The sequence below is a fragment of the Cajanus cajan genome, chromosome 6, assembly GCF_000230855.2.
Source record: "Cajanus cajan strain Asha chromosome 6, NIPB_CcT2T_4, whole genome shotgun sequence".
Lineage (NCBI taxonomy): Eukaryota > Viridiplantae > Streptophyta > Magnoliopsida > Fabales > Fabaceae > Cajanus > Cajanus cajan.
In genome coordinates this window covers 33,713,520-33,785,129 of record NC_138522.1, presented here as the reverse complement: position 1 = coordinate 33,785,129, position 71,610 = coordinate 33,713,520, and the positions used below count along the sequence as shown (strand labels likewise).

General features: G+C 34.0%; 6 protein-coding genes across 9 annotated transcripts in view; 3 read left to right on the top strand and 3 right to left on the bottom strand.

The window, feature by feature from the left end:
• The first annotated feature begins 37,470 nt into the window (after positions 1-37,470).
• LOC109804185 (nascent polypeptide-associated complex subunit alpha-like protein 2) lies at positions 37,471-40,061 on the top strand. Its single transcript, XM_020365976.3, has 4 exons — positions 37,471-37,634; positions 37,732-37,837; positions 39,328-39,446; positions 39,531-40,061. Exons 1-4 carry the CDS (start codon positions 37,533-37,535, stop codon positions 39,876-39,878), a joined length of 675 nt encoding a protein of 224 aa, XP_020221565.1. The 5' UTR covers positions 37,471-37,532; the 3' UTR covers positions 39,879-40,061.
• Positions 40,062-44,680: 4,619 nt separating this feature from the next.
• Positions 44,681-46,390, top strand: LOC109803992 (nascent polypeptide-associated complex subunit alpha-like protein 2). Of its 2 annotated transcripts, none has more exons than XM_020365716.3 (4): positions 44,681-44,882; positions 44,964-45,069; positions 45,660-45,778; positions 45,865-46,390. In XM_020365716.3, exons 1-4 carry the CDS (start codon positions 44,778-44,780, stop codon positions 46,210-46,212), a joined length of 678 nt encoding a protein of 225 aa, XP_020221305.1. In that variant the 5' UTR covers positions 44,681-44,777; the 3' UTR covers positions 46,213-46,390. The 2 variants fall into 2 exon arrangements, with proteins under 2 accessions (XP_020221305.1, XP_020221304.1); XM_020365715.3 differs by having other exon boundaries at positions 44,683-44,882; positions 44,961-45,069.
• Positions 46,391-47,181: 791 nt separating this feature from the next.
• LOC109804411 (peroxidase 5) lies at positions 47,182-48,698 on the bottom strand. Its single transcript, XM_020366229.3, has 4 exons — positions 48,447-48,698; positions 48,140-48,331; positions 47,894-48,059; positions 47,182-47,812 (listed from the first exon to the last, which is right to left on the bottom strand). The coding sequence occupies exons 1-4, from the start codon at positions 48,657-48,659 to the stop codon at positions 47,400-47,402; spliced, it is 984 nt and encodes a 327-aa protein (XP_020221818.1). The 5' UTR covers positions 48,660-48,698; the 3' UTR covers positions 47,182-47,399.
• A 1,727-nt stretch (positions 48,699-50,425) lies between these two features.
• Positions 50,426-55,838, bottom strand: LOC109803283 (uncharacterized). Its single transcript, XM_020364793.3, has 5 exons — positions 55,061-55,838; positions 53,203-54,698; positions 51,853-52,041; positions 51,573-51,750; positions 50,426-51,447 (listed from the first exon to the last, which is right to left on the bottom strand). The coding sequence occupies exons 1-5, from the start codon at positions 55,599-55,601 to the stop codon at positions 50,639-50,641; spliced, it is 3,213 nt and encodes a 1,070-aa protein (XP_020220382.1). The 5' UTR covers positions 55,602-55,838; the 3' UTR covers positions 50,426-50,638.
• Positions 55,839-63,044: 7,206 nt separating this feature from the next.
• LOC109804384 (heavy metal-associated isoprenylated plant protein 9) lies at positions 63,045-68,695 on the bottom strand. The gene is made up of 5 exons (XM_020366198.3): positions 68,381-68,695; positions 68,095-68,269; positions 67,838-68,010; positions 67,622-67,712; positions 63,045-63,704 (listed from the first exon to the last, which is right to left on the bottom strand). The coding sequence occupies exons 1-5, from the start codon at positions 68,399-68,401 to the stop codon at positions 63,211-63,213; spliced, it is 954 nt and encodes a 317-aa protein (XP_020221787.1). The 5' UTR covers positions 68,402-68,695; the 3' UTR covers positions 63,045-63,210.
• Positions 68,696-71,524: 2,829 nt separating this feature from the next.
• LOC114916181 (uncharacterized) overlaps positions 71,525-71,610 on the top strand; it is an 11,282-nt gene continuing 11,196 nt past the window's right edge. For all 3 annotated transcript variants that reach the window (XM_083076933.1, XM_083076934.1, XM_083076932.1), the window contains exon 1: positions 71,525-71,610. This exon is cut by the window's right edge. The gene's annotated coding sequence lies outside the window, so the exon portion shown is untranslated.

Below are 71,610 nucleotides of genomic sequence, written 5' to 3'. Positions count from 1 at the left end.
GTGGAATGCCTTGCTGTAATAATCGATTATTTGCTAAAATAATCGATTATTTCAGAAACAACTCTCTGGAATAATCGATTATCCAGCTAAATAATCGATTAAATTGTTCTTGGTTGATTTCCAGAAATCTGAAGAACAAAATAATCGATTATTCTTTAAAATAATCGATTATCTGGGTTTGAACTTTTATAAATAGACTTGAACTATTTTGAAACATAAGACAATTGAGTGAGAACTGATAATCAACTTCTAAAAGCACTTTAGAGAGTCTGTGTGACATCTTGGAAAGGTTTCTTTGTGAGATTCCAAGAAGAAAAACATTTGTGAAAGAACTTGTGAAAATCATCATCATCATCATACTCTTGAAAGAGAAGGACAAAGAATTGTTCAAGAATTCCAGGTGAATTCGTTTCATTTTTGTTTCTTTGTGAATCTTTGTGGAAAATCTTGAGAAGGGTTTCTCAAGTGATTAAGGTTCTTGTAGTGGGATCTACAAGGGGTACTTTCTTGGGGTCAAGAAAGTGATTATCTTTTAGTAGTGAAGTATATGCATGTGTGTTTGCTTGTAAACCTTCTTGCTTAAAGATAGTGGAAAAATCTTAATCAGGTGGTGATTAAGGACTGGATGTAGGTCACATGTGGAGTGGCTGAACCAGTATAAAAGACTTGTGCAATCTTCTTCAACCTTATCTCTTGTTTTGTAATTTCTTGATTGAGTTTTAAGGAAGATAAAATTTGATTAACAAGTGAATGTAATTCTTGATGTTTTAAATCTGTAAATTGGACATTGTTGATGAACCTCATGATGTTGTAATCAAGTTAGCATATTGCATTCATATTATCATAACAAGTCTTGAGAAATGCTTCAAATGAGAATTCTGTCATAGAAAAGTTTGTAATTGAAAGTGAAGATCCAAAAACTCTGATAATTTTTTAAAGGGTCATTGAATCCAATTCACCCCCCCCCCCTTTTGGATTTGGCCATTCTTTTCTAACAGCAGCACAAGTGGAACCTCCTTTGTCTAATAGAGAAGCGGTAGCCCTGTTCATTGATACTTTACAAGCACCGTTCTATGATAAAATGATTGGGAATATTTCATCAAATTTCTCTGATATAGTCATCATTGGGGAAAGAATTGAGAATGGCATGAGGAGTGGGAAGATTGTGGTTGACTCTAGTGAAATAGCTAGTTCAAGAAAATTTTCAAATGGTGTAGGAAAGAAAAAGGAAGGAGATACAAATGCAGTGACATTCAACTCCCCTAGGTTACCTAACAACCAACCTCCTTATTTCTATACCCTTCACAAGGCCTACCCAAATATCACTGTCATCTCACCATATCCTCACCGACCTATCCATCAAGCTCTACAAGCTTCACTCGCAACACTTACTGCACGACCACCTCAATCTACCCAGCCATGGAACCAAAATTCTAGTCATGTGAGGTCACAAAATACCCAAGATCGGAAACCAATTGAGTTTGACCCTATCCCTATGTCCTATACTAAGTTGTTCCCTCTCATACTACAAAATTCACTAGTAGTACCTTGTCCGATGAAGCCCGTAGAACCACCATATCCTAGGGCATACGACGTTAATGCCAAATGTGATTATCATGCGGGAGCTATTGGTCACTCCCTTGAAAATTACAGAGCACTAAAAATTAAGGTACAAAGTTTGACTAAGGTTGGGTGGTTAAACTTTAAAGAGGATAATCCTAATATTGGGAATAACCCTCTACTAGGTCATGGAGGGTCGACAGTTAATTCTGTTGAGGGGAATAGATGGGGTCCCTATCAGTGATCTGCGAGAAATCTTTTGAAGTGCGGGGTTTGAGTTTCCAAACTCAATGGCTGTTGTTGAGCAAGACTCTCGTGAGGATAAATATGTTAGTCTGGTTTAAGCTTGTCCACCGAACATGGAGCTTAATAATTGGGAGATTGTCGAGCTTCCTGTGTTTTTTTTTTAATTCAGATTTTAAAGTAATTTTCTTGTAATGTCAGTCTTATTGCTCTGCCCAAGGCTTTAAGATTTATTTCTTTGAATAAGGGCTCATGTATTTCCTTTTAAATATTAAATAAGATGCATTCATTCTTCTTTCATCTCTTACCTTGTCCTTTCTCCTTAATCTCAAAAATGCATTCACTCTTCTTTCACCTCTTACCTCTTTCTTTCTCTTTAATCTTTTATCAATCTTATCCTAACTTTAAAGAATGCGAAAAATGCGCTTGAAAGTGATAATGCTAGTGTTGTATCAAATAATTTTGATTGTGTAGTTAATTAGACTTGTGAGAAAATGGAAAATGATTGTTTTAAATACTAGATGTATGCTGATAACTTCAATGCTTTGCCAACTTTTCTTAATGTTTTGTCACCACCTTGGCCATTTTCAATGTGGGGAATGGATGTTATTAGCCCTATTGAGCCGAAAGCGTCAAATGGACATCACTTCATTCTGGTTGCTATTGACTATTTCACCAAATGGGTTGAAGTCGCTTCATATGCCCATGTGACTCGAAATGTGGTTGTAAAGTTCATCAAAATGGAATTAATTTGTCGTTTCGGTGTGCCAAGCAGAATCATTACTGATAATGGAACCAACTTGAACAACAAGATGATGACAGAGTTATGTGTTGACTTCAAAATTCAGCACCACAACTCTTCCCCATACCGCCCAAAGATGAACGGGGCAGTTGAAGCAGCAAACAAGAACATCAAGAAGATCATTCAGAAAATGGTGTTGACATACAAAGATTGGCATGAGATGCTTCCATTTGCTTCACATGGATATCGTACCTCAGGTCGAACCTCAACTGGGGCAACCCCATTTTCCTTAGTTTATGAAATGGTAGCAGTCCTTCCAATTGATGTTGAAATTTCATCTTTAAGAGTATTGACGGTATCCAAATTAGAAGAAGCAGAATGGGTCTAAACCCATTTGGATCAACTAAATCTCATTAAGGAGAAAAGGTTGAATGCAATTTGTCATGGCCAATTATACCAAAAAAGATTGAAGAAGGCGTTTGAAAAGAAAGTACACCCTAGAGAGTTTAGAGAAGGAGACTTAGTGCTTAAGAAAATTCTACAAGTTCAAAAAAATCGTCTTGGTAAATGGGCACCAAATTATGAAGGACCTTTTATAGTTTATAAGGTTTTCTCTAGGGGAGCTTTGATCCTCACAAATATGGATGGTAAAGATCTCCTACATCCTGTAAATTCTGATGCAGTACACTACAAGAAAAAAGATTATTATCTACGGAATATTATCTACGGAATTTTTTCCGTAGATAATGCTTAGTTATCTACGGAAAATTATCTACGGAATTTTTTCCGTAGATAATTTTTAGTTATCTACGGAATATTACCTACGGAATTATTTCCGTAGGTAATATTTAGTTATCTACGGAAATTTCCGTAGATAACTTATCTACGGATTTTTCCGTAGATAATTTATCTACGAAAATTTCCGTAGAAAACTTCACCCATAAATAAAATTCGTAGGTAAAACATTTTATTTGAAATCAATTAACATATTTTATTATCGTTTCATTTTAATTTATTGTAAAATAATTAAAATATTTAATTTAGCATCATTAAAAAAATAATCATTATAAGATTTATTTTTTTAAAAAATTTAATTATTTATTATAATACTTTTAGTCACCGTATCGACCAAAAAATATATTTTTGATTAAATTATATTTTAAAATTTAGTTAATTCATTATAGTATTTTAAATAAATATTTTTAAAATTGTTATTAGATAAGTTATCTACGGAAAAATCCGTAGGTAAGTTATCTACGGAAATTTCCGTAGATAAGTTATCTACGGAAATTTTCGTAGATAACTTATCTACGGAAAAATCCGTAGATAACTTATCTACGGAAAAATCCGTAGATAACTTATCTACGGATTTTTCCGTAGCTAACTTATCTACGGATTTTTCCGTAGATAATTTAGTAAATAAATTTCGTAGATATAATATTTTATTTGAAATATCAATTAACATATTTTATTATCGTTTCATTTTAATTTATTGTAAAATAATTAAAATATTTACTTTAGCATCATTAAAAAAATAATCATTATAAGATTTAATTTTTTTTTAAATTTAATTATTTATTATAATACTTTTAGTCACCGTATTGACCAAAAAATATATTTTTGATTAAAATATATTTTAAAATTTAGTTAATTCATTATAGTATTTTAAAATAAATATTTTTAAATTGTTATTAGATAAGTTATCTACGGAAAAATCCGTAGGTAACTTATCTACGGAAATTTCCATAGATAAGTAGATTGTTAATTATACAAGTATGTATATTTATAAGTAAATATTAATTAAATATAATATAATTATTATTATTATTGGTAATATAATTATTATATATATTTTTATATTTTTATAGCGGTCAGAACATACCAAAATGAGAGGGATCCAAAAATAGTATAAGTATGAGATTGTACTTAAATGAATTAATTTGTACTACTTATACTGATAACATGCATTAGCTCTTCTGTAGCCTATCTCATAAGAACTCCACAGTTAAGCGTGCTTGACCTGGAGTAGTATAGGGATGGGTGACCTTCTGGGAAGTTTCCCAGAAAATGTGCAATAAGAACAAAACATGTTGAAAAGTGAAGTGTAATGAAATAGCATCCTTGAGAGGCCAAATATGAGAGTTATTACATTAATAAATTTATTAAAATTAAATAAAAATTTCCTGAAATGAGTTATCTACGGAAAATTCCGTAGATAACATTATCTACGGAAAAATCCGTAGATAACATTATCTACGGAAAATTCCGTAGATAATGTTCCGTAGATAACGTTATCTACGGAAAATTCCGTAGATAACGTTATCTATGACCATTTTATCTACGGATTTTTTTCCGTAGATAATCCGTAGATAATTGACATTTATCTACGGAATTTTATGTTTATCTACGGATTTTTCCGTAGATAATCTTGATTTTTCTTGTAGTGGTAAAACAATATTATGCCTATATATATATATATATATGAAAATAAAAAATAAAAATAAAAATAAAAATGCTCGCTAGATTGAAAACCCGAAAGGGTGATCTAGGCAAAAGTTAGAGTGACCCGCTTGGTTGAAAACTCGAAAGAGCAATCTAGGTAAAAATTAGGGTACAAAAAAAACACACACAAAAAAGAGCTGGTTAGATTGAAAACCTGAAAAGGCGATCTAAGCAAATTTAGAGTGACATGCTAGGTTGAAAACTCGAAAAAGCAATCTAGCAGATAAGCATCATGCCAAATTTCAAGGTATCAATTGGGGCCAGACACGGTAGAGCAAAACAAACTGGGGCAAATACATTGAATTATCCTCTCAATTTTATTGGCGAGCAATCAAGGTTATTGAAGTGTAGTACTAGCATTGTTCATCTGAAAAGTGTCACTCACATAGCAGTTACCTCCTATTGCTACCATTGTACATATTTGTCATTCTTGTCATTTCGCAACCTGAAAATTTCCGATCTCGCGACTAATGGTTTAGACATCCTTTTAAAAGTCTCATCAATTAAGGAATGCCCGGACACCAAACTAATCCTTAATTAATGATTTTGAAAATAGGTTCATGGAGTCACCACCAATGTTTTACTCAAAACATTGGAAAAAGAAAAGGTTTTTAAAAGTCCAATAATGGTCTTGATAACCATAATTGGGTTCGGGGGTCGGTTACGTGCAGGGAAGGTATTAAGCACCCCTACAACGCCCTAAATCGGTACCCTATGATGAAGATAACATAATAAGAATTAATAATTAAAATATTTAATCCCCTTTATTAATGATTATTTACATGAAAATTAAATTACACGGTGAACCCTAAGAAATCTACATAATTGCGTTTATGATAGCAATAATTAAAATAAAAGAAGAGAAAAATAGAACAAGGGATTGATGAATAATACCTCGTAGCAAGCTTTATTAGATCTTCAACTATGGAGATTTTAGGTGCTTTGTGGCAACCTTTCACACTACAATGCCTCACAAAATCACAAGAGATACAATAGAGAGAAAAAGAGAGAAAAAGAGAGAAATTTCGAGCTCTAGGGAGTCTGGACGAAATTTGGAGTCCCTCAGAAATGTGCCCAAGCTGTCTATTTATAGGCTTCAGACAGGGTCCAGAACGGCCCATTCTGAAATCGGAACGGCCCGTTCTGGTTATGGCCGTTACGTGTAAATTTTGTAACTGGAACGGCCCGTTCTGAAATTGGAACGGCCCGTTCCAGAGATAAAATTAACACGTCACTTGGTATGTTGGAACGGGCGTTCCAAACAAGGATCCTTAGGCTTGTTTTATAATTTGGAACGGCCCGTTCCAGTTAAAGCTTTAACCCTCTTTTGAAGAGTTTGGAACGGCCCGTTCCAATCTTGGAACGGCCCGTTCCAATTTATGAACGGCCTATTCAAAATTAGGGTTATTGGCTTTTTTAAGAACTTGGAACGGCCCGTTCCAAGTTGGGAACGGCCCGTTCCGGTTTTGGAACAGCTCGTTCCAATCTTCTAAAATTAGCTTGTTTGGGCTTTTGGGCCTTCTAAAGTCCTGTCTTGTTGTTTGCATGCTTCGGGAGCTCCTTCCCTTTATAACAAAGGTCCATTTCCTTGTTTGTATCCCTCCGGACAAAATTGGGTGTCTACAGCTGCCCCTCTTTACTTGTCCTTTGGAATAGTAATATGTTGCTTTTCCAAAGGCAAGAAAAGACGTAGACATTTTGTTCGGGTCTTCTCTTTGTCTCTTCGGTGCTTTTGAATTGTTTCCCTTGTGATAATGTGCTCATTTATTTGTAGCTTGTTTAAGAGCGAGTATTTTCATAGCCTCTCCAGGCTGTAGTATTTTTGTAGCCTCTCCAGGCTGTAGTATTTTCGTAGCCTCTCCAGGCCGTAGTATTTTCGTAGCCTCTACAGGCCGTAGTATTTTCGTAGCCTCTACAGGCTGTAGTATTTTCGTAGCCTCTACAGGCCGTAGTATTTTCGTAGCTTCTACAGGCCGTAGTATTTTCGTAGCCTCTTCAGGCCGTAGTATTTTCGTAGCCTCTTCAGGCCGTAGTATTTTCATAGCCTCTTTAGGCCATAGTATTTTCATAGCCTCTCCTGGCCGTAGTATTTTCATAGCCTCTCCAAGCTGTCTGTTGGTGCTAATGATGTGATTGCCCCTTGACGAAATTGTTGGTAAGTGGTGCCCTTGTGCTGGTGGGCAAAGGAGTAGATGGTTGACATAGATTCTGGTGCTGCCCCTGCCATGTGAGTATTGTGATGCCTCTCCAGGCGTCTGCTTGTAATAGTTTTTTTTCTTCTAAATTTTGCTTTCTTAGCTTCGGCTTTTTCATATTTGAAGCTTGCCTTTTTCTGCTATTTTTCTAAATGCTTCGGCTTTTTCAACATGTATGAAGCTTGCCTTTTTCTGTTTTATCTTTTGTCATCATCATTGGTGGAGGGATCCCATCCCATGATGATGTTATTTGCTTAATATTTATTGACGAGTATTATTTTGGAAGCCACTCCTGGCTTTGGTAAGGAAACCATTCCTAGTCTTGGTATTCTCTTGAATCATTCTTCATTCAATTGAGGAGTAGGGCGCGAAAGCCTCTTCATGCTTGTGGACTTGATTATTCTTCCTCGTCCGGTTCTATCCCGTCTTGCTGTTGACATGTCTTTTGTTTCTTGGTGGCTATATGAAACCACTTGTATGGAATGCCTTTGTTGGGGGCTATGCCTTTTGACATGATCTTGGCTTTAAGGCACTGTCTAGTTGTTGATCCTTTTTTATGAGTGCTTCGGCCTCTTGATTCCTCCGACAAGGGATGAATAGACACACACAAAGAATGCAAGAATGCAAAAGAAAATGCAAAGCAGGAATGGATTGGAATTTTTTTTGTTAGTCAAGTAGCCTCGTATAACTTAAGAGAGGGGTGAATTAAGTTATCTAATTTTTCTTCTCTTTTTAAGTTTTTCAAACTTCTTTCTTATAAATTCAATATCATAAACAATTTGAATGTAATGATGCAAAAACTTCACAATCAAAATTAAAAGTATAGGGAAAGAGAATTGCAAACTTAATTTTATACTGGTTCGGCCAACCTTGCCTACATCCAGTCCTCAAGTCACCCACTTGAGATTTTTCACTATGCTTGTAACCTTTACAAGACTCAAATTCTCCAACACTTAGGAATTCCCTTTCCTTGTGTTGAGAATCACAGACCACCAAGGAGAACAACACTTTCTCCATTTACAGATCAATAGTTGAAATGAATGAAGTAGAACAACTCTCTTTGAAGAGTGGATTTTACACTTTGTTGATCTAGTAGAACTCTTTAGATAATATCTGCAAATGATTTTGGCCAAGTGAATGTAAAGATAATTTTTCACAATAGAGTTCGTAACCTTTTTCTGAAAAATTATTGGTATTTATAGATGATTATTTCATAGGTCATGACTTTTCATGAAGAGTTATGACTTTCTAAAATATTTCAGAAAATTGCCTCTGGTAATCGATTACAAGACTTGGTAATCGATTACAACGGTTTAGTTTCAAAAGATTGGAACGTTGCAAAATTTAAATTCAAAATTTGAAGTTTATATCTTCTGGTAATCGATTACAGGGAATGGGTAATCGATTACCAGCGTACGTTTCAAATTTGAACATATGAGTATCCATTCTCTGGTAATCGATTACATGTACTGGTAATCGATTACCAGATTGTTAAAACTGAGGATTTGAAAAACTTCTATTTTCAAAAACTTATTTAAAAAATTATATTTGGGTTTTCTTTGAAATTCTTTATTTTAAATGGCCAAGAACTTGATGCAATATTTCTAAAGATTTCTTTTTACATATTAAGCTAGGTTGACAAGACTTATCTAAAAAATTTTGAGACTTTTGTTTCTTGATCACCTTACTTTAACTTGACCTCTTGTTTTCTTTAACTTCTTTGGCATCATCAAAATCCTTTACATACGTTCTTCCACATTTTTTATTTAAATTTTTTTGTGAACTTATTCCCTTTTGCGCATACTTGTGCCATATACATGTTATGCAAGATTTATTTATTTTTTGAATAATTTCTATTGGATAAAGAAAGTTTTCTGAGTGTGTGAAATGCTTGTTGGATGCATGCAATGCATGTTTTGATTTTAGTTTTTTTTTTTAGAAGGTGGCTTTCCTTTTCTCCTTCTCACGAATAGGCTGCTCTGATTGATGCATAACTTCAGTTGTATTGGCCACTTGCTATCAAACTGCCTTGGGGTTTTCTCTTTTTTTTTTGTTTTGTTTTTTTTTTTCAAAAATCCTAACTTTTGCCTAGGATGTATCCTAGCGGGTATTTTTGCTCTTTTTATTTGCCCTAATTTTTGCCTAGGACGCCCTTTACGGGTTTTCATCCCAACGGGTCATTTTCATTTTTTTGTTTCTCTTTTATTTTTGTACTTGTTTAAATTTTGAAAACCATCAACAATATATGTCATTAAGATTGAACAAGACAGAAAGGAAAGAAAAAGATGATTTAGAATGAATGGTTAATGGAGGTAGGATGATTTAGAATGAATGAGTAGTGGAGGTAGATGAGTGTTTAAGTTTTTTAAACAAACATTTCCTTGGATAATTATTATAATCATTCTCCTAATTATCTTAAACTACGCATCCGACTCTCAGGCAGAGTCTTCGCAAAATTTGGCCCCTCATAGAAATGTTCAAGCCGTCTTTTAGCTTTTAACTATGAGAATCATCACTTGCTATTTTTATCCTTTTTTAGATCCCTAATTTTTTCCTAGGACGTGTCCTAGCGGGAACTTTCGATTTTTTTTTGCCTAAGATGCCATTTGCGGGTTTTCATCCTAGCAGTATTTTGCAACTGATTTTATTTTTTGGCATAACACTTCTTTGTTTTGACAAAATCTCCTGCCATCCGCGTTTGGGAGGACTAGCATCTTTAATGATTAACACTGCCCCTCATTCTCGTACACCAAGGAGAAAGATGTTGCCCCAACCTACGGGTGTTGAGAGAGAGAGTTCTTTCATGAGCCAAGATTTGTGCTTCCTTCGTCAGCCAAATTGAGAGAAAGTTATTTTTTGCAAGACTCTTCTTATGCAATGAGAATCTTGTGTAAGACTCTTCTAATCACTTTCTTATTTTTGTGTGTTTCGAGGAGGTGATCTTCTTATCTACCTTAGACTCAGACAATGTGTCGTAGATGTTCGGAGTTTTGATTAATTTTATTATCATCAGTCATGTTTTTTTTTTCATGGTGATTGATTTCTGAATTTAATGTGTGACATAAGAGAGAAAAGAATAGACGCAAGGGTTTTATGGAAATGACGTATGTTATTGATGAATGTAAAAATAAAACAAGCCCTTATTTTGAACTCATGATCATGGGCGAAGGTCATGAGTTAAGCATGAACTTAAAGTAATTTTAATTTTTTTTCTGAAGAGAGAACCCTCAACAACTTTTCAATAGATCATTCCCAAATTACTACTTATCATGGTCGTTCGTTGATGTCTAGTCTGTTGGCCTCAAACTTGAGTCGCCCAGTGTCGATAAGCTCTTGTACGCGAAGCTTCAAGGCCTTGCAATTTTCAATAGAATGCCCTGCTGCCCCGGCGTGATAATCCCAAGTTTCCTCGGGCCTATACCATAAGGGGTAAGGTGGTTGTTGCTTTCTTTACGGTGGAGCTTTTACCAACATCGAGGCCTCCAACAATTGAGGAAACAAGTCTGCATAGCTCATAGGAATTTCGTGAAAAGTCCTTTGTGCTTTTGAGACTATTTTAAGCTTCCGAGGAAAGACGGGGAGGGTGGTAGCATCCTTTCCTTTTCTCTCGTAGATCCCTTTTGATTGAATATCCTCGGACTGTGGGGGTTTTGTGATTTCAGCAGCTTCTTTACCGTCAAAATTGTGTGTTTCGACAGCTCTCAATCTTTCTTCTAAAGTATTCAAACATCCTCTAGTATGGTCGATGTCGTGTTGCATTCTGGTCATGGCATCGATCATCTTATTCATTTGTTGTTTGAGCTGTATGAACTCCATAAAAAGTACCCGACTTCCTTCTTGTAGAGCTTCCATGACTCTTTCCGCTTGAGCTTCGTGAGTATGGAGTGTTTAGGAGACACCTTCGAGTGACAATGAATAGTTTTCCATTAAACTATTTGGTTGTAAATGCATGAAAGGGAATTTCTAACAAAGATTCGATGGCTCATCCTTGTCGCGAGGTAAGTTATCGGTGTTCCTCTTCATAATATTTTATGATGTCACAGGGGTTACACTAATTTCTTGTCTTAGATACAAATCCCCTTGTGATCCTAAATATATGATATGCATGTTCTTTTTTTTTCCTACTCTTTATCATGTTTCTATTATCTAAAGGGGAATGATGCATGGTAAAGATGAGATTTCTTTTATTGATTTTTTTTACAAAAAGGAAACTACCTATATGATGTTAAATGGAATGCTGACCTAAGAATGTACAAAAGGTTATAAAATCTTTATTATTATTTATTATTATTATTATCTTTATTGTTTGCTTATTATAAAATTCCAATCCATCTTATTAGAACAAAATAATACAAACAAATGCACACACATTCTCAATCAACGTACACCCACGAACGATCATGATCAAATCCTTGGTCTGTGGTCCCTGTCAAGAAAAGTGCGTTGTATAGGACGGTTCTAATCTCACTGGTCTTTAAGGCCCCCAAGGTGTCCCCATTATAGGGACCTAGTATCTTTGTCACCATCACCTGGCAATCTAAGGTCTGTCGCAGTATTTCAGGCTAGAGTAACCGGTTATCACCTTGAGTGTGATTTCTGACAAGGCTCGTAGGCTCCAAGGCCAAACTTGGGTCGGTCGTACGTCAACCACTCCCTATGTTTAATACCCTCATGCCCCCGGGTGTAGGGGGAACTGTTGTGTGCAAAGGTTTGTGTACAATTTCATTTCAAACAGGTGCGAAATTTAAACAAGCAAACAGATATCAAAGCCAAACAAAGAAAACAAACAAGGTAAAGGGGAAAAATATTTAAATTATTATTTTTTATTTTATTAACTTCATCATTTATTTGGGCCTGACCCACTTAAAACGTTCCCAGTGGAGTCGCCATCTGTCGCAACCCGAAAATTTCCGATCTCGCGACTAATGGTTTAGACATCCTTTTAAAAGTCTAATCAATTAAGGAATGCCCGGACACCAGACTAATCTTGATGGAAGAGCATGGGCTAAAGGCCCAACCACTAGAGCTATGGCCAGGAGGTTACTTGAAGATTTGACTGCTTCAGAGCTTAGTGGGCCCAATGGGCTTGGTGGGCCTAGGGTGCTTCTTACTTGGGCTTAATTGATTATACACCATGTTTAATTGTACTTTCTTAGTTTAGGAATCTATTTTCATATTGGTCTTGTATTTTGACCATAGATTAGGGTTTAGGATAGTTGGGCCTAGTTTTGGGCTTCATGGGCCTTTGGGCTTTTGGTACCCAATATTGGGCTCATTATTTTCCTTGTAATATTTCCTATTGATTGTATTCATTAGACCATTGTATTTTGGTCATTAGTTTAGGGTTTAAGGAGGTTTAATAGTTCATTTGAATTAGGACAAATTAGGTCAAATTTAGGATGAATTTAAGTTGCATTTAGGTCACACTTTTGGCACCACCTTGGTTGCACAAGTGTGACACCGAAATGCAACCCTAAATTCACTCTAAATTCAACCTAATCTATCATTTAGCATTACATGACCGGTCATGAGCATGTGACACAAGGTTTGAATTCAAATTTGAATTTGAATTGAAATCTTGGCGCCAACATGTGACCAATCATGTGGCGCCAAGTGTGCTCCTCAATTTCGGATGCTATATGTTTCCCTCCTCTCATCTTTGTACTCACTTTTGAACATTATAGAAATTTGTGAGCCATTGGCCGAGTTTCCTCTCTCAAAAGTCTCCAACCTCTCACCTTCAAAAACCCTAGGCTAGTTGTCTACTTTCCTACTTTTTGAAGTGAGAATCCATTGATGCTTGAGCTTGGATGCTTCCCTCCTAAACTTTGGAAGAGTGTATCCGTGAGTTCATAGTCTTCAAGTGCTCTTAGTTGTGGAATCAAGTCTCCTTTGAAGAAGATCCGGCCTAAGCAAATCCGTGGAGAAGAACTACCTTCACTTCTCCTAGTTTTGCTATCATTTTTGGTATCAAAGCAAGGTCTTCAAGGAGATAAGTTCTTCATCTTGTTTTGGTCCGATTGTTTTTGTGTTCTTTGTGTTCTAAGTGTCTTGTTTGAGTTTCTTTTCGGATCTACATGCTTTTTATCATATTTTGTTCCATAGATCCATTGTTGATTGTTCTTGAATTTCTTCCTCAATCAACTTGTTTAGGACCTATTAGCTTGTGCTTGTTTTTTATTTTAATTTTGAGTCTCTCCATTCCTAATATGTGTCCGTGATTGGACTGCATACATTGCATTTAGATTTTGGTTTTTAATCCATGTTTTGTCTTAGTATGTTTGTGTAGTCTTTATATGTCTTAAAATTCCTTGAATAACATGTTGACCTAAATTTCTTTGTGTCTTGTTCATCAATTTGTTGCTCTCGGTTTGCTTATTGTTCTTGCCTCCTATATGTGCTTTTTCTTTTACCTTATTGTGTTCATAACTTGCTATTAGCTCTAGTAAGTTTCTTTAGAGTTAGGTTTCCATTGTGTCTTAAGTTTTCAAATCACATTTCCATTGAAAAATCTTATAAAAATTTTTGTGACTCAAAATTTCAAGTGCTTAATCTTGCTTCTAGTGCACTATCTTTTGGATTCAAATTTTAAAAAGTAAATAGGCTGAAAACAGAGACAAAAACAGAGCCTAAATCAAAAGAAAAGTACAAAGATTCAAAGAAGAAAAGTGTACAAAAGAATCCAAGACAAAACCTAAAAACTAGTGCACTAGTTTCCTTGTTTTCATTTGAATTTTTGTCTAACTTGTAGTCACGGTTTCTATAGCTTGGAATCTTAGAAAAATTTGAAACAAAAGGCAAATATACTCTCTGGACTCTTAACTTGAATATAGAAAAAGAAAGAATTAAAAAAAAATTAGAGAAAGCATTTTAAAGTGAAAAAGCCGAGAGGTGTACATTGGTGAAAAATCACTTGATTCCTTGTTATTGTTTTGACTACTACTTGTGCTATACTTGTCCAATTGCTTTCAAATTTTTTTTGTTTTGTTCATCTATTCTAGTACCTATCTAGGAACTCTTCTCTCTGAGTGCTAGCTTTTATTTGGAGTCTTAATTTTCAGTTTTACTTGTTGAACTTCTTTGAGTCTTGTCATATACACATATTACTCTTAATTTTGGTATAAGCTTTCCAAATTGTGCTTTGTTGCTTGTCTAGTTTTCTTTCAATAATTTCCTGTGCTGGAAGTGGCCTTAAATCCTTGCTCAAGGATCAAGCATTGCTCAACAAAGAGTAGGAAAAATTTTGGACACTACAATCACCAAATTTGACCTAATTTAGTGACCAAAATCCTCCTAAATCTCCTTCACTTGAGTGACCAATTCCTTCACCTTGTGAGGCAGCCACCTTAACCTCTTTGTTGTGTTTCTTTTGCAGGTCCAGGAGCAGCATATTGAAGGATTAGTGGCGGATTAAACACTTGGTTAAGTGTTAGAAAAGTTGAACACAAAACCGCCACTAATTGGTCACCAAAGCCGCCACTTTATTGCTTTTTTTTTAGGCTAGTTTAATTTTTGTCAATTCTCTTGTATTTTTAAACCAATTTGTAAAGCTTGGAGGTAGTATTAAGAAGCTGGTCAGGTATATCTACATCCTTGATAGACTCTCACGTGTAGTACTAGTGGAAGTGGCTTGGAAATTTCATATGTTTCAAGCTTCCACTTAGGATATCCGACTAGTTGCTTAACTTGCTTCTTTTAAGTTTTCTTGTACTTAATTGCTTTACTTTGTTGCCTATAAACGTCTAGAATTGTGTAGTTTTATTTGCTCACGTTTAGTTAAGTGTCAAAAACAAACCAATTGTGAAAAAGCATACAAAAATTTTTGTGAAAAGTTTTGAGGAATTGAAATACCACAAAGGAGTTTAGTGATTTCCACTTGAAAAGGCTTGGTTATTAAGTGGCTCTTTGTAGCTCACCTCCCTTGATAGTGCAACTTGTACACTTAGACTTCCAAGTGCTATTTTCATTCCTAGAAAATACCAAAAACATTTTATAACTTTTTGCATAGCATACAAATTCTTTTTGCTTAACCATGAGTCATCATTCTCAAGGTAGTAGTGACTTTGATACTCCTAAAAGTTTTGAAAGAATTGTCAAGGAGGTTGAAGCACTAAAACTTTGGAAAAATGATGAGATGCTTCAAAAACAAAAAGAGAAACTTGAAAAAGAAGTACAAATCATGGCTTTGGAACAAGAAATCCAAAAGATTAAGCAAAGGGAAGAAAAACTTTTAAAAAGATTAAATAAAAATAAAAGTCCAAAAGGTTCTTCTAGGAGCTCAACCAAGAGCTCCAATGATTCTCAAAGCCAAGATAATGATGGTAGTATGCATATGGATGCTTACTATCAACCAACACCTAAGAGAGTCATTAAAGAACACAAAGTGAGGGAATCAAGGGTTGATCTCCCTTACTTTCATGGAAAAGATAATGTGGACACCTACTTAGATTGGGAGATGAAAGTGGAGCAAATTTTCACTTGTCATAAAGTAGGTGAGGAAAGAAAAGTTCCTTTAGCCACCCTAGCTTTTCAAGGACAAGCCATGTATTGGTGGACATCCTTGGAAAGAGAGAGAAGACTTCATAATGATCCTCCCATCACTTATTGGAATGAGTTAAGGAGTGCTATGAGAAGAAGGCACATACCTTCTTATTATAGTAGGGAGCTTATGGATAAGCTCCAAAGACTCCAACAAAAGGGTATGAGTGTTGAGGAGTATAGGCAAAAGATGGAGTTATATCTCATGAGGGCTGGGATAAGGGAAGAAGAAAGATTGACCATTGCTAGATTTCTAAGTGGTCTTAATTTTGACATAAGAGATAGAGTTGAGTTACTCCCTTATAGGGACCTTGATGATTTGGTCCAACTTTGTATAAGGGTGGAACAACAAAATTTGAGAAAATCCTCTTTTAAAGGTAAAACTCAATCTAGCTCTTATGTTAAGAAAGACTACAAGAGGGAGGGTCACTTTGATTCCTCTAAGAAATTTGGCAAAGAAAAAGAAAAAGAAAAAGAAAGTGATAAAAATAAAAATATTGTCACTTCTAGTAGCAAAACTAGTGATATCAAATGCTTTAAGTGTCTTGGGAGAGGACACATAGCCTCTCAATGCCCAACTAAAAAGGTGATGATTTTGAAGGGGCAAGACATTTATAGTAGTGTTGATGAATCTAGTTCCACTACTTCAAGTGATAGTGAATCAAGTGAGGAAGACCATTCCATTGAAAGTGCATATCCTTGTGATGGTCAACTTCTCATGATTAGAAGGCTTCTAGGAAGCCAACCTAATGAGTCTCATCTTTCACAAAGGGAGAACATTTTTCACACAAGGTGTAAAGTTTTAGACAATGCTTGTTCTCTCATTGTAGATAGTGGGTCTTGTTGCAACTGTTGTAGCACAAGGTTGGTGGAGAAGCTTGGTCTTACTATTATTCCTCATCCGAAACCATATCAACTTCATTGGATTAATGAAGATGGGGATATTAATGTTAATCAACAAGTGAAAGTCAAGTTCTCTATTGGTAACTATGAAGACCAAGTGGTTTGTGACATAGTTCCAATGGAAGCTTGTCATATTTTGTTGGGAAGGCCATGGCAATTTGACAAGAAAACCATGCACAATGGCCTTACCAATGAAATTACTTTCACTCATAAAGAAAAGAAATTTGTACTTCATCCTTTGTCTCCTTCACAAGTGATAGAGGATCAAGTACAAATGAAAAAGAAAAGAGAAGAAGAAAAAAAAAACTTGAATAAAAAAAAAGAAAAAAAGGAAAAGAAGCATAAGTTTTCAAAGAAGGATGAAGAAAAATCTTTTCCAAAAGAAGGAATTCAACAAGAACCTTTAAAAAAAACTTTGATTGTTGAAAAACCTTCTTACATTCTTCTTTGTAAAGGTATGCTTCAGTGTCATAATTTAAGTATTGAACTTAGTTCTTTATCTCCTCAAGTTTCTCATTTATTAAAAGAATTTGATGATATATTCCCTAGTGAAGGTCCACAAGGCCTTCCTCCTTTTAGGGGTATAGAACATCAAATTGATTTTGTGCCTGGGGTTAGTCTACCCAATAGACTAGCCTATAGGACAAATCCTCAAGAAACTAAGGAGATCGAGAATCAAGTCCATGAATTATTGAATAAGGGTTGGGTACAAAAGAGTTTGAGTCCCTGTGCTGTGCCTGTATTGTTAGTGCCCAAGAAAGATGGAAAATGGAGAATGTGTTGTGATTGTAGGGCCATTAACAATATCACAATCAAGTACAGGCACCCAATCCCTAGACTTGATGATATGCTTGATGAGTTACATGGTGCTTCCATATTTTCTAAAATTGATCTTAAAAGTGGGTATCACCAAATAAGAATTAAAAAGGGTGATGAGTGGAAAACTGCTTTTAAAACCAAATTTGGATTATATGAGTGGTTAGTTATGCCTTTTGGTTTAACTAATGCACCAAGTACATTCATGAGGCTTATGAATCATGTCTTGAGAGAATGTATAGGAAAATTTGTGGTTGTTTATTTTGATGATATATTAATCTATAGTAGGTCTCAAGATGATCATTTAGGACATCTTAGAGAAGTTATGATGATCCTTAGGGAAAACCAATTATTTGCAAATCTTGAAAAATGTACTTTTTGTGTGGATCATGTGGTTTTCCTAGGGTTCATTGTAAGCAAAAATGGGGTTCAAGTGGATCCCGAGAAAATTAAAGCCATTCAAGAGTGGCCAAAGCCTAAAAATGTTAGTGAAGTTAGGAGTTTTCATGGTTTAGCAAGTTTTTATAGAAGATTTGTACCTAACTTCTCTAGCATTGCTTCACCCTTGAATGAGCTTGTCAAAAAAGATATTTTATTTGAATGGACTTCCAAGCATGACCAAGCATTTCAATTACTTAAAGATCAACTTACTAATGCACCCATTTTAGCTCTACCTAATTTTGAAAAGACTTTTGAGCTAGAATGTGATGCATCAGGAGTTGGCATAGGAGCTGTGTTATTGCAAGGAGGACACCCCATTGCATATTTTAGTGAAAAACTAAAAGGTGCCTCCCTCAATTACCCTACCTATGATAAGGAGTTGTATGCCTTGGTTAGAGCTTTACAAACTTGGGAGCACTATCTTGTGTCCAAAGAGTTTGTCATCCATAGTGACCATGAGTCACTTAAATATTTAAGAGGTCAAGGTAAATTAAATAAGAGACATGCCAAATGGTTAGAGTTTCTTGAACAATTTCCATATATTATTAAATTCAAGAAAGGAAAATCCAATGTTGTAGCTGATGCTTTATCTAGGAGACATACCTTGCTTGTGTCCCTAGGAACTCAAATTCTTGGATTTGATAATATTAGGGAATTGTATGAAGAAGATCTTGAATTTGGTGTTAATTATAAAAAATGTCAACAAAAAGCTTTTGATGGTTTCTATATGGCTGAGGGGTATTTATACAAAGAAGGAAGATTGTGTATACCCCAAGGATCCATTAGGAAACTATTAATTAAAGAGAGTCATGAAGGTGGGCTTATGGGGCACTTTGGTGTTGATAAAACCCTTAGTTTGCTAAAAGAAAAATTTTATTGGCCCCATATGCGAAAAGATGTCCAAAGGCATTGTTTTAGATGTTTAGCTTGTTTACAAGCTAAGTCTAAAGTAATGCCTCATGGAACATACACACCTTTGCCTGTTGCTTCTTCTCCTTGGGTGGATATTAGCATGGATTTTGTGCTAGGTTTACCTAGAACCCAAAGGGGAATGGATTCTATTTTTGTGGTAGTGGACCGTTTTAGTAAAATGGCTCATTTTATTCCATGCCACAAAGTAGATGATGCAAGCAACATTGCAAAACTCGTCTTTAGAGATGTGGTTAAACTTCATGGGCTTCCTAAAACTATAGTTTCAGATAGAGATACAAAGTTTCTAAGCCATTTTTGGCGTGTCTTATGGTCAAGACTAGGAACTAAACTCCTCTTTTCAACTACTTGTCATCCTCAAACAGATGGCCAAACTGAGGTAGTAAATAGATCTCTGTCTACTATGCTTAGGGCAGTCCTAAAGGGTAATCACAAATCTTGGGATGAGTTTTTACCTCATATTGAATTTGCCTACAATAGGGTAGTTCATAAAACTACCAATATTTCTCCTTTTGAGGCTGTTTATGGGTTTAATCCTTTAACTCCTTTGGACTTGATACCTCTTCCTAATGTTGAACATTTCATTCATAAGGAATGGGCTTCAAGGGCTGATTTTGTTAAGAAACTTCATGAAAGGATTAAAATTCATATTCAAAATCAAAATGAGAAATATGCAAAACAAGGAAGTAAAGGCAAGAAGTCTATGATCTTCGAGGAAGGTGATTGGGTTTGGCTTCATTTAAGAAAAGAACGTTTTCCAAATCAAAGGAAGTCTAAACTCAGTCCTAGAGGAGATGGACCCTTTCAGGTCTTACAGCGTATCAATGATAACGCCTATAGACTTGATTTACCCTCTGACTATGGCGTCAGCACCACTTTTAATGTCAGTGATCTTAAACCTTTTGTAGGTGCTAATGATGATGAGGAAGAGTCTTCAGATTCGAGGACGAATCCTTCTCAAGAGGGAGGGAATGATGGAAGAGCATGGGCTAAAGGCCCAACCACTAGAGCTATGGCCAGGAGGTTACTTGAAGATTTGACTGCTTCAGAGCTTAGTGGGCCTAATGGGCTTGGTGGGCCTAGGGTGCTTCTTACTTGGGCTTAATTGATTATACACCATGTTTAATTGTACTTTCTTAGTTTAGGAATCTATTTTCATATTGGTCTTGTATTTTGACCATAGATTAGGGTTTAGGCTAGTTGGGCCTAGTTTTGGGCTTCATGGGCCTTTGGGCTTTTGGTACCCAATATTGGGCTCATTATTTTCCTTGTAATATTTCCTATTGATTGTATTCATTAGACCATTGTATTTTGGTCATTAGTTTAGGGTTTAAGGAGGTTTAATAGTTCATTTGAATTAGGACAAATTAGGTCAAATTTAGGATGAATTTAAGTTGCATTTAGGTCACACTTTTGGCACCACCTTGGTTGCACAAGTGTGACACCGAAATGCAACCCTAAATTCACTCTAAATTCAACCTAATCTATCATTTAGCATTACATGACCGGTCATGAGCATGTGACACAAGGTTTGAATTCAAATTTGAATTTGAATTCAAATCTTGGCGCCAACATGTGACCAATCATGTGGCGCCAAGTGTGCTCCTCAATTTCGGATGCTATATGTTTCCCTCCTCTCATCTTTGTACTCACTTTTGAACATTATAGAAATTTGTGAGCCATTGGCCGAGTTTCCTCTCTCAAAAGTCTCCAACCTTTCACCTTCAAAAACCCTAGGCTAGTTGCCTACTTTCCTACTTTTTGAAGTGAGAATCCATTGATGCTTGAGCTTGGATGCTTCCCTCCTAAACTTTGGAAGAGTGTATCCGTGAGTTCATAGTCTTCAAGTGCTCTTAGTTGTGGAATCAAGTCTCCTTTGAAGAAGATCCGACCTAAGCAAATCCGTGGAGAATAACTACCTTCACTTCTCCTAGTTTTGCTATCATTTTTGGTATCAAAGCAAGGTCTTCAAGGAGATAAGTTCTTCATCTTGTTTTGGTCCGATTGTTTTTGTGTTCTTTGTGTTCTAAGTGTCTTGTTTGAGTTTCTTTTCGGATCTACATGCTTTTTATCATATTTTGTTCCATAGATCCATTGGTTGATTGTTCTTGAATTTCTTCCTCAATCAACTTGTTTAGGACCTATTAGCTTGTGCTTGTTTTTTATTTTAATTTTGAGTCTCTCCATTCCTAATATGTGTCCGTGATTGGACTGCATACATTGCATTTAGATTTTGGTTTTTAATCCATGTTTTGTCTTAGTATGTTTGTGTAGTCTTTATATGTCTTAAAATTCCTTGAATAGCATGTTGACCTAAATTTCTTTGTGTCTTGTTCATCAATTTGTTGCTCTCGGTTTGCTTATTGTTCTTTGTAACTGGAACGACCCGTTCTGAAATTGAACGGCCCATTCCAGAGATAAAATTAACACGTCACTTGGTATGTTGGAACGGGCGTTCCAAACAAGGATCCTTAGGCTTGTTTTATAATTTGGAACGGCTCGTTCCAGTTAAAGCTTTAACCCTCTTTTGAAGAGTTTGGAACGGCCTGTTCCAATGTTGGAACGGCCCGTTCCAAATTGGGAACGGCCCGTTCCAAATTGGGAATGGCCCGTTTCGGTTTTGGAACAGCCCGTTCCAATCTTCTAAAATTAGCTTGTTTGGGCTTTTGGGCCTTCTAAAGTCCTGTCTTGTTGTTTGCATGCTTCGGGAGCTCATTCCCTGTATAACAAAGGTCCATTTCCTTGTTTGTATCCCTCCGGACGAAATTGGGTGTCTACAGTCATACAATGACTTCGTTTGTAAACACATTCTTACTCTCTTAAATAAGATTATCCTACCTCTTTGTTTCCAATTATTTTTGCATTTTATGATAATATGCTGAAAGGAAATGCATGTTACATCTAAAAAAGGAAAATTCAAGGCATTAGAAATTATTTTGAGTTTTAAAAGCCACAGTATGCTTGATAATTTCCTGATAAATGTTACAAAGCGCAACCAATAGGATAACGTTTCAACTCATAAGTACTTACAATAGCTTAAGGGTAACCCAAGAGAATAATCAACTGTCATTCAAGTCAAAGAGTATCCAAAGGCCTCACTAATCCATGATCCTTGGCTATGTGTCACGATGAGGAATTTATTACCAAAAAAAGCAAAAAGCAAAAGCAAAAAGGGAAAGGAAAAGAAACAAAAGTTTAAGTCTTGAAAGTTGTGTCTCATAACATTTTGCATCATATCACCATTTCATTACATTTCATTTGCATCTCTTGCTTCCTAGAACTTATGACGTAGAGTTTTTAGGCTAAGCACTTACTTCACATATGACTTTCTATTTAAGTCCAGTACTTACCTGGCATAAGTTGCATTTTTATTTTGTATAAGCCCAGTATCTACCTGGCACAAATTATATTTTTCTTTTGTATAAGCCCAGTATCTACCTGGCACAACTTACATTTTTCTTTTGTATAAGTCTAGTACTTACCTGACACAAGTTACAATTTCTTTTGTATAAGCCCAGTATTTACCTGGCGCGACCCATCGACTAATCCAGCACAAGCATTTGGTCGATCCAATATCAACATTCAATCAATCCAGCACCAGCATTTGATTGAATTGGCACCAACAATCGGTCGATACAGCACAAGCATTCGACCACTCCAGTATTAGCATTTAGTTCATCAACATTCAATCAATCCAGCACTAGCATTTAATTGAATTGGCACCAACAATCAGTCGATATAGCACAAGCATTCGACCACTCCAGCATTAACATTCAGTCTATCAACATTCAATCAATCCAGCACTAGCATTTGATTGAATCAGCATTGACATTCGGTTGATCAAGCACAAGCATTCAACCACTTCAGCATTGGCATTCGATTGATCAAGCACAAGCATTCAACCACTTTAGCATAAGCATTCGGTCGATCCAGCATAAGCATTTGACCACTCCATCAAACATTGACATTCGGTTGATCAAGCACAAGCATTCAACAACTTCAACATTGGCATTCGGTTGATCAAGCACAAGCATTCAACCCCTCCAGCACAAGCATTCAACATTAACATTTGGTCGATCCAGCACTAGCACTTGATGATCCCAACACAACATTCTAGCATTGGACTGTTCAAGCAAAAGCATTGAATCTTTCAAGAACTTACTCCATCAACAATAGGAGCTATGTCTTGGGTAGCTGGATAAAATTAATTCACATCTTTATTTATTTCTTATCACAAATGATCTAAATTACCTTATTTAGATTATTTAATAAGAAATAAATAAAGAGGGGCAACTGTGAATAATCAATTTTATCCGGACTCACAAAAATAATGAAATGCACATCTACTATGAAGAGGAGGAGTTCCCAAAGTATGGAGGCAACATCATATGACAACAAAAAAGTTTGAAGCAAAAAAAAAATAAAAAAATAAAAAATAAAAATTTGTTAAGTAGCCCAGAACGGACCATTCCAAATTCGAAACGGGCCGTTCCAAGATACAAAAAAGAACAACAACCCTAATTAAGAACGGGCCGTTCCAAAATGGGAACGGGCCGTTCCAAGTCAATGAAAAGGGCTAAAACCTATGCTTGGAACTGGTCGTTCCTAAAATAGAATGGGTCGTTCCTAAAACAGAACGGGCCGTTCTAAGTTATTTAAAAGGCCTAAAAGGCTTCATTTGGAACGGCCATTCTAAAGTAGCCAGTTATGTGTTAAACTCATCGTTGGAACGGCCCGTTCTAAAATTAGAACAGCCCGTTCCAGTAACAAAATTAACACATAACGTCCATTTTCAGAACGGGCTGTTCCGATTTTGGAACGGGTCGTGTATGACATCTATAAATAGACGTCTCGGGCACTATTTTCAGGACTGGGAAAATTTTGTCCAAAACTCTTTAGAGCCCAAAATTTCTCTTTCTCTCTCCTCTGTATTTCTTAAGATTTTGTGAGGAATATTGTAGTGTGTTAGGTCGCCAAAAAGTGCATAATAGATCATTATATTCAAAGATTCAACAAGTTCAAGCATCTCATTTGGTATCATTTATTTATTTATTTTTATTTTTTTTATTTAATAATTGAATGTACATAGTGAATATGATTTGTTGTCTTTAAAATAATTATTTAAAAAGTATTTATTATACAATAAATAATAATGTTAATTGAATTACATTTTTATCTTTAACATTATTTGGTTCTAGGAGTTTAATGACTAATCATTTGCTAGCTTAAACTCTCCTGTACAAAATTTCTTTTTAAAGAATAAAGATGTTGCAACCAATAACGTTAATTAAATAGCACTTCTATTTTTAACGTTATTGGAGGGATTTATTGATTAGCTATTTGCTAACTTGAATCCTTATGCAAAATCTACTTCCTTAGATAAAAATATAAACATAATTTTCCTTCATGTATACTAATTTTTATGGTTAATGATATTAATTGAGTAGCACTTCTATCCTTTAATATCATGTAAATCATAAAAGTTAATAGAATAATTATTCATTGTCCTAAGCTTTAAGCATAATTTATTATCAACAAATAAAAATCAATAACATTGATTGAATAGCAATTCTATCTTTCATATTATTTGAAGGGTTTATTGATTAGCCATTTGCTAACCCAAATCCCTATAATTTTCTAAAAAAAATACAAAAAAGGTTTTCTGAGGAGTAAATTAAATATTTATAAATTTATATAATTTTGCGCAATTAATTAAAGGTACTATTTTTACAGGCGTTGTAGGGTGCTAATACCTTCCCTACACGTAATCGACTCCCAAACCCAACTTTAATTTTAAAGATTATCTTTTAAGAGGTTTTCCAATGTTTTTCCCTTAAAATAAAATATTGGTGGCGGCGCCATTGAAAAATAAATGTTAGCGTCATCCCGTCGTGATCCCGATTACGACATTCCATATATAAATTATTTTAATTTGTGTGATGGTTCGCAATATTAATTGAGTAGCATTCCTACCTTTAATATCGTAAGTCATGAAAGTTTATAGAATAGTCATATGCTATCATAAGCTTTTAGGCATAAAATAAAATAAAAGTTATCTTTTTACGAAAAATCAACAATAATAATTATTGATAATATTATTTGAATAACATTTCTACCTTTAATATTTATTTAAACGATAGAAGTTTGTAGGATGGCTATTTGCTATCATGAACTTCACTCATAAATTCAAATAATTTTCATTAAAAAGTATTTCAAAATGTAATTAATAATGTTAATTGAATAATATTTTTTATTTTTGACATTATTTGATTCTAAGGGTTTAATGACTAGCTATTTGCTAGCTTAAATTCTTATACAAAGATATATTTTTTAAGATAAATCGCATAAAAATAAAAGTTATTTTTTTTAAGAAATAAAAATCATATAGTAGTTAATAACATTAAGTGAATAGCTATTCTATCTTTTTCATGTTATTGTAAGAGTTTAATTACTAGTAATTTGCTAGCTTAAATTCTCATGCACAATTTTTTAAATAAATTTAAAAGTTGTCATCTTTTGATTATATATATATATATATATATATATAGGAGGGTTCAAACGACACCGGTGTAATTTTTACTAAGTGTTACACCGCTTAATAACTTTATATTAAATGTGAATTTTGAAAATCTAACCGTTAGATTGAAAGTTCATATCTCTTAAATCATATATGTCAAATTTTATTAAAATTGAACAACAACTTGAAGGTAATCAAAACGTTCATATTTTAGTATATTTTGAAATGTATATATTACGTCAATTTTATTTTATGAGAATGAAGTATCAAATCATCTTAGATTAATATAAAATTTGACATATATGATCTAAGAGATATGAACTTTCAATCTAACGGTTGGATTTTCAAAATTCACATTTAATATAAAGTTATTGAGCGGTGTAACACTTTGTAAAAGCCATAAACAATCTCAAAAGGAGACATGTTAGTGGTTTTGTGAACCACCCTATTATAGGCAAACTCCACATGAGGGAGATAGTCATCCCATGACTTTTTATTGCCTTTGAGGATTGCCCTCAACATAGTCCCTAGAGACCTATTTACTACCTCAGTTTGCCCATCAGTTTGGGGATGACATGTGGTAGAAAATAGAAGTTTAGTTCCTAGCCGTGCCCAAAGAGTTTTCCAAAAATGGCTAAGGAACTTAACATCTCTATCTGAGACTATAGTTTTGGGTAACCCATGTAGTCTCACTATTTCCTGAAAGAATAATTTAGCAATGTGACTTGCATCATCCACTTTGTGGCATGGAATAAAGTGTGCCATTTTACTAAAACGGTCCACAACCACAAAGATGGAATCCTTTCCTCTTTGGGTTCTAGGCAATCCAAGAATAAAATCCATGGAAATGTCTACCCAAGGAGAAGAGGATATGGGCAAGGGGGTGTATAGTCCATGAGGTTTAGTTGTAGATTTTGGTTGTAAACAAGCAATGCAACTACTACAAAACCTTTGAACATCTATTTTCATATGAGGCCAAAAGAAATTCTCTTTCAAAAGTGAAAGAGTTTTCTCAATTCCAAAATGCCCCATGAGCCCACCCTCATGGCTCTCTTTAACCAAGAGTTTCCTAATAGATCCTTGGGGTATACAAAGTTTGTTTTCTTTAAAAAGATACCCCTCAGAAATATAGTACCCTTGATAAGGTTTTTGAATACATAAAGAATAAAAGTTAGCAAAATCAAGGTCTTTCTCATACAACTCCTTGATGTCATCAAACCCTAATATTTGAGAACCTAGGGTGTTCAATAAAACATGTCTTCTTGACAAAGCATCAGCTACTACATTTGTAGAGCCCTTTTTATATTTGATGACATAAGGAAATTGTTCAAGGTACTCAACCCATTTTGCATGCCTTTTATTTAATTTATGTTGACCCTTCAAGTATTTAAGTGATTCATGATCACTATGAATAACAAATTCCTTGGTCACAAGGTAATGTTTCCAAGTTTGAAGGGCACGAACTAAAGCATATAATTCCTTGTCATAAGTAGGGTAGTTCAAGGCAGCCCCATGAAGTTTTTCACTGAAATAAGCTATTGGGTGACCACCTTGTAACAACACAGCTCCTATGCCAAGACCTGAAGCATCACATTCTAGCTCAAAAGTTTTAGAAAAATTAGGCAAAGCTAGAACGGGTGCTTGAGTAAGTTTATGTTTTAGTTCTTGAAAAGCTAAATTATGTTTTTCCTTCCATTCAAAAGCCACATCCTTCTTCACCAACTCATTGAGAGGTGAAGCTAATGTAGAGAAGTTAGGAACAAATCTTCTATAAAAGCTTGCCAAACCATGGAAGCTCCTAACTTCACTAACATTAGTAGGAATAGGCCATTCTTGGATGGCTTTGATTTTTGCGGGGTCCACATGAACCCCATTTTTGCTTACCACAAACCCTAAGAAAATAACATTATCCACACAAAAAGTGCACTTGTCTACATTGGCAAACAAGTGATTGTCTCTAAGAACAAGTAAAACTTGTCTTAGGTGATCCACATGATCACTTAGACTCTTGCTATATATTAAAATATCATCAAAATAAACAACTACAAACCTACCAATGCAATCCCTAAGGGTATGATTCATTAGCCTCATGAATGTGCTAGGTGCATTAGTAAGCCCAAAAGGCATAACCAACCATTCATATAGACCAAACTTAGTCTTAAAAGCAGTTTTCCACTCATCACCCTCCTTAATTCTAATTTGGTGATATCCACTTTTAAGATCTATTTTGGAAAATATGGATGACCCATGCAATTCATCAAGCATGTCATCAAGCCTAGGAATTGGATGCCTATATTTTATGGTGATGTTGTTGATGGCTCTACAGTCACAACACATCCTCCATTTTCCATCTTTTTTTGGCACCAAAATTACTGGTACAACACAAGGGCTTAGACTCTTTTGAATCCATCCCTTCTCCAACAACTCTTGTACTTGCTTCTCTATCTCTTTGGTTTCTTGTGGGTTAGTCTTCTAGGCTGGCCTATTTGGAAGACTAGCCCCAGGCACAAGATCTATTTGATGCTCTATTCCCCTAAAAGGTGGAAGTCCAATGGGTCCTTCACTAGGGAATACATCACCAAATTCTTTTAGAAGTTTTTTTATCTCAAGAGGTAGAGAAGTTTCCAAAGAATATGTGGCAGTGCAAGTTAGTGTTCCTCTACACATGAGGATATGAGAAGATGGTTCAAGGAAGAGAGAGGTTTTGTGTAAAGGTTTTGAGTCAAAAATCTCTTCTTGAACTATCTCTAGAGAGGGAACACTAGTCTCTCTAGGATCCTCTTTTTCATCCAATTTTAGAGCTTTTTTTTTCAACTTTTTTTTGTTTCTCTTTTTTTTTATCACGTTTGGCCTTCATTTGTACTTGATCCTCCTTTACTTGTGAAGGTGATAAAGCATGAAGCACAAACTTTTTACCCTTATGTGTGAAAGTTATTTTATTAGTTAGACCATCATGATGAGTTTGTTTGTCAAATTGCCATGGTCTTCCTAATAAAATATGACAAGCTTCCATGGGAACTACATCACATTTAACTTTGTCTTGATAATTCCCAATAGAAAACTCTACTTCCACTTGTTGGTTGACCACCATATCCCCATCATCATTAAGCCAATGAAATTGATAAGGTTTTGGATGGGGTGTGGTAGTCAAACCCAACTTCTCAACCATCCTAGTGCTACAACAATTGCACCAAGATCCACTATCCACTATGAGAGAACAAGCCTTGTTTGAAATGTTACATCTTGTATGAAAGATGTTCTCTCTTTGGGATTGTGTATCACTAGGTTGGTTATTGAGGACCCTTCTCATCATAAGAAGTTCCCCATTGTAAGGGTAAGTGACCTCACATGACTCTCCCTCACTTGCTTCTTCTTCATCCTCACTTGAAGATGAAGAAGTAGTAGCTTCATCATGGCTACTATAAATGTCTTGGCCCCTTAAAATCATCACTTTCTTGTTAGGGCATTGAGAAGCAATGTGGCCTCTCCCAAGACACTTAAAGCACTTTATGTCACTAGACTTGGTGCTAATGTGTGAAGTGTTGGTTTTTTTATCTTTTTCCTTTTCTTTACCTTTGTCTAGATTCTTGGAGGGAAAAGTATTTTTCTTTTCAAAATCATTTTTATTACCCTCCCTCTTGTTGTCAACCTTAGAATAAGATGATGAGTATGAGCTTGATTTAAAACCTTTTCTCAAATTTTGTTGTTCAACCTTGATACAAAGTTGAACCAAGTCATTCAAATCCCTATAAGGGAGAAGCTCAATCTTATCTCTTATTTCAAAAGTCAAACCACTCAAAAACCTAGCAATGCTAATATTTTCCTCCTCCCTAATACCAGCCCTCATTAGGTATAACTCCATCGTTTGTCTATACTCTTCCACAGTCATATTTTTTTGATGGAGTCTTTGGAGCTTGTTGATAAGCTCCCTAGTGTAGTAAGAGGGTATATGCCTCCTCCTCAAGGCACTCCTTAATTCATTCCAATATTGAATTGGAGGATCATTATGGAAACGCCTATCTCTTACAAGAGAAGTCCACCAATACATGGCGTGACCTTGGAAGCTTAGAGTGGCTAAGGAGACTTTTCTTTCTTCACTCACTTGGTGGCAAGAGAAGATTTGTTCCACCTTCATCTCCCAATCTAGGTACCCCTCCACATCATCCTTTCCATGAAAATAAGGGAGATCTACCCTAGATTCTCTTGGCTTGGGGGTCCTATGCACCCTTCTAGGAGGTTGTTGATAATGATCTCCTAAAGCAAGGCTATCATCATTCATTGACTCTCCTAGGGTTGAACTATTTGGGATCTATGTCTACTTCGGTGCTTGTGGTGTAATTTTTCTTCTTTCTCCTTTAATAAACGAATTTCTTCCTCCAACATAGCAAGTTGAGCCTCTCTTTCAAGTTTTTCTTTAAGTTTTTGTTTGGCTTCTTGCTTTTTCCAAAGCTTAAGTGATCTTAATTCATGTGTTACTTTTGATAAGTCATTATAATCACTTGAATTACTATCACTTTGGGGAGTAGAAAACTCTTCCATTATAGGAGAAAGATGCTTTTTGATGAATGAACTTTTAAAATCAATTATTTTTGTGCAAGGTTAAGACTAAGTACTTGGAGGATTATGTATACAAATTGAACTTTGGAGGGAGGTGAGCTACTAAGAGCCACTTAAAAACCAAGCCTCTTCAAGTAAAAATTACTCATCCCCTTTGTAGTTAATCTCTACCAAATTCTTTTCAATGAAAAATTATTTTTGATGTGTTGTGAACTATAATATGCTAGTCGTATGAAAGAAAATAAAGACAAGTATTAAACAAGAATTAAAACTAACTAAACGTGTCCTAGGGTGAGAGCTTGAGAGATACCAAAGATCAATCAAGGACCACTCCCACCAAGTACTAACAAAAGTTGTAAACCTAAGGAGAGATGGTTGTGTACCAAAGAAACTCCAAAGACACTCCTTTAAATGGTCCAAATACAAGGTATGAACAAGCTGAACAGCAAATAACAAGTGGCTGGAATAAAAAAATTAAAAACAACCACAAAGAATTAGTGAAGGATTAGTGACCAAATTTGCAACAAAATTTTTCAAATTAGTAAAGAAAAATTGGTCTCTAAATCCGTCACTAATGCTTATAATTTTTTTTTAAAAAAAAACTTCAATTACAAAATCAAATTAAAACTTCAAAGATCCTCCATGGATTGCAAGTCCAGCAGCCACAATTTTTCCAGCCAAAAGTGTTTAGTGTTTGTTCTTGTAGTAGTCAAAACCGAGAGCCACCTTTGTCCTTTCCTCCTCCTTTTCTTAGTCCTCTTTTGATGACCCTTGTAGAACTAGCTTCTAGGAAGATAGACTAGGTCAAACATAAGTCACACTTGAGTTCAAAAGAGATTAGGAATAGAAAGACAAAGAATTTGAGAATGATTGAAGACTAGACTAGAATAGGAGAAGACATTATAAATGACAAAAGACAAGAGTTGGCTAGGTCAAGAAAGAAAAATCCTAAGAAAGGTTCTAGAATTGATGCTCAAAACCTAAACACTCCAAGATAGATGTAAGCTGAAAAAAAAATTATAATGCAATTACAAGTCCAAACCGAGAAGACAACAAGTGAAGATTCAACTCCTTAATTGGCTTTTTCTTTTCAAATTTAGGATTAGCACTTTTTTTTTAAATCACTTTTGTTTTGAATTTTCTTTTGGTCTTTCTTCTAATTTTTTTTTTATCTTAGGAGTTGCCTTTTTCTTTTAGGTCAAAATGTAACACACTATTCTCGGTCTCACTTATTGAAACACAAAAACCGAATTCGAATTTGAATGGAAAATGACAATCAAATTAGATTTAGATGTAATTGACATGCAACATGCTTTGTATGCTTGTTTGTTTGATTTAGCACATGCACAGTTTTTGGCTCCAATTTCAAATTTCAAGTTGAATGTAAAACACAATTTTCAGCACATATCCAAAGCTCACAAGATTAAACTCACGGATCATGAGAAAAAAATTTTCAAGACATTTTCTATAGTATAGGAAACTTAAAATTCTAAGAAAACTACTAATGATCTAGTAGTAGTTTATGAACTCAAATTCAAACAAAAATTATGAGCACACATGACAATAAGGATCTCGGCCAAATCCTATTAAAAATAATTTCAAGATGCAAAAGAAAAATCAAAGTTAAACAAGCATAGCTAAGAATGATGAACAATACAAGAACTACACATTACTTCTAGACATGGATTCAAAAATAAAATGACTCAAACACACATTGACCGAATAAGATTTCAAATATGACTCAAGCAAAATAAAATGCTCATAGGCAGAATTCTCCTAATAGCATAAGAGATGGAGCATGATTCATGAAAAGCAATTCAAGATAAAATGCATATATGAATCATTCAAGCAAAACTGAAACTAGATCCATCAATTTTAAGACAAGAAAATAGATCTAGGAAGGAATCAACTCTAAAATGACATGAACACAAAGATGAACAAGGATGAACACAAGATGACAATATTGAACCACGGATCCACACTTCAAAAGACAAGGAAATGAACTTATCTCTTGAAGAACCGAATGCTCTTGATACCACTTGATGAGATTCCACTTGGAAATCTCAAGTACACTTCTAAAGCTTCTCGGATTCCTTGGAAGAACTTCAAGGAGGGAGACTCCAAGTAGCTTCAATGTGACTTATGAGTGCTTCTAGCTAAGTCCGGAGAAGAGTAAGCTTCCTAACTCTACAAGGAGAGGATCTCAAGTAGGGTAGAGTTTTAGGAAGAGGTGACTTTCGGAGGGGAGAGTTCTAAGAAGAGAAATCTCATTCAATTAATCCAAAAGTGAATACAATGCTCGACCATAAGGAATATATAGGGTAAAATTAGGTTAAATGGTTCCTTGGGTTAGCCTAAGGTTAAGTAAAACCATGGTATGGTTACTTAACCTTAGGCGCCTAAAATTTGAATTCAAAATTCAAATTTTAGGAGCCAAACCCGGAACCTCCATGTGCTCCATCATTTGGGATGTAATTTAGCCTCTCATTTGAGTTGCATTTAAGTCACACCATGTGCATGTGTGCACATGGCCGAAATGCCTCTCAAATGCCAAGTTAATTACATGCTAATGATAATTCACGTGCAACCTTAATTAACCCTAAATTCTAATGACCTCTAAATGAAATTCCTAAACTACAAGGCCGGAAATACAAGGCCCAATGAAAATACAAGGCACTAAGGCCCAATCCTACACTATCCCTAGTCTAATGGGCTTGAGACAAAGCCCAACAAAATAAAGTGGCGGGCCTTCCTTGGGCTTGGGCTCACTCTTCATGCATCATCCTTGCCATAGCCCTAGTAGTTGCGCCCTTAGCCCATGGGCCTCCTCCACCCCATCCTCTAACGGGTCGACGTCTACAAGCGCCATCCGGAAAAACTCTTGTTTAAAATTTTTATATGACTGGGAGTAAAGGGAAAATAGACCCCCATCCTTACTCCCACTCAGAGACAGTAAGCCATAAGGAGGAACCCCTATTTTCAACTGGTAAAAATGGAGAAAAATGGGAAGAGACACCTCTATCCCTAGGACTGAACATAGGACCTGAAAAGCCCTTCAAAAAACCCCAACTATTTGGGTGCAACTGGCAAGGAGCCGAGTTGATAAAGTTCAGAAAATCGCACTCAAATTGAGTGAAGGGAGGCAGACACCTAAATCCCTAAAAAAACACTGATATACACAGAAATGGGGAGGGTCAGAAGAACTTTCCATATACACACGTTCATCGGGCCGACACGGCTCGAGACAGATAAACTTGAGGATAGAAGACTCACAGATCCTATGTGTTCTTCGAACCGCATTGACCTCCAGGAACGACTTAAACATGCTCTGGAACTCCCCCACGTCGCGCCTAACCCAGTTATAGCCAGGAACGCCGGGGACGAGATCCTTGGGCGGGTTCTCCGCCCTCTTCTTTTCGGCGGCGGCCATTCCGGTGGCCACCGCCTTGCCGTGCGCCTTACCCTTACCCTTGGCAGGCACGGAAGATTCGGCACCACTCTCTCTAGTCATCAATAATGAAAGAAGGTTTGAGAAGAAGGAGAAAGAAGACTGTAGAAAGGAAGTACCTGGTACTCTTCCTCAGAAAATGACCCTAATAACAACTGGGTTACCGAAAGCGACGAAAGAGACAGAGAAAATGAAGATGGAGAATGAACGGAGGCGCAGGAAGCAGCGTGCACGAGAAGTCAAGAAGGAAGACAAAGCGAAAGAGAGTAAAGTGAATGGGAAGAGGCGCGAGGAAAAGAAAAGGTTTTTCCCCAAAATTCAAACGGCCACAACACGTGTCGCCTAAGGGACACGCCTGACGACGCATTAAATGAAGCCCATTATGAGGGGCGCGACCATCATTACAAAAACCGTCAAGGCTCATTAGCACGCCGCCTGCACATTTCCAAGAACGAGGCCACAGTTATGACACGTGGCATCTTGACAGATAGGCGTACGCGAAAAGCCACTACCCCTTGGCAAGCTCGGACTTAACTCCTCGACCTACGGTCTTGGGAGCTCGGGGGGCTAGTGTACTATCTGTACTGCCTAGCCGAGCTCGAACTCGACATCTCGAGCTTAAAGCGACCTCGGACACACACTAGGTGACGTCAGCTCGACACTTAAGCAGATCACAACTGATCTCGGGCCCAAGGCCCAACGTAACCCTAATTCACACCATGGTACGTGCATTACTTATACGAGACTCATACTCCCACAAATCCTAACTTTAGCATCGGAGTCTCTTTTGCAGGTACCACCCCCATCTTGGAGCATCAAGCGTACCAGTGAAGGAGGCTCACCGACTTAACCCAGCAGATCATCCCTATCTCGGATCCCCGGTAAGAACAAAAACTATTTTTTTTATCACTTCAAAAGAGATTTTGGAATCCAATTCTAAAACATATATCAAAATTGTTTCAAAATTTGCAAAAAGAAAAAGAATCATTGAGTTATGGCATCTACCACCACAACCTCTATGCTTCATGCTTTCCTCGAAAAGGCTTTTAAGAAATCACTACTTGAGAAGCATTGCTTGTGTTTATGCATAATAGGTGTCTTTCTAACCAGAAATTTTCACATTTCATTCAACTAGGCCAAATTTTGAGTTTTTTTTTTCTTCTAAATGAACTAAAAAAAATAATAACCTTATAATTATTTAAATACTACATACATCTCTAATTCTCAAATTCAAATATATAACTAATAAACAACTAAACATGCACTTATTGACTAAACATATCATGCATCGGTATGAGATTATGAATTATTTTTAAAGACCACTATACGACGAAAAATAGATCAATAATATCACACGTCTCAAAGAATGTTATGATGGCTAACAGGTAAAAGTTCACAATTTGATTTCGAGATCTTGTAAGGGCTAACAAGGAAAATTTCATAATTTAATTTCAAGATTCTGTTAAAATTTGAGAAAAGAATAAAGATAGAATTAAAAAATTTAGAAATAAATGAAAGACAATCTTTATTTATGTATTTACGTAAACAAGTTAATAAGATATCACATTTTTCTCTTTACATATTTTTTTTTGGGTAAATTTTTCTCTTTACTTTTAACACAATTGATTTAATTTTCTAAAATTATGGTTAGTTTTTTTCTTTCAAAATTATGAATAAGTTTTTCTTAAGAAGTGAAAATATTACCTATCAATTAATTATTTACTTATAATACAATAATTTTTATATAATTTAATTATTTAAATTTATTTTATATCACGTACACTAAATCACTGTTTTTATACTCCTCTAAAAATGGGGTCCTAGAAAATTGTCTCTCGCGCTCATTACAACTTTTGATTGAAATGCTCCAAATAAGATGGCAATGAACTATATCTCATTGTCGCATTTTTTACCTGTTATAATTTGGGTAAATTAAAGGTTGTTCATGTCTTTGTAATTATTTCTGTTTCCATCAGAACTTGATACTCCTAGTTAATTCACTGACCACCAAGTATAAGAAATTTGATTCAATGACGAAACATCCTAGGTGTGCACAATCATGCTTAAGAGAAAAGAAACTTTGAATGCACTGATATGAGGAAATGCTAACAAGGCACTTAATGCAACACTTAAACCATTCAATTTGTCATGAATCTCGATTTAATTTGTGTAATGTTCTTTATTTTGTCATGGTGTTCAATTCTGGTTGTGATATTAATTTAAGAGTTAATCACTTATACATTCTCAATGTAAAGTTTTTTTATACTGACAACCAATTATATCTTTTAATTGTGTTACGTCACTGTTAAAAGTAAATGTGTTAATAGTGACATGACACAATTAAAAGATATAATTGGTTGTTAGTGTAAAAAAACTTTACACTGACAATATATAGGTAATTAACTCTTAATTTAATCTGTCTAATGTTCTTTATTTTGTCATGATGTGCCATCTTGGTTGCGATATGTGATGCAATTACAACTTATTGATGTTGTAATTGCATTATGAGGGATGTATAAATTTTAAATGGTAAAGGTAATACTTATTCATATGTATGTAGTATTAAAAAATTTATATATTATTTTAAAAATATAAATATATATAATAATTATTTTTTTACAAACTTTTATATTTCTTGTTATGATTAGGGGTAAAAATAAATTAAGTTATATTAAAATTTAATAGGTTTAAGTCTAACTTTCATTGAAAATACATGTATTGATCATAACTTCTTTATCTATTTTAAACATATTTTTTAAAATATTTTGTTAAAATTACAATCCTATTTAAAGTCCTACTTTATAGTAATTTATCACTAGAAAAATAAAAAAATGTTAAATTTTATAAAAATTAAATTAAATTTATTTATAATATAAATATATTTTTAATATCTAATATAAAATTTTATTATTAAAAACATATCTTATAATAAAAATCTTAAATAGAACATAAATTTCATAAACTTTATTATTATAATTTCTTTTTATTAATATCGATAAATAGAAAACAATGTTACAAATTTTATTTTATCAAATTTATTTTAATATATTACGTTAAATATGTGAACATTAATATATTTATTTATTATATAATTAAACTTAAAAAATTGATTTATTATCCAAAAATATTTTCCGTTACATATAAAAACTAATATTTTTCAAAAATTTGACAAATATTAAATAAATAAACATTATTTTTAAACTTGAGTTTTATAAAACATTTGTAAGTTTATTTTATTAGAATATAATTTTTATTTTAAAAAATATTATTATTTTTTAATTAAAAAATTTAATATTTATGTTATACAAAATTGTAAAATGATTGTGGGGACAGCTGCCACCATTGTCTACCATACGTCACTGGTTTTGTTGATCTGTTCTTTCAAAAAATAACACCAACAACATGTCTGGGTCCATGCAATAGAAGCAGTACTAATGGCTTGTTGGCAGATTGAGCAATCTTACAAAGTTTAACAGATGCAATGATACTCTTTTCATTGATAGTTACATCTTAACATAAAAGTCAGTTTCCCCACATTTTTTATACACACACCGTAGCATTTTAAAACACAATCATTTGACTTAAATCTAAGTTACCAACGATAGTATGAGAAATGGTTGAAAAATGCCAGGAAGAGAAATAAGAAGGTGAAACCACATATGGAGAGGATGAGTGATGTTTGAAAAGGAAGAGAAAAAAAACTGAGGTTATTAAAGTATTTTCACATAAAAATAGAAGAAAAGAAAAAGAGAAGGGTATCTAGCAAATGGAAAAGGTATAAATATCAAAATTCAAAAGTCCCAATTTAATAATTTATTAACCCATCAGTCTATTTTTCTTAATTTATCATTCTCATACTTTTTTTCTTAATTTTCTATTACACATAGAATAAGTTCCCTTATTTATTTATTTATTTAATAAAATAAGTTTTTTTTATACATTTTTTTAACCTTAGCAAAGCAAAAAAAAAAAAAAAAAGCAAAAAAGTGGGCCGAAGTGAGGAAGGGCCCAATAAACGCGAAAACCCTGGAGGCGGAATTAGAAGCAAAAAGAGTTATCCCTATCTATATCTAGTCGTGTTATCATCCAAAGTCAGTGATCACAAGAAAAGAAAAGGTTCGGCGAGTGAAACCCCAAGCCATGTCTCCAGGTCCCGTTGTCGACGCTTCTCCCGAGCTCGATGCCCAGCCTCAAGCTCCCTCCGTCGACGACTCAACCCACACCAACAAACCTCAACCCCAGGTCGGTCCCTTTTCCCTTTTCCCTTTCTTTTCATTTCCAAACATTCCGCTGTTGTCTCGTTTCATGTTTTGTGTCTCATTTCCCTGCCTCGTGCCAGGAGGACGATGCTCCCGTTGTCGAGGACGTCAAGGATGATGACAATGAAGACGATGACGACGACGATGACGACGACGACGATGATGACAAGGAAGACGGTGCTCAAGGTCCTTTTTTCCTTCACTGCGTTAACCTAATAAAACCTCTGTTTCCTCCTTATTTATGTTATTCGTTATGTTTCTAATCGTTCTCAACCTCTATTACTGGGTTCCCATGTGTTTATGCATTTTTCTAGGGTTTAGTAGAGTTTTGTGTTTATCCCCTGAGATTTAATTTTGTGTTGATGAAATAACGCGTAATTATTTTAAGCTAATTGATATATAGTGGATTTCGTTTCTATCGAAATTGTCATACTGGGACGACCAAAAATGTCATCCATGTTCGCGAATTTTTGTGTATGGAAATGGTATTTGCTTGCTGACAGTTAATGTTGGACTACTTTATCTTTTGGACGCTATTTGTATGTATTTGTTTCTGCATTTGTCGGTAGTCTTTGGTGATTGTTGGTTTAGTCTAAGTTAAAGAGTTGTTTTCATGTGGGTCTGGAGGTACCCTTTGTGCCTTAATTAACAATGACTCTGTTTTAGATACATTTTTTGGCTACACGTAGCGCAGTAGGAAACTAAATGGAATTGAAAGGGGACTTGGTTAAACCCTTAATTAGTTGTCACTTGATGGATTGGCGTTTATGTGGTGAAGCTTGAAAATATTTGAGCTAGATTCAATTGTTGCTGTTATCCAAACTTACAGAATGTGCATGATTGGTCATGTAATCATTTAATGTATATCTGAGAATTTTAACAGTGGTGAGTCCGGCATAATGTGCTGTGTTTTATCTTTTAAATTTACTTTAATGTCATGAGGTGATATATGCAAAAAATTGTGTGCCTTGTTGAAGAATGATGTTACCATTAGCATAACATTCATGGAAGAAATAAAATCAGTGTTCAATCTTGGTTTATGAGTATATCCCAAGTTGGTAGCTGCTGAGACCCAAAGGTTGACAACTAGTTATTTTTAGCATTCTAGAGACTGTATTTTACTTCTTCAGCTTCACAGTATGAGTCAGATTGTTGGGTTTTTGTTTTATTTTTATTTTACTATATAGTCATAAACAGATCAACTAGGTCCTAAAGGCTAATGCCTTGCCTAAACCAGAAAGGTTTACCGAAGGCGAGGACCTCACTGAATCAGCAGCACCTCAATTTGTGCGAGGGATGACCCTTTTTAGATATCTTCAGAACTCTGCTTTTGATCACAGATCTTTCTTATACCATGCTTATAGTTGGAATCCTTTTTGTTGCTGTTGAACTTCACGTCTTGACTATATTCAGCTACTGCTTTTCTTGCTTACTATTTTTATATGATTGAATTATTCAGATGAAAAAAGATGATATTCTATAGCTGTTGCAATATTGGCAAGTAAATAACTGCCACTTAGTTCTGAAATAGAAGATTTTACCTTGGGAAATTAACAATATATTTGTGTATTTTGATACTTGCCCTCTGTTGCCACAGCCATTTCTATGCTATTTTTGTTTGGCTTGTTATCTATGATCTTGTTCATAAATATGTACTATTGGACTTTGAGATGTAGGTGGTGCTGAGGGATCAAAGCAGAGCAGAAGTGAGAAAAAGAGCCGAAAAGCAATGTTGAAGCTGGGATTGAAACCAGTTACCGGCGTTAGTAGGGTCACAATCAAGAGAACAAAAAATGTGAGTCATTTACATGTGTTGTACTTTTCTGTGATCTATCTGAATGGTGGATATCTTTTGACCAAATTATTTTATGCATTTTAGATTCTTTTCTTCATCTCAAAACCTGATGTGTTCAAGAGTCCAAATTCTGAGACCTACGTCATATTTGGGGAGGCAAAAATAGAGGACTTGAGTTCTCAGTTGCAGACACAGGCTGCTCAACAGTTCAGGATGCCAGATATGGGATCTGGAACAGCGAAACAAGATCAAGAAGCAGCAGCTGCAGCAGCACAGCCCGAAGAAGAGGAGGAGGTTGATGAAACTGGCGTTGAGCCCCATGACATTGATTTGGTGATGACACAGGCAGGAGTGTCAAGAAGCAAGGCTGTCAAGGCTCTCAAGACTCACAACGGGGACATTGTTGGAGCCATCATGGAGCTCACTACTTAATTGGCCTTTATGTTTTATTCTCTTTGTATGTCTTTTTTCGGGATGATATTAGAACTAGTGCCGTTTTATTTTAAACCGAATCAACATATCAACCGTTATATGTCTGGGGTTTACCGTTTAACTTTATAGTTTTGTTGCGATCTTAAAATATTCTGAATGGTCACATTATTGTTTGATTTTGTATTTTTAGTAGTATTGCTTCGCATTTCTTACAAAAATAGGCGAGGTTTCTGTTCATTAGTGTCTTAAGGGGGGAAAATATTACGTTGTTGAATGCTGTTAATTATTTAGAGCAGTCTAAAAGTCAAACCAATCTAGTTCAGAACCCAATGCCTGCGTCCTGTTTTAGTTTAGGAGGCCATTTAGCTTGGAATAAGTGATTTAAAAACCGGACTGAACCGACCGGTTGGACCGGGAATCGGTGGTCTAGCCGGTCCGAATCTTAAGTTGGATTGGTTATGAAGTTGACCTGTTTCAAATTGGATTGAACTGGTCAATTTTTCGGTTCAACTGGTGAACCGGTGGGTCAAACCGGTTCAACCACTTTTTTTTCTTTTTCTTTTTTAATTTTTTTAAGAGATCATAAACCACAAAAATAATAATGAAAATTGAATCTCTTAATAGAAAAGCAAGGAGTCTTATTAAATATAACAATGACTACTTGTTCTAATATATTTGTTGCAATATATACAACTTAAATAACTTTTATAGTATATTAATAATTTTAAATTATATATTTAATAATATAATATTTATGTAAATATTACATATATTATTTTGTGATATTAATTGCTAGCATATTATATGTACATATTATTTATATTTTTAATTTGTATTAATATATCGCTTAACATGTAATTTTTTATGTATTTTTTTACAAAATAAAAATAAAAATAATTTTAAATAAGATAGAAAAATTGAAATTTAAAATAAGATATGAATTTATTAAAATTTATAAGTATAAAATATATTTAATATGAATATTTTTTTAATAAAAATAAATAAAAATCGAGTCATGCGGTTCAACTAATGACCCACCGGTTTAATCTTTGACCCACTGACCCAGTACCTTAACCGGTTCGATGACCGGTCTGGTTTTTAAAACTATGCTTGGAATTATAGTAAATGGTAATTCAAATTTAAAATTTAAAATTATTATTTTTAATTTTTGAAATTTTTAAAAAATTTTGTTTTGATACTTTAGATTATTAATAACATATTTAAAAGTGACATTTAAATAATTATGTAGTATTAGTTAAGTTTAATGTGATGTCTTTATTAACAGGAATATTGGTAGATAGGTTTTATGAATAATTTTTTTAACAAAATTTGAATATAAAGACTATAATAAGATTTTTTAAAATTATAAAGATTAAAAATTAAAAATTAAAAATTTGAAGAATTAAAAATAAATTTATCTTAAATTTAAAGGGACTAAAAATATATTTAAATTTATTTTATTTATATTATTTTTGCCTATTTTATAATTTGTACAATATTATAATTATATAAAAAATTAAGTTAATTTGGTGTTAACGAGAAGTGAAGGAATACTATATGTTTTTATAAATTTTCCAATCATATTATAAATAAAATGTTAAATAAAACTGCGTACCTAATTTTTAAAAAATGTAAAATACATTTAATACATATTTACTTACATTAAGAGAAAATAAGAGAATTTGACAATGGTAGTGTAAATTAAGCATCATGCTTTTAAAATTGATGTCGTGTAACTCTTTTTCTTTAAAATATTTTAGTGAGCCTTGCATTCTTAATTTAATAGGGTAAAAATTGTCTCTTTTTTATTCTAAATCTAAAATTTAAAACTTTTTTTTTTTCTCTTTGGAAAAGTTGTGTAGTCACCATAGAGGTTTTGGAATAAGTTGGGAGTACCAAACTCAAAAATTTTGCTTCAACTTTTGCTGCATTTTCACCATTAGAAGTTAGAGAAGAATGAAATTTTCGCTTGTGGATGTAACATTAGCTATGGACAAAGGGGTTAGTCCTAGACCTCGATTTGGTTTATGTTTCGACCCTGAAACCATTTTATTTTTATTATGATTGATGAATTTGAATGTGTTATATGAATTCTTGTATTTGTGAGTAATTGAAATTTTTTAGGAGCTTTGATGATTAATTTAAGTGATAGGATTACCTAATTACTTGTTTTGAAAGGATTGAAAAAATGATAGGACTTAATCTAGAACTTCATATATATGTATTAGATGGTTATGGATGAACATTAAGGGTTCTAAAAACACAAAATCGCAAAATGAAAATTTGTAGATTTGTAGAGCCAAACTAAGCATGAGATTTCATGCTAAATGTGGGAGGAGACAACAAGACTTCTTTTTGACATTTTGGCAATCAGGTAAGTGACTTCACTTGGTGAGTCAAAAAGGTCAATAATTTGACCGTCCAAAACCTATTAGACCTATTGTAGCTATTATTTGTATCTATATTTATACTTATTTTTTTATATTTGTATAATTAAATAAAAAATAGAAAATAAAATAAAATAATTTTGTGAAGAAAAGATAGACACTAAAAGAGAGGTTGGATAGTGTATATCAAACACTTCACATTTTTAAGTACGTGAAGTAGTATCTGTAAGGGTTAGCAAGAGTAATCAATGAACACAAGAAGTTTTTATACTGGTTCACTTTAATCATTGAGGCTACGTCCAATTCTCAGTCTAACTAGATTAAGTTCCACTAACTTTCAACAAAGTTACAAGTATTATTTTATCAAGTTACTTCTAGCTCAAACAAGAGTTCTTTGACTGGCCTCTTCAAGTCATTACCCAAATATTATTTTTTTAAAAATAAGCCTCTCCAAGTTTAACTCCAAATATTCTTTTAGAGTCAAACCTTTCTAATTTATATCCTATAACAATGGTTATAAAGGTATTACAAAGTTGCAGTTGTCTCTTTTAGACGTGATTACAACACACATTTAAGTACAAGAAAATTCTTGAAGAAGATTTTTTATGAGTTGTATATTTTCTCTGTATCTCAAAAATTTTCCATATGTGGTTTCTTCTTCTTCTCTTGAGTTCTAGAATTTCTTATATAGTATCTTTGAAAGAGATGACCATTGTAGGTTCTTGAGTCTGATTCATAGAATTGCTTCATTTTACTCCTTTGTTTGATTTAGGGAGAGAGGAAGTATCCATTGGTGCATTAAATGCTTCAAGTAATGTCATTCACCTAAACATACTCCATATCTTTGATAGATCAAGTTACTTATTAGAGCAAAGTAGCAAAATGGGAATAGTAGGAAGCCAAGTTAGCGTGCAGCAAGGATACAGTCCTTTTCCTGTGCCTTTTCTGTGAAATTTGAGATCTTCATCCTTTGTTTTGATGATTTACATGCTTTTATATACTTTTAACAAAATGTGTCTTTCAAGACAATAACTTTCGATCTATTAAGATATAAAACATTCATTTGAAAGTTTAAAATTGTCAATCATAATAAATAATGGGTGTTAAGAATAATTGTATGCTTCATCTGATTTGCTTTGTCTTACAAACACTACTTCATCTTACAAAGTATGAAACTGTGACTTTTTAAAAATATTTTCTTGCCAAAAGACGTAGTGTTTGTTATTATTAAAACTTATGAAAAATGAGGGATCTAAGATCATTTTTTGACTTAACAATTTTCAAGCCTAATAATTTCAAGTTTGGCCACAAAATAAGTGATTTTTAAAAAATTTTAGCTGGGCTACACCAACTCACTTGTAAGTATTGGCCCTCACAAACCGAGTGACCCCATTTAAAATCTCTAATGTTATGACAACACATGGATTTCTTTGTTAGTCTAGTGTGAAGCACCACAATTGTAGTACATCATCTTCAAACTAAGTGTGGGGTGTTTCTACCCTAATTGTGGGATCCTTAAATGTGTTTGGTTGATTTAAATGCTTGAATCGTGTAGTTGTACTAATGTATATTAATTCATGTTTGATTATAATTGATGTTTGTTGTGATCAATACAATACTATGTCACAATATTCTTTTTGTTATGGAATTATAATGAACAACTTAGCTAAAGAGGTGACAAGAATGGGCTTGAGTGGTATCTAAGTGGTGAGTGACTTAGCCAATGAGGGAAAAAAATTGACTCATTTGTATGTGATGAGAAGTCTAGTAAGACTTAGCTTTTGGAGTGTCATCGCCTTTTTAAGTTGGTAAAATGTTATGAGAGTCATGTTATAATTATATATGTTATATTATTTACTCATGATTTGTTTTAAAAATTATTGACTTTTGTATGTATGTTTTGAAAGTTATATTTCCTTCATTTTTGCAACATGTAATTTAATAGAAAGTGTCTTGGATAAAAGGTGTTACAAGTTGAATATCATAAAAAGGGTTATTAGTCTATTACAATTTGATAAAGCAAAATTTGGATTCTTGTTGTGAGGAGTGTATATTTAGTGTTCAATCATATATTTGACATGATTATTTCAAAAGAAAGATACTTGTGATAAATAAAAGAAATTATTTGAAGAAAAAACTTATTGATTTATATATTTTAAAAGATTAATTTTCAATGGAATATTTTTAAGCTAAAAGTAAGAACTCATAAAGTGTAGCATTATGTTGGCTTAAGGAAAATCATTATTAAGGTTAGGAACATGAATATTTATCCCAAAAAAAAATTTCACTTTTAATGGTAAATATATACTTTTTTTTATTACATGAGAGTGAGTATTTTATTTTATTATAATTCCATGACAAAATAAAAGGCCCAAGAAAATGATGGGCCTAGGAATCATAAAACCCTTGACACTAGAAGGAATGAATAGCAGAAAAAAAGAGTGTCATCTCATAATCGAATCCTTCGTTTCTGCATTTTCTCTCTTTCACAGCACTCCTTCAGTGAGAAGCCATGTCTCCAGGTCCCGTTGTTGACGCCGCCGCCGCCGACGCCGGAGTCGACCAACAACTTCCCTCCGTCGACGACACAACCCTCAAGAAGAAACATCACCCGCAGGTTCCCCCATTTCCATTTCTATTTTCGACTTTACTTTCTCTCTTATTCGCTTCCTCACACGATCTATTTTTTTCTCAGCAGGATGATGCTCCCGTTGTCGAAGACGTCAATGATGACGACAAAGATATAACCGACGAAGACGACGATGATGACGAGGACGACAAAGACGACGACGACGACGCTCAAGGTCCTTCTCTGTTCCTTCTCGTAACGTTATTTTCGTAATTACACCGTTTTCTGTTTGTTTAGGTTATTTTATCTTATATATCAGTGTTAACATTGATTAGTGGATTTACATTTAGATAGATTTACACCTGAGAATTGTATTGTAGACCACTGTTATAATGGTTAGGGATTCTTTTTATTGACAATGAACTTTATGTGATATAACTAATTGGCTAATGTTTATGTGGTTATGGTTCTTGTATATTTTAGAGATTTTTCTCTCATTGAGAAAACATAATGAATTCAATAGGCTTGCATTGTCAATGTAAAAGGTTAACTACTACAAAATTATTGTTGGTGTGATTTTTGAGGTAATACATTGTGGTTTCTGATTGAGAGGGTAAAAACTCTTTATACTTGCATGTTATATTTATTCAAAAAGTATTGTGCTATAGAGTTGTCTTTTGATTTGCAGTTTCATGAATGTTAGGATTATAGATGTAGGGTTTTAGCTGAAGGAAAATGGAATGTACATCTTGTTATTGCGCGTATTCAATTCCAACATGGTATCTGTTTATTTGTTCTCTTGGATTAATGGATTTTAAGATGCAGGTGGTACTGAGGGTTCAAAGCAGAGCAGAAGTGAGAAGAAGAGCCGGAAAGCTATGTTGAAGCTGGGACTGAAACCTGTTACTGGTGTTAGTAGGGTCACAATCAAGAGGACGAAAAATGTGAGTCGTTGTATGTGTTGTTATTGTTCTTTCTGTGATCTAACTAGAAGGTGGATGGCTGTTAACCAAATTATTTTATGCATTAGATTCTTTTTTTCATCTCAAAACCTGATGTCTTCAAGAGTCCAAATTCTGAGACCTACGTCATATTTGGGGAAGCAAAAATAGAGGACTTGAGCTCTCAGCTGCAGACGCAGGCAGCTCAACAATTCAGGATGCCTGACGTGGGATCAATTACGGGAAAACAAGATCAAGATGCTGCAGCTGCAGTAGCACAGCCTGAAGAAGAGGAGGAGGTTGATGAAACTGGTGTTGAGCCCCACGACATTGATTTGGTGATGACACAGGCAGGAGTGTCAAGGAGCAAGGCCGTCAAGGCTCTCAAGACTCACAATGGGGACATTGTTGGTGCTATCATGGAACTCACTACTTAGTTACAGTTTATGTTCTATTTATAGTTGTTTTTTGGGGATGATTTTGGAACTAGTGCCATCCTTATAATATCTCTGGTCCATATGGTTCTGTTTACCTTATAATTTTGTTGCTCTCTAAAATTTGTGGTACGATGTGATGATCAATGATCATATCTTTACTATTATTTCGTTGTTTTCATTCATAATAGCATTCTTTCAGCTCTATATCTTGTGCTCTTGAGAGTTGCTTGTTTAATAATCTCTAGGTATATATAAGGTCTGTATAGATAAATTTCTCCAAAAACATTTAGAAGAGAAATATAGGTAAAAAATTTGAAATAAACTTGTTTATAAGTTAAAATTAATTTACACGTGAGCAAAAAATAAGATTTTGAAAAGTTATTAAGAGAAAAATTTTACATATTAGTCTATGCATAAGTTAATTTCAGTGAATAGAGAAATTAGTTTTATCTTTCTCTTATTTTTTTATTATTTATTTTTTTTGTTGTAAGTGCTTCTTAGGAAATTTACTCAAAATTGTTTTGTTGGATCCGCATCTGCAACTTCTAAAGACTCATTTCCCTGGACCTTCGGAAATGGTATGCCATTTAGCTAGGAATTACCATAGCCTTTGGTAATATCGATGGTTGGATCAAATTGAATAGGTTTTTAAAGACTCATGTCCCTGGACATTTGGAAATGAGATGCCATTTGGCTAGGAATTACCATAGCCTTTGGTAATATCGATGGTTGGATCAAATTGAATTGATTATAAAAATATTAGATGATATTTGTCGCATTTAAAAGTTTTAAACGAGAAAAAGACATTCAGGTAATTGTTTCTTAATGTATTGGCGTGTAATTTACTAATTTAGCATTAGTCCTCAAGAACATCTAGCCAAGAAAAAATCTAATGTTGGTTGTTGATAGCGATGCACTGTGATTGGACAGTCCTTGCATTTATACCGAAGCAAATTGATTTAGATAACGTGAGTAAATACTTGTCGCAAATGACAAGCTATCTATTTCAGGGCAAACAGAGAGGACTACGATTCACCGACAGATGAATGCCAGTTATGCGAACAGGAGGTAAAAAAAACGGGAAGCAAAGTTACTTGCTCCGTAATCAAGCAGGAAAAAAGAAAAACAGAAACATGACTAAGAATCTGTAGATCTTCATTGCTGCAGGTAGTCCTCGAACACCATTGCTAGCCATTGACCACCCTGCAATTTGTTCTAATCTCTCCAGCATTACCTGTTAAGACACTGATTTGACCCATCTTCACCATTGCATCCGCAAATTTATTTGCCCACAGATAAGAATTCCTGGCATATTGATTCACCTGACTGGCTGTTTCAGCATTACTTAAGAGAGTCTGATCAGAAGTAAACAGGCCTCGGTTTGTTAATATATTAAGATAGTACCCTACATCTGCAATTGCAGGACTGGAGGGGTCCATTGAAACCACCAAGTTGGGGTTTGTGCTTCCTTGTGGACATTGCCTCTTCAGCCGAGCTGCATATGAAGGCTCTAAACTCGGATCCTGGCTTGAAGTGCTACTGAAATTGTATAATCTACTGCTGAAAGCAGTGCAATGAGAGCGGCCAATGGTGTGTGCTCCTGCATACACAGCACATGCCATTAGCAAATTGAAGCTATAAGCATACCATAAAGAAGAGTTATCTTGAAGCTCTTGTATACCTGAAAGGGTGACCATTTCATCTTGTGTTAATCCCTTCTTTGCAAAGAGTTGAGTGAGTTGGTTTACATTGAAAGTTGGAGGAGGTAACTCTGTTCTTGTATCTGAAGCTAGTGATATTCTGCCATCTCTTCTTCCTGCTGGAACATCATAACCAACCCCTTCAGCCTGCATGAAGCAAAAGGAATGGTATAGGGTCATTTTTCTTGCTTTAAAAAATGTTGCTAGAACAAAGTAGAGTCACTTACTAACTCCACACTATCCCTTGCTGCAAATGCAACAATGTCAGCACATGAAACAACTCCTGGGCAAACTGCTTCAAGTTTAGCCTTGGCATTATCAATGACTTCATACCCTCGGAGACTTGGTTTATTTGCGGGAGAGTCTTTCTCTGCAGTGTTTGAGGGAGTGGAATCAAGAAGAACTGATGCATCACACCCCTAAAATGAACATAGCGGTTAAAGATTTTAGTAAAGAAAGAGGGTAATTAACAAATTTTACTATTGTAATTAAGGGTAATGGATTAATAACAAATGGTTCCATATAATGACTTACTCTAATAAAGCAATCGTGGAAATGCATTCTTACAAGCCCAGCAGCAAGTCCAGGATTCCTAGTAACACTATTTCTTACTTCATCCTTCACAATGAACTCAGCCATGCCACATGAATAGCTATAAAACCCAACCTGTAGCTCACAATGAGCATTTTGATTCAACAAATATATGAGAAAAATTATAGTTATACATTTAAGCTTTTTTGACTTCATTTTCTCTGAAAGATTGCTTTGCTTCTAAGTAAGCTTATGGCATAATTGTAGCCTATTTATACATGAAAATTTTGCCCTTAGTGCCAAGTGATAAGGCAATAAGCTGGATTATTATTATTATTTGGTCGTCAAGAGTGCAAGTGATTGGGGAGCTATAAGAAAGGACAACTAAAACAAGTTTATCACACTATTATTGTAGTGCTTTGATAATGACACTTCTCAAGATTTCACGCGCTGATAGGATGAGGAATACGTGCGTAAATCGATTCTATTTGACTTGAGTGCACGAAAATCCAAATTAGTTGTTAAAGTTGAATACAATAGTAAATATAATAGACCAAAAGAATTGTGTTAGATAATGTTCATGCTAGGTCTACGTGTTAGTTGTTACAGCAACTTTCAGATTCCTGAAAAGCATGCATGGTTTGGAAACATGATTTGCAGATATAGCATTTAATATCCAAGACAAATAGATAAAGTCACATTTTAAAACTAGTTATATGTTCTAAACCATTATTTCTCATGAATCGATGTGTCCTAATGGGATTAGGTGTGGCCATGATCGTGACATAGTGGTGATCTAAATCGAAACCTAAACCTTAAAGGTCTATCGTTGTTTAGATTCCACCAGGCTAGGTAGCAAATATATATGAATAATGATAATGGCATATCTTTTGGAATCTCGATTGCCATCAAGAGTTTTTACTTCGAGACTAGAGACTTTAAGCACCCCTTATTAAAACCTATTTCCCAGTTTTTACTTTGAGACTAGAGACTTTAAGCATCCCTTATTAAAACGTAAACCTTAAACCCTAATCAATTATCCCTTATGTTCAACTATTTTACAGTTACCATATAGTTTCGTAAAATTGAATTCATTTACATTGAGAATATGACTACCGACTACTGGCAGTACTGTTAAAAGTATTCAATTTTCTATTAATATTTTAGAAAATGTTGCTGAAATTCTTTAAAACCTCTTTTTGGTTCATTTTAAAATGAAGAAAGTTCTTATTGAAGTAATCTGGTTCAATTTTTAAACTAAGAAAACAAAAATCTAGGTGTTGATGAAGGCAACACAAGTGTAGAACACTGGGATAATAAAGACAGCCAAGATAGTTAAGAAATGAAGAAATCAATTCATAGAGGTGAGCAAAAGCAATGAAGAATGTAACTTAAAATCATTCTTTTTAGGTACATAGATTAAAATCATTCTGATACCGTGAAAGTCAGACGTAAATAATGGTCAAACTGTAGACTAATTGGTTAATTACCCAGCTATTTTCATAGAAAATAATTTTCACCAAATTTATGGTAATGCTATATTATGAAAATGCCTTCAAATACTCGAACAATACTAAATGTTGCAAAAGGAACTCGGTACCTAATGCACAAACATTTGTTGTACCAAACACTAATCACCTGGTGCACAAAATGCGGTGTTTTAAACATTATATGAGTTCAAGTATGACAACTTTTTACCAACCCCAACATCAAAATTCTTTAGGGTAAAAAGCAAAGGCTCCTGATGGCAAGTACTTCAATTACATAACTCGCGCAATTTAGAAGAAAAAAAAACAGCGCTTTATGATTAGTCAGTCAAGAAGCAGATGTTTGGAAAAGTAACAAGAGAATGGAAATCTAATTAGCAGCTTAAATAGCAAATTTGCCCCCATTACTCGATTAATTTGAAACTACTAAATGGTTTGATCTTGACAAATTGACAACTTTTCTATCACTTGCACTTATTTATCAACATGTGCAAGTGAGCAAGCACATATTATATTAATAAAAAATAAGAAGTCGGACATCGTTATATACAGATAGGACAGAGCCTTAAGACCAAATTCTACAATATGCATGTCCAATAAGGATAATAAAAATGTCTAACCCATAAACATTTATTCAGTCATATAATCAAACATAAACATTTATTGAACCATATAACCAAACTTTTAAAGGTTTCTTCAAAAGCAGCCCTACGAGCTTTTCTCCACATGTTCCCAATCTGATGCAAAGCCATCTGAGGAGTAAGTAGAAAGCTCACAAGAAGGCTGAATTTCTTGATTTTCCTCCAAACACAGATGAAACTCATTTGAGATTGACTTGTCCATAGAAGTGTAGGAATTGAGATTCACCACTGCAGGATTTACATGGACGTCCAAACTTTTACCTTCAGAAACATTTTTGGCAATTGTTGTGTCATCCATTTCTTTGCCAGCAAATCCAACTCCATCAAACAGTGTGCCTTCTGAAGAAATAGAACTTGAACCTTCAACCCGGGATTTCAGAATATGAAACCTTGCCCCAACAGATGCCTCGTAATCGGTCCCATTCTTTTCAGGAACAGGAAGATCTTGGCAGGAACTGACTTGGATTTGATTATCCCTCCCTTTAGGCTCTGACTTGTCTGCTCTCTCTAATGGTTCCTCCACATTGGTAGTAGTATCAATGCATGAGTGGTCAACCCGAGCTTTGAGAACTTGGTATCTGGCCATGACAGAAGCCTTATCATTTCTTTCAGCCTCCTTGTCTGAGCAAGAAACGTTATAATTATGGATAAAGCTATCTGGGTCTTGACCACCTTTTCCTTCACATGGTCTCATCTTAGGCTTGTTCATATTAGTGGAAAAAATCAAACAAGATAGTTCCTCTGGATTGGTAGAATCCAAGACAGGCAATTTCAAAGCAGGCAAATCAGTGTTTGGATAATTATACACTTTATTTGCAGAACTCTGACTTTGGCTCAAAGTTGGAACAAACTCAGATTTTGATTGCTTCTCCATCTCTACAGCATCATATCATATAAGATAATTTAACAGAACATCAGCTTAAAATAATTCAAATTTCCAGGATTTTATCCAGGATATTTATAACAATGAGTCATATCAAGATAAGAGAAAAATTGACAACCTTTTTCCTTGTAAGAGAGTTTATCCATTTCAATCTTTATTTGATTATAGCGAGCCTTGTAATAGACAGAACACAGTGCAGCTTCAGCCTCAAGCCATAGGTTCTTATATAATACAGTATGAGGCTCTGCTCCTTCATCATCATGATGGAAATTCTCGCTAAGAATCCTCTTCAGATCCTATAAATCAAAATGTATGTTAACAATAAATATTTCCCTTCCACCGTAATTTGTAAACATGAATTATTAGTAAATAGAGAAAAATAACACATCCTGGAATACCTTGGTCATGTTATCAACCTTTGTCATTTCTGTATCATCCCTTGGGGAAATGGAATCTGAAAGCTTCCCAAGTGGTTTCCCAGACCTGAAATGCAACTTTGCCTCTGCAACAAGTGGATTCTCAAACTCTAACTTGGAGGTCTCTGGTCCTATCTTGGTTAATTGTGGCCTCTTGGAACAACTTGCATTCTGAGAAAATATTAAAAAAACTTGCAGAATAACTTGTCCAGCATATAAAAATACACAAAATACAACCTTCAATATCATAGAACCAAAATAACCAAGAAGCCGATCCTTATCCTTCTACAAAACAGTTCTAAAGATATTATCACACAGCATCTATAGCTATGTATATCTCTTTTCCATCATTACTTTTTATGCATTATAAAAATCTTTTAATGGTAGTTATTAGCTTCCTTCTGTTGAGACTTATTCGTGTGTTTAATTTAAACTTGAAAGATGAGAGCTCACATGTTGGTATTAAAGTGTGTAGACTGTACACTAGATTTATTGCTCAGAAACTAACACACTGATTCAGCATGTGGCATTTTGTTTCCTTAAAATAGATGATGAATTGTAATTACACAGAAACACCGTGCTATGTTGTACATAATAGTTTAAAATGAAAATTTCTGCTAAAATTATTTAAATTTAGGGGCTTGACAATCAATTCCAAGTAAGATACAGAAAACAAATACAAATTACAAATAAATTCGAAAAAATATGTTCATAATCTGTCATTCTGTCCTCATAGGACAGTGCTTGCTGCCTATGATACAGTGAAATCAATTCAATCATCTTCCCAATCCCAGTAAACTAATCAACTGGCATTGTATCAAAAAATCATTCTTCTCTTATAGTTGATGATTTTCTAAATTTCATTAATTTACAAATTAGGCAAAGCACTCTTTGAGCTATGTTACAATACATTATTACCCCAAACATGTCACAGGAGAACCTTTTCAAATCATTGTAAATTGTAATCACAAGGAGAGTACATTCTCATACAGCCAAATTACCATAATGTACTGTATGCTCTTCATGTTTTCAACTTGCCATCGATGTTTAGTCAATGTTCAACACTGTATCGATATATTCATTAATTGCTTGATTTGATGCAAAGGTTATTATGACATAAAAAATAAAATACGAAATTACCAGCAAAAGTGGCTACATTAGTTTGGAAAATTTTTGTTTTTTATGTTACATGTGTCAAAGAATTGCTGTTAGATTGTTATCATCAATCACTGAAAAAAAAAGGCATTTAAGTTTTCGGCTACTAAAAAGTCATAAAAAAAGTGTTTGCAACCCACCTTTTATTGTTATTGAATAGAAGAAAAAAGAACATACCTGTTGAAACTCACATGAATCTCCAGCACACTTAGAAGTTTCTGATTGATTGAAAAGACATGCTTGAGCCGGGGCAATTTGTTCGATCTGTTCAGCATTCTTTAAAGCACATGTTTTAAGATTATTGACCACATTTTCAAGGAGACTGCAATCTCGCTCTTTCAATTCACAGGTATTATTTAAGCAATGATAAAGAAGCAATTCTGATAAATTTTTCATTGTATCAACCAGCATTTGGACATTTAATTTTTCAGTTGATACTTTCCCAGCTGAATTTTCAGGTGCAATAGTTGTATCTACTACTGAAGAAGGTGAGGACATGGCATGATGGCTTGCAGTGTGCTGTTTTAGACACATCAATTTGTTCTCCTCTACAACTTGATGTTCTTTGTGAGAAGATTCATCTACTACTTGATGTTCTGTGTAAGAAGATCCAGACTCACTGTCGGTTGGCTTGGCTGGTGACACATTATTTTCCTTCATTTTGATAATATCCTGAAATTGAAGCCTGTGATCACATCTCGGCTCAGGTTGAAAAGCTCCATTCACAGCACCACCTGCTTTGCAATCTTCAGATGAAAACTTTGTTAATGAAAATTTCCTTGGAGAACATGCTGAACTTGGCAGATAGCCATTGGAATTTTCATGCAATTTTTTCATATTGTTTTCTGTATCAAGCAGATAATTCTGAGGCCGAATGCTAGAATCAAAGCTCTCTTCCTTGTTGCATACACATTCTTGTGGCAGAGCCACAGAAGGTTCAGATTGAGAAAAGTGACCAGCAGAGGATCCCTTCCAGCAAGGTGAGTCTTCAGCAGGATTGCATCGGTCACCATCCTCGAAAGATTTCACAACAAAATTGGGAGCTGCAATAGCACTGAAGCTCAAGCTTGAACTATCCACATTTGCACAAGGATTTTGAAATTCATGCCCTCCTCTGAATAAAAAATCAACAACATCCCTTGAAACATTATTGTCTGAAATCATTGCTTTGCTTGATGAGGAAGACTCATTTCTTCCTAGATGCAAATGGAGATAAGATGAATCAAAGCAACCACTAGTTCCAGAATTAGGAATGTGATAAGCATCCTTTGTATTATAGAAATCATTGTGCCCAACATGTTCATCTTCAATAATATTGTCAATATTCAAATTTGTGACCAACTCTGTTCTAGGCATTGAAGGAACAGTATCAACTCTTGATGATTTATCAACACCCCTCGAGTGCCTGTCATATGAATCATTGTTCGATAAATGATTTTTTTCTGAATCAGCAACTACTTTCAAAGGGGCCTCTTGAAGAGTTTCAGGAGACATTGAAGGGAATGGAAAAGCAGATGCACCTAAACCTAAACATTCAACCGACATGGGTTTCATAGCTCTCCACCAGCCAGATGTATCAGGTAAATAACTTCCACTTGCAGGCACAATGTTCTTTTCCCAATCAATCTTATGAGGAACCTCATCACTAGCAGAATCCTTCACGTCTTGATTCCCTGCATTTAATAAAAAATATATAAAAAAAAAAAACACTTATTTTCAACATAAAAGATAAAAAGTTCACTTCCCACTTTGCAATAATTATGGATGGGGGTTAGACGCAACACGCCATGGGGTGAGTACACTTACATGGAGAGCAACACTCTCATTCTCTCAAGAGACTAAATTTTATCATATTACATAGTATTACAAAGTCAATTCTCTACAGTGTAACACATTCAGATTACTTAAAATTTCTCAATGCCCTCTTTAAATTTTCAAAAAAACCCTTTAGTCAACACAAGGAAACATGATGCATCTACATCAAGCACAACAAATTGAAAAACACCAAAACAAGACAAGGGACACAAAAAAAAACCTTGGTTTTGGTTCATCCTTTCTTCAACAGTCAATCCAGCAGCATTTGTATTCATTGGGGTGAGACTGCTCCCAAGTCCAACCTGTTTCACATTGAACTCAGGAAAGGGGTCCCACGGAACAGCACTCTCACCAGAAAACCCTAATTCGGGCGATTTGCTAGCATCCGCGAGAGAGGGCCAATCCAAAGAGGATGTCCCAGGAGGCCAATGATAAGGTGTCACGGAAGAAGCTTGATCATAGGGAGCACGGTAGGGTTGTGCATCAACAAAACTTGATCTTGGCGCATAAGAAGCCAAACCCACATGAGGAAATTGAGCACTGGAACCCAATTCTCTCACAGGGTTTGAAAAGAAATCGTAGCCATAAGAGGGGAAGTGAATTGGGGGCACGGTTTCTGCGGATTCAGCTGGACCCATCAAGTGAGATGAAACATCAGTGGCAGTGTAAGGATTGACACTAAAGGGCGCCGCAAAAGCTGATAAATTTGAACTTGGGGACGCGTAATATGGCCAATCAGGGTACGATCCAACACCCTTCATGCTTGCAGAATTCGGAGTGAGAGGTGATGATGATAAGAAAAGTTTGAAACTTGTTGGGGTTGATCGGAATTTATAAGCGAGATTGCAGAGGAAGATGCTGCGAAATTGAAATTGAAACTGTAACGAAAGGGAGAAAGAGATTGCGATAAATAAGGGATTGCAACTGCATTGCAAATGGCAAGTATCTTGTCAAATATTGCGTTTTGTTATCTCAAGTCCAACACACACGAGTTTCGCAGAAAAATCTTTTCATTCAATGTTATTTATTTATAAATAAATCTGTTTCGATATTAAATAAAGATACATGCATTTATTATTAACTTAATTTCAAATATGTTATATATATTTGTCTGTAATTTAGTATCCATAATAATTATAATATACTTGTTTATCAATTATTTATTTTTTATTTAAACTTAAATATAGAGAGTTTTGATTTTTGATTTTGTAATTTTTTTTAATTTATAAATATTATTTTTTTATTCTTTTATAATGAATAAAAATTTATAATTCTTAATGATAATTTTAAGATATATAAATAATATAGTTAAAGTTATCATTTTTTATCAGATAATGCATTTATTATTAATTTAATTTCAAATATGTCATATATATTTGTTTGTAATTTATTATCCATAATAATTATAATATACTTGTTTATCAATTATTTATTATTTATTTAAACTTAAATATAGAGAGTTTTGATTTTGATTTTGTAATTTTTTTAATTTATAAATATTTTTTTATTCTTTATAATAAGTAAAAAATTATGATTTTTAATGATAATTTTAAGATACATAAATAATATAGTTAAAGTTATTATTTTTTATTAGATAATTTTAAGATATATAAATAATATAGTTAAAGTTACTATTTTTTATCAGATAATTTAAAGATATATAAGTAATATTTATTTTAAAGATTTATAATTTTTTTTTTTTTTTAGATTTCATACTTTGTCAAATATTACATATAGTTGTAAGTAATATCTAGGATAGTCATTGGACATTTTAATAAGTAAGTAAGTAGTAAAAAGTGTCACATAATAATATGGTCTAAAACAAAAGTTTCACAATTTAGAGGGATTAAAAAAAAAAAATTATTCATCCATTTTTTTAGAGACTAACATATTTAAGTCATCAATTTATTATTAATTTACTCTTAAACACGGTTGGTTGTGTTGTGCGAAAGCATTTTGAAACTTTTATTTTAATGAAAGTATTTTAAGACACTTTTATCTGGTGGGAGAATTTTTCAAGATTTTTTTTAACTTATTATCTAGTTGTTAATGTGTAAAATTTCAAGGTTGCATTACCCGAGTTTGATCCTTTATAAAAACAATTCTTAACAGATTTTATTTATTTCCTGATTGAACTAGATTAATTTAAGATAAAGTCTTAAAACACTCATGCAAAAACAAAAAATAAACTATTATTTATTTTAAATTTTATTTATCATATTTATTTAAAAATTAAATTTTAATATTTTTAAAATAATTTTTTAATGACAAAAAAAAATAGTGTCATATTATAAATTATATATTATAAATTTAAAATATAATTTATATTGTTAAAAAATTAGTGTATGCAGCTGCGTTAAATCTTGGGGCCAGCTATCCCACCCTTTGAGGTGCCTCCAACGTAGCGAGGAGATTAGTCACTGCTATCGGCGGTGAATACTCCAGGTACGAACCAAAAAAAAAAAATTATTATAAGTTTTAGTAACATATAAAAAACATTAAAATATTATAATTATAAAAGAATATTAGACAAATATCAAGTGATATCTCTACATCGATTTTTATTTCTTGTTAAAATGTTGCCGAGTTATTATTTTTATTTTATTCTGATTTATAAAATATATAATTATGGTAATTGTGACGAATATATTTTCTAATATGAAATAATTAAGATATTAAGCTAATTATATATATCTCCACACACATTCATACATACATATTTACCATAATTTTGAAAATATTTTGAATTGGCTGGTCAGATTGATTTGATCGAACATCTTATTAGCGTGGAGACATGTGTGTAAGAATACCCAATGCACAACAAATGATATCAAAGCCTATGGTTTTGGCCAGATAACCAACTTATACCGGATAATGGTATGAATATTAGGGAAAACACCTTAGAAGAATCTATAACTCCTCGCGATCACATTGAAGACTTCTCGTATCATTAATGGATCCTCTTATGGGCCTGCATATGGGCCTGACCCATCAAGGTTAGTATAAATAAGTATGACCAGTGACAAAGAGAGGTACGTTTTGATAATTACCAATTTGATTAGCATTGATATCTCTGAGACCGAGGACTGACTTAAGCATTAGAGTGCCTTTTGCAGGTACCCCTCTCTTTCCCTAGGATACCTCATGGAAGACGAAGACCCAGCAGGAGTAGCAAAATTATCGGAGTACCCTCGTGCAGGTACATTTTGGCGCCCACCGTGGGGCCCGTTTTGAAGGCCCACATTGTTTATCTCTTTTGCAGGAAGAAGATTTTGTAGAGGATGGTCATTACCAGGAACAACAACCACTCGGTTCAACCTGAACAGGACTCGGGGCCGGTTGCTGTGGAAGATCAAATTGATCTCTCAAAATCTGTGAATATGCTTCATGAAGAAATAACAGCTGTCAAGAAAGCCCGAGAAAGAGACGCTTAGGAGCTTGAAGTACTCAGGAGAGAAAATGCCAAGTTGAGAAGCTTGAACAGAACTTGGAACCCTATTGAACAACCCAACAATGAGGCCTCCTCATATCACGTACCGACAACTCCAAAAACACACGTTCCTCTCATGTAGTTATCAACCAATCCTGGGAAACCTCCCTCTCGGATAGTGGCAACACCCGGCTCATACAAGCACCCTTTCACTCAAAACATTATGGAGGCAACCATATCTGATAGTTGGAGAAACCTTCCTTTAGAGAAGTACGATGGATCCTCAGATCCCGATGACCACTTGAATGCATATCTCACACAGGTTACCTTGCTGACAACAGAAGACGCTGCTTTGTGTCGCCTCTTCCCCACTTCACTAAAAGGACGAGCATTGAGTTGGTTCATTAAGCTTTCCCCCAGCTCCATAAATTCATTTGAAGAACTAACATCTTTATTTACAGTACAATTTGCTACAAGCAGACCTTACCAACTGACATCATTGGCATTGGCCAACATCAGACAGGAAAAGAAGGAATCCTTAAGGTCATTTATGGATCGTTTTAACAAAATCGCAATGGAGATAAAAAACCTGAACCTAGCTGTCGCAATGGATAGGTTGAACACAGTGTTGAAACCCGGACCTTTTGTAGATAGTTTATGCAAAAAAACCTCCGTTGGATATGAATAACTTGAGGAGAAGGGCTGAAAAATACATGAAAATGGAGGAATTAACTGAATCAAGAAATCAAGCTAGAGCCGAGGCTATGCCAATTGAGAAGCAAGAAAGAATCTAAGGGAAGGAAAGCTCTCGGCCAATTGAGATGGACCATACAGAATTAATCAAAACATGCGAGCATACAAGCTAGAAGAATTAAATGGAAAGTTAATGCCAAGAACATGGAATACAACACATTTGAAAGTGTATTACAGTTGAAAAACATTGTAATTCGGTGTACTCTTTTCCTTACTTAGCTTTTTATCCCTAAAGAACGTGAAAAGGTTTTTGCTAAGCAATGTTTTTAACGAGATACCCCAGTGAATAATAATACAAGAAATATTTTCAGCTTTAACGAGCTCCTAGACTCAAGACCTCGGCCAAGGACACACTCGGTCGAGCGTGAAAAACAACTCAAGACCTCGGCCGAGGACACACTCGGTCGAGCGTGAAAAATGAATCAAGACCTCGGCCGAGGACACACTCGGTATAGCGTGAAAAACAACTCAAGACCTCGGCCGAGGACACACTCGGTCGAGCATGAAAAACAACTCAAGACCTCGGCCGAGGACATACTCGGTCGAGAGTGAAAAATGAATCAAGACCTTGGCCGAGGACACACTCGGTCGAGCGTGAAAAATAACTCAAGACCTCGGCCGAGGACACACTTGGTCGAGCGTGAAAAACAACTCAAGACCTCGGCCGAGGACACACTCGGTCGAGCGTGAAAAACAACTCAAGACCTCGGCCGAGGACACACTCGGTCGAGCTTGAAAAACAACTCAAGACCTCGGCCGAGGAAACACTCGGTCGAGCGTGAAAAATGAATCAAGACCTTGGTCAAGGACACACTCGGTCGAGCGTGAAAAACAACTCAAGACCTCGGTCGAGTGTGAAAAACAACTCAAGACCTTGGCCGAGGACACACTCGGTCGAGCGTGAAAAATGAATCAAGACCTTGGCTGAGGACACACTCGGTCAAGCGTGAAAAATGAATCAAGACCTCGGCCGAGGACACACTCGGTCGAGCGTAAGAAATAAATCAAGACCTCGGTCGAGGACACACTCGGTCGAGCTTGAAAAACAGCTCAAGACCTCGGCCAAGGACACACTCGGTCGAGTATGAAAAAACAACTCAAGACCTCGACCGAGGACACACTCGGTCGAGTGTGAAAAACAACTCAAGACCTCGGCCAGGACACACTCGATCGAGCGTGAAAAATGAATCAAGACCTCGGCCGAGGACACACTCGATCGAGCGTGAAAAACAACTCAAGACCTCGGCCGAGGACACACTCGGTCGAGCGTGAAAAACAACTCAAGACCTTGGCCGAGGACACACTCGATCGAGCGTGAAAAATGAATCAAGACCTTGGCCGAGGACACACTCGGTCGAGCGTGAAAAACAACTCAAGACCTCGGCCGAGGACACACTCGGTCGAGCGTGAAAAACAACTCAAGACCACGACCGAGAACACACTCGGTCGAGCGTGAAAAATGAATCAAGACCTCGGCCGAGGACACACTCGGTCGAGCTTGAAAAACAGCTCAAGACCTCGGGCAAGGACACACTCGGTCGAGTATGAAAAACAACTCAAGACCTAGACCGAGGACACACTCGGTCGAGCATGAAAAACAAATCAAAACCTTGACCGAGGACACACTCGGTCGAGAGTGAAAAACAAATCAAAACCTTGACCGAAGATACACTCAGTCGAGTACGGAAAACAACTCAAGACCTCAGCCGAAGTATAACGTCCAACACACATGGTACCTCGACCGGAACGCATTCGGTCAAGAGTAACTTCAAACAAATCAATATGTATTAACCGAAGACATAATCCATTGAACACGACTTTAGGCATTTTAGACCCCTCGGCCTCGGCTTTTAATCAAAACTTTCAATGTTATAATATTATGACATCGCGGTCAAAATCCACTGCGTAAAAACCTTTTCAAAAACAATGATTACAAAAATTTTATATATAAATAGGCATCGGCCAAAAAACTTGAAAGCTAAATTTTATATATTAATGGTTCACAACCAAAGAATTGCCAGGGTTAAATGTTTATAACCCTCAGCCAAAAACTTTTCAAGTTATTTGTGATATTAAAAAGTCCACGGTCGAAAAACCTTAGCAAAAGCTAGGCTTAACATTAAAAGTGCTCGGTTTTATTGAAAATGATGTGATTCAAAAGCGAGGTGTTGAAGCCCCTTCGGCCAAAATTTGTCAAGGCCAAAAGCTTACAACCCTTCGGTTAAAAACTTACCAAGTTCCCTTGTAATAATTATGACTCTTCCGCCAAGGAAAAACTCCTAAAAACTGTTTTTATACATTATTAAAAGGAGTTAAAAGGAATCAAAAATTGCTTGATTTATGCCCTCGGTCAAAGGAGTTAAAAAGAATCAAAAATTGCTTGATTTATGCCCTCGGTCAAAGGAGTTAAAAAGAATAAAAAATTACTTGATTTATGCCCTCGGTCAAAGGAGTTAAAAGGAATCTTTTAAAGGACAAAGGCAAGGGTCCTACTCAGCTCTTAGTTAAAAGGAATCTTATTAAGGAAATCGTTTTGGTCTTCGGCCAAACGTTTAAAAGCGAGAAATCTCACATATAAAAGATTCTTTGGTGAAAAAGTTTTGAAAGCCAAAGTTTTATATACATAAATATGGTAGTCCTCGGCCAAAGATGATTGAAAGCAGCAGCCTCACATTAATTGAAAGACGACAATATCAGAGAAAGCAGCAGAAAAGATCCGCAAACATTTCTTTTTTGGATTTCTCCATTTTTTAATATTTATCAAAAAGCCTTGAAACCCTGGGGGCATGTATACCGGATAATAATGGTATGAATATTAGGGAAAGCACCTTAGAAGAATCTATAACTCCTCACGATCACATTGAAGACTTCTCGTATCATTAATGGATCCTCTTATGGGCTTGCATATGGGCCTGTCCCATCAAGGTTAGTATAAATAAGTATGACCAGTGACAAAGAGAGGTACGTTTTGATAATTACCAATTTGATTAGCATTGATATCTCTGAGACCAAGGACTGACTTAAGCATTGGAGTGCCTTTTGCAGGTACCCCTCTCTTTCCCTAGGATACCTCATGGAAGACGAAGACCCAGCAGGAGTAGCAAAATTATCGGAGTACCCTCGTGCAAGTACACAACTCAACGAGTATGATGGAGTTGGCATGTAGATCTAGATATAAGATATCTTATATCGAAAGACTTCTTAACAGCGGGTACATATATGGAAGAGAGTCTTTCCAGTAACATAAAGGATTAGGGGCATGTTCTGTTATTATGAGTAACGATGGAGCAATGATGCAAGAGGAGTTATACCATGATATTTTATTTGAAAGAATAATTGTTGGACACAATTAAAGTCTGATCATATCATTCAAGCAAAAGGATAAATATGAGTTTATAAACACATAATTGTCTACACCTCACATCCACCTTTGAAATTTATAGTATATAATTTAATCTATAATTTTAATCTAACTAATTTTTGTATATTTTTTTCATAGGTCTTGGAGAATATTGTTAACACATGATTATGATGTTGGAAGTTTAATTATAACTTTTATTATGTTGAATTTTTTTGAAGTTTATTTACAAGAATTGAATGTTTTGTAATCTTTATTTATAAGAATTGTTATAGATTTTTGTATTGTTAAAGACCTAACAAATTAATATTATGTTAACAAATTAATATTATGTTTGTTTGTGTGAAATATTATCTCTTTATTGATTTGTTTATTTTATACATAAATAAAATGCGAATTGCGGGCACGAGTATAAATATATCTAATAGGTACATAAAAATTTAAAATTGTTACCCACATGGGTATGAGACTAGGTACGAGTATTATTTTAAAATGCAAATATGAGGGCGAGTACTATAGAATCTTACTCATTATCATCTTTAGACATGTGTGTGAAAAAACCTTAGTACACAACAATAATATTAATAACAAAAAATTTAAAAAATTATATTAAGCTTTTATCACTTTATTCTCTCCTCTGGGACATCAAGGATCAATCAAATGTTTTCGGATTCAATTTCTATTTATATTAAAATAATATTTGATAAGTAAAAGTCATGACTCACAAACACATTAATATTTAATTATCAATTTTTGAACGATATATATTGATGAATTAATTTTTTTATTATCACTTTATCCTCTTAATTTCGTTGATGATGTGATGTTTTTATGAAATGCAGCATGCATTAGGATTTTCATCACTGAATAGCTGAGGGGGAGGGATTCGTTCGATGACATAGAGTGGTTGGTAATGGTTATAGTACATCACCTTCTCCATGCTTTCAGTTTCATCATCAACCTTAAGCACCATTCCATTCTCATCACCACCACCCACTTCTTTTTTGGCTTCTTCTTCCACACTTTTCTCTTCTTCATTCTCATTCTCATTTATGTCACCTTCTTCAATCTCGGCTTCTTCTTCTGGTTTCTCCTCTTCCTTCTTCTCTGCGTTTTCTTCTTTCTCTTCTTCAGCTTTTGCCTCTTCTGCTACAGGTTTCTCAAATTCATTATTTTCTTCTTTCTTTTCAGGTTCTGGCTGGGGAACTATTTTGACTTGCTTTTTGGTGCGTCTATAGACATATTCCACTAGCTTGTTTGCATCCATGGTCCCGGTCACAGTAACCTTCCCCGGGCTAAACTCTGTCACTGTTCTTTGAACTCCTACATTAACAAATTAACACATACTTTCACATTAATTACAGATAATATAATATAACAATAAATATTATTTTGTCCAATAGGTATGGCGCAAGCCAAAGGGATCATTTGAATTTTTTGGACATGTCATATAGTACATGACTTTCATTCATGTACAATGCATGATTAGATTTTAGGTTGTTTCATTCATATAGTTTTTAAATCATATGTTGCTCTTTTTTTTTTTTTTTTTTCTTCTTTTTTTCTTCTTATTATTTGCAAGTAGGAATGGAAAAATGTTAGATTCATTAAAAAAAATTATATTAGACGTCCTATCCGATTAATTTATTTATTTATACAATATAATAAAAAATAATATATGAAGATGGAGCTACATCATATCATATTTTAGTAATTAGTTCTTTGAAAATTTGTGTTGTGGGACATTAATGTATTGTTTTTCAATTCTTTTAAAATTGAATTTTAAAAATAATGGAGTAAACTACTTTTTTACTATACAAAGTAAAAAAGAAAAAAAAAAGACTTGTTGGTTTATTTAAAAATAAAGTTATGACTTATTTAAAATTAAATTTGTTAAAAAAAACTTGTTAATTTATTTAAAAATAAAGTTTTGATTTATTTAAAATTAAATTTGTTAAGAAATTTAATAATAATATGAAATAGACTTTTAAATAAGTTAATAAATCAAATCAGATTTTTAAAAAGGATAAATTTACAAAATAATTATGATAAATAATAGATGAAATTTAAATCTTAATTTTAAAAAGATGTCAAACTTATGTATTTAGAACTTTATTTATTCTATTCTCATCTCTATTTGAGAGGTAGGCATGCCAACGGGGCAGGGCGGAGGCGGGTTTTATGTTCCCCACCTCCGCTCTCGCAAATTTAAATCGTCCCGGTCCTGCTCCCGATACCTGTTTGGGGTAAAATCTAGATACCCATCCCCATCCCGGTGGGGTTTAGGTTTCCCCGCCCCGCCCCCGCCCCCGCTCCTATTTTTTTTCTTCTTTTTTTTCTTTTAAATAAATATGAACAATTTTAAAAAAATAAAAGAAAAGTAAAATAATATAAATTTTTACATATAAATATTTCTAATTTTGGTTTATATATATATAAAAATATTTTTAATTATATTATTAAGCGGGGTAGGGGCGGGGGACGAGTATGGGGGCAGGGCGGGATGAGTATTAACATTCTCGTCCCCGCCCCATCCCCAATTTTATCAATCGGGAAAAATTCGAACCCGAACCCGATCATAAACACGGGTTTTCCCCGTCCAAATCAGGACGGATTCAGGCGGTTACCCATGGGGACGGGTTAGATTGTCATGACTATTGAGAGGTAAAGTTGCTTATGCATTCTTTTTGACCAATTTTAGTTGACAAAGAGTGTTTACAATACATTTTGTAACATACTTTTGAACAAAAATTACTAATAAATGATATCACGAATGAAATTAACTTGTTTGTTCGATTAAACGTTGAGACTTATTTGATTTCTAATTTTCAATAACTTAACTAATAATGAAAAACATATCTGTTTGTCGTTATAAAAAATATTATTATATGTTAAATGATTTAATTATATTTGGATTCACTTCTAATTTAACTCTTTTCACTACAACAAAATAAACTTATAGTAGCATTTAATATGACTTTTAGTGATAATAAAAATTATTATAAAATATTTTATTGGCATTTCCACAATAGTCATTGTTACTATAACAAAATTTTCATATAGTGACATACACCCTATAGTGTCACTATACATGTCACTAAAAATTACTTTTACTCACACAATAACTACAATATATGTTGGCATATTATTAAAAAGTGTGGGTATAGACTATAATGCCACACAAAATATGTTGTTAAATCTCATTCAAAATCAACACTAAAATTGTGTGTAACTATATGTCAAATAGACATATATCTACATATATTATACCTATAGTGACACTTTTTGTATGTCACTATATGTAACATTTCTTGTAGTGTGTATGTAGTGTCGCTAAAACATTTAGCGACAATTAATTATTTTGAATGCTGTTAAAAATTCTTATAATTGTCAAAAAATGTGTATAATTTTTTGAGGCATTTTTTACTTTAGTCGATGTGAGACTTGTAAAATGAGTACAAATATTCTTTAATTATCTTATCTCTAGTCGATGTGAGACTTGTAAGATGATGGTTGTCTTCTACTTATATATATTCTTTAATTTCCTTAATTTTGTAATTGTCTTATCTCCTAATTAATTATTTTATCAATAGTCGATGTGAAATTTGGATTTTTCTCAATACATCTCCTCAAGTTTAGAGACTATTGAGTTTGGTAATGATGAGTAATCTGATACCAACATAAAATAGTAAATTATAGGTCTAATTCAACTCTATAAAACAAACTTTAAGGTGAGAGTTAGCGTCCATTTATATACTCTTTAATTATCTTATTTCTAGTCAACGTGAGACTTAAGTTTTTCACAATAAATAATTGTCGCTAATAGTAAATTTTGGTGTAATACAAATACATTTTTAGTGGCCATTATATACTAGTCATTAATATTTTTATTAAATAATAAAATAAAGACAATTAATTTATTTCTATTAAATAATTATCGCTAATAATAAATTTTGTTGTAGTGTTTACTATATTTACACTACAACAAAATTTGTTATTAATGATAATTATTTAATGACAATAATTTAATTGCCGCTATATATAAAAATATTAATGGCTAATATATAATAGCTACTAAAAATGTATTTATATTACACTAAAGTTTACTATTAGCGACAATTATTTATTAGAAAAAACTTAAGTCCCACATCGATTAGAGATAAGATAATTAAACAATATATAAGTGAGTAATAACTATCACCTTACAGGTTCATTTTATAAGGTTGATTCCTAATTCACTATTCTAAATTGGTATCAAATCACCCATTGTTACCAAGTTTAATAGTGCTATAAAACAATTAGAGAACAACTTTCACCTTATAAATCTCACATCTCTTAAGAGACAAGACAATTAAAAAAATAAATTAAAAAATATATAAATAAAAGACAACTCTCATCATCGAGTAGAGATAAAAAAGTATATAAGTTATGAATTTAGAAAAGAAAATTATAAGAATAAATTATTTAAAGTAAAGGAAGACAATTGAAAAAAATAACTTCTAATAGCTTTTAAAATGGCTATTAGAATTGCCATTAAAAAAAAAGTTTTTTTCGACAATTTAGTAGATCTTTACTGACATTCTATATAAATGCCGGTAATAGTATTAGCGACACTGGATACACTAACCATTATTTAAATGCTAGTAAAAAAATAATGGTCATTTATATGGCCGCTAAATAATAAATTAATTACCACAAAAAATTAATTTTAGTATAATGTTATTACGAACTTTAAGTGTGATCAATTTTTATCGATCGAACACATATTAAGATTTTTAATTTTTGAAAATAAATTAATAATATTTAATTACGTGTTATACACATAATGATTAAATATGGTTCAAGACCGCATGATAATTTCTAAAATACAACATCCTTTAAGCCTCTCTCTTACCTTTTTGTGAAGGTTTTTTTTTTTTCATATAAATTTTGATGAATATTTTTTTATAGGTGTATATCTCCCAAAATGAACGTGGTTACGTGAAAGATAAATGATTAATGGAGTTTTTTGGTTTGCCACAATCAAAAAATTGCATTAGACCCACTAAATTGATCTTTAACAAAGTACCCATCAATTTCTTCCCCATTTTTAGCCTGTTTTGTTCAAAATTATCAAATTAATTTCAAAGTGTTTATATTAATTTCCTCAAATAAAATGAATCCAAATCAGTTCCTTTCAACTACAACCAACTAGGAATGTTGCCAACACATAAAAATGAGAAGATATACTTAAGTGGTACCTCTCATTTTGAGTATCTTTCTCTTGAGCTGTTCAGCACACGCCACACAATGCATGTTTACGTTAAGTTCTACGGTAACTGGTTCACTAGCCTGGAACAGAAACCAATTACCATATAATATATTGATTAAACTATGCAGATGTAGTTATCTATTTTAGATATATCATACATATTTACTTTTCTTTGGTAACCAGTAAAAGAAAAATCTCGTGGTACCTGAGAAGTAACAACTTCTGGTATAGGTTCTCCTTCTGCTTCTGGCAATGGAGATATAACTTGGGCTTTTTTCATTGCTTTTTTCGTAATTATGTTGCAGATTGCTTGAGGCTCCACTATTCCCTTTATGGTCACTTCGTTTTTAGCCATATCAATGACCACACCTTCAACTCCTGTTAGAAATGAAAATGAATAAGTATCCACGACATGTGGAATCAAAAGCAAAGAGATATATAGATGACATATTAATATAGAACCTCTCATTTTCATAATAGATCTTTTAATTTTCTTGGCGCATCCTACACAGTGCAATTCAACAAACAACACACACAGAGATGGTGGTTTAGGTTCTTTCTTCTCCTCTACTGGTTTCTCTTCTTTCTTCTCATCTTCTGGATTTTCCTCTGACATAGACTCACCCTTGGGTGGCTCCTACCAATAAAATTTAGAAAAAAGCACAACAAAAGTTGTGAGTTCTAGCTCAATAATTTGTAAGAAAAATGACATCACTAAGAAAGCAGAAAGCCAAAAATGAAGGCTCACTTGTTTTGCTTCCTCACCCATTTATATGAATCGAGATGAGAAGTGACCAAGTTAATTAGTATTTTGATTTTGGGGAGAAAAAAGTGACTATAAATTAAGACAAGAGATGAAGGGGGTTAGACTGTTACATAAAGAAAGGTAGGAGTATCACACTTTGAGTATGATAAGTGGCTGTTGTGTAATTAGCATATGAAGCCAAAACTATGATATATAATATTTCAGAGCACATGCAGTGTCACTAACTCATGCACAAAAACTCCTAGTTTTATATTTCTTTTGGAATTGGTTACAAAGTTGAAGGTTGATGGTGAAAAGGAGTGAAACCGTTGGGGCATGGTTATCATATTTATAGACAAGAGGATCGAGATTAATGGTGAAGAGAGAAAAATGTAGGTAGGTTTGAAAATGATAACACTCACCGACTAGTAGACTTTTCATGACAAGGTGGTGAAGTGTCAATTTCTCAAACATGCATTAATTGCATGTGTATAAGTGTATGTTACACCTCATAAATTAGGACAACCTGGAGAATTAGCATTGTTTAATTCATACGTGGATGTGGTGGATCTTTGCTAGCAACATTTATTCTGTATTTGATAAATATTCTGGATTTTACGTATACTCTATTTTACTTATATATACTCTATTTGCATGCTAAAAGGAAAATATTAACTTCATTGATGAAGTATATGGATGAAAAAGAAAGAGAAAAATAAATGAAAAAAATTTCTAGATATGATAATCAATATAACTAAAAATAAAGAGAAAATTTATTAAAAAAAAGTGAAATAATAAATATGTATGAATATAATGACGACGTGCTAAAATGATCAATGGTGTAAACTTTAAGATACCCTAACTACACATGCGCGTAGACTACATTTTTTTTTTGAAAAACTAAATATATATTATTTATAAAATGTCATGTATATTAACTTTTAATATTTTTTTTATTACATTATTTATTGTATTTATTTTTTACATGTTTCTTATATTTTTTTATTGTGAAAACATATTTAAATTATTGTATATTTTTTGAAAAAAATTAATATCAAGTTAGTATTTTTACTTTGATTCATCCTCTCCCCACTTTTCTAGCTAGCTCTCCAACTTATTATAACCTTTCTCCCAATCATTTACCCATGGTTTTCTTCATTTTTCTGTTCTAACACTTGTTTTTCTGCTACAAAATCAAGAGACCACCAAAAAAGGTTATAATTCGATTTAGGTTATGTTTGCCTAATTACTTTATGACTTAAAAATTACTTAATAGTTAAAATTGAAAATAAAACTTTAAGGATAACGTAGAAGATCTTCAGTAATTTTAACTTAAAATATCTTTTTATAATTAATAACAAAAATTGTACCCTTATGGTTTATTTCAGGATGAAAAGAAGAAAATATAGAAATTAAGGTTTACAACTTATTTTCGAATGCTACCTCAGTTATTGTTTTTTGAAAGTTACTTTTCTTTATAAGTAAAATATATATAAGCTCTTAATATTTTTATTTTCTTTAAATGTTATTTTCTCTCTTTATTTTTATAAGATTTTTTCTATAAATATATCAGACGTAGTTTTTTTTTTTTCCTTTTAAAAAGAAGAAAAAGAAATCGATCGAGGAGCTAGCATAAGTGATAAGTCCAAGAAGTTAATAAATGCCTTTGGTTAATTTAATATTTTAGAATCTTTCTCTGTTCACATGACTAATTAAAAACCTATTGGCTCACATCTCTCAGAAAAATTAGTTCTCAGTCAAAGGCTATTAATTTAAGAAATTTACATATACTTAAGCTTGAATTTAATTTGGAGTGTAAAGTTTTGACCTCATAATTAAAATTTCAGACGCAGTGTAATTAGTAAAAAGTTGTATTGAACACTTTATGAAAGAGCTGTTACAAACCAAATAAGCCGATCTGATATAATTTGAGTAACGCAATTCCAACCCCATTTTCATGAAATAATTTGGATGAATGAAACGTGGGGATCTGATAAATCACTAACATTTTGCGTGTAAACACCAATGCAGGAAATTTAGTCCCACGTGGATTGTTTGTGACCTTTCTAATTTCAACGAGAAAGCATAATCTTATGTATCTTCATTTCATTGCACCCTAGGTAGATTAATTTGGATTATAAAATACCTCTTTTTTGGTTACATGACCAATCAATTTCCTCTCCCTGTATATTTGACCAAATCCAATGTACCAAAACGTGATGGGGGAAACTCTGCATTAAGCATTGCCTTACCAAACTATATGCTAACCTTGGTCGGGTAAAATTCTTCTTCAATCGCATCAAAATTTCTGAATTCAATCCTTTCTAAACCTGGTTGTTTCTCAACAGCTTACTTGAAAAGTCTTTGATTTGATCAATACACCTTTTTAGAACAGTGCTAAAGGAAGAGTCCCGGCTTTCAAGGTATATGTAGTAACACGTGGCGATGATTCAATCGTGCATAGAAAGATGGATGAAATCATAAAACTAATTCCTTGATTATATTTTATTTTTCTACAGATCTTTTATTTTATGTATTTTAATAATAAAGTGATGCCTTTTTTTATGCTTCTTTTATATTTATGAATTTATGAACTAAAATGGCATGACGAAGAAATTAAAAATCACGAGTTTGTCAATTACTTTCGATGTATTTAGTAAAATTAGTTAATAATTGAGTTGAATAATTACTATCAAAATGTTAGTGTTGTAACAATCTTAAGTCATTATATTTATTATGAATAAGTAATTAAGCAACGAAAAAATAAAGAAACTATATATAATTAATCTAAACATATTGAAGAAGTATAAGGGAAAAGTTGAGGACTTCTCGACGCATTTCACAGGAAAGGTACAAGAGAAAAATCGAAGACTCCCTCAATATCTTCAACGGTTGACATAATTTGAGGGGCTACCTCAAGTGTTATTGGCGTTAATGAACCTAGACCTAAATAATTATTACAAATTGAACAAGTTACTTTTGCATTATTACCAAAATTAACTACCATTGATTTGTCTAATCTCAAAGATTAACTTGAGCGTTAAAGTGTCTTTTGCAGGTACCCCTTTATTTCATTCAGACAAGTATAACAAAAAAATATCAAGTGTATTGCAAAGAACAAGTATATACTATTAAGATGAGGATAGAGAAGAAGGAAGATAGGAGTGACATGCAAAATTACCGATGTACTCTCATGCAGGTACACTAAGGATATCATGTAACAAGAGTTAAAT

Excerpts from the sequence above, each read along its gene's own strand:
- LOC109804384 (XM_020366198.3), bottom strand. The coding sequence starts at position 68,401 with ATGGGTGAGGAAGCAAAACAA. Across the intron at positions 68,011-68,094 it reads ATCTATTATGAAAATGAGAG|GAGTTGAAGGTGTGGTCATT; the intron begins GTTCTATATTAA and ends CATTTCTAACAG. Across the intron at positions 67,713-67,837 it reads CAGAAGTTGTTACTTCTCAG|GCTAGTGAACCAGTTACCGT; the intron begins GTACCACGAGAT and ends TTTCTGTTCCAG.
- LOC109803283 (XM_020364793.3), bottom strand. The coding sequence starts at position 55,601 with ATGAAGGGTGTTGGATCGTACCCTGATTGGCCATATTACGCGTCCCCA. Across the intron at positions 54,699-55,060 it reads AAGGATGAACCAAAACCAAG|GGAATCAAGACGTGAAGGAT; the intron begins GTTTTTTTTTGT and ends TATTAAATGCAG. Across the intron at positions 51,448-51,572 it reads ACTCTCTTACAAGGAAAAAG|AGATGGAGAAGCAATCAAAA; the intron begins GTTGTCAATTTT and ends ATGATGCTGTAG.
- LOC109803992 (XM_020365715.3), top strand. The coding sequence starts at position 44,778 with ATGTCTCCAGGTCCCGTTGTTGACGCCGCCGCCGCCGACGCCGGAGTC. Across the intron at positions 44,883-44,960 it reads AGAAGAAACATCACCCGCAG|CAGGATGATGCTCCCGTTGT; the intron begins GTTCCCCCATTT and ends TTTTTTTCTCAG. Across the intron at positions 45,070-45,659 it reads CGACGACGACGACGCTCAAG|GTGGTACTGAGGGTTCAAAG; the intron begins GTCCTTCTCTGT and ends TTTAAGATGCAG.
- LOC109804185 (XM_020365976.3), top strand. The coding sequence starts at position 37,533 with ATGTCTCCAGGTCCCGTTGTCGACGCTTCTCCCGAGCTCGATGCCCAG. Across the intron at positions 37,635-37,731 it reads CCAACAAACCTCAACCCCAG|GAGGACGATGCTCCCGTTGT; the intron begins GTCGGTCCCTTT and ends GCCTCGTGCCAG. Across the intron at positions 39,447-39,530 it reads CAATCAAGAGAACAAAAAAT|ATTCTTTTCTTCATCTCAAA; the intron begins GTGAGTCATTTA and ends TATGCATTTTAG.
- LOC109804411 (XM_020366229.3), bottom strand. The coding sequence starts at position 48,659 with ATGAAGTCAAAAAAGCTTAAATGTATAACTATAATTTTTCTCATATAT. Across the intron at positions 48,060-48,139 it reads CAAGGGATAGTGTGGAGTTA|GCTGAAGGGGTTGGTTATGA; the intron begins GTAAGTGACTCT and ends TGCTTCATGCAG. Across the intron at positions 47,813-47,893 it reads TGAAATGGTCACCCTTTCAG|GAGCACACACCATTGGCCGC; the intron begins GTATACAAGAGC and ends CTGTGTATGCAG.